Source organism: Mauremys mutica, chromosome 8 (assembly GCF_020497125.1).
Source record: "Mauremys mutica isolate MM-2020 ecotype Southern chromosome 8, ASM2049712v1, whole genome shotgun sequence".
In the NCBI taxonomy this organism is placed as follows: domain Eukaryota; kingdom Metazoa; phylum Chordata; order Testudines; family Geoemydidae; genus Mauremys; species Mauremys mutica.
The window spans coordinates 100,216,038-100,288,126 of record NC_059079.1 but is presented as its reverse complement, the minus strand read 5'-3'; the positions used below and the strand labels follow the sequence as shown (position 1 = coordinate 100,288,126).

At 40.3% G+C, this 72,089-nt stretch overlaps 2 protein-coding genes across 17 annotated transcripts; one reads left to right on the top strand and one right to left on the bottom strand.

Moving 5' to 3' along the window:
* The first annotated feature begins 28,916 nt into the window (after window positions 1–28,916).
* Window positions 28,917–32,714, top strand: LOC123375262 (myeloid protein 1-like). The gene is made up of 4 exons (XM_045025974.1): window positions 28,917–28,962; window positions 30,551–30,647; window positions 31,804–31,955; window positions 32,548–32,714. Exons 1-4 carry the CDS (start codon window positions 28,917–28,919, stop codon window positions 32,712–32,714), a joined length of 462 nt encoding a protein of 153 aa, XP_044881909.1.
* Window positions 32,715–39,125: 6,411 nt separating this feature from the next.
* Window positions 39,126–63,425, bottom strand: LOC123375961 (F-box/LRR-repeat protein 21-like). Of its 16 annotated transcripts, XM_045027445.1 has the most exons (9): window positions 62,586–62,880; window positions 57,510–57,644; window positions 57,313–57,412; window positions 56,306–56,383; window positions 51,876–51,997; window positions 49,318–49,776; window positions 46,728–46,850; window positions 43,281–43,452; window positions 39,126–41,631 (listed from the first exon to the last, which is right to left on the bottom strand). In XM_045027445.1, exons 6-9 carry the CDS (start codon window positions 49,687–49,689, stop codon window positions 40,988–40,990), a joined length of 1,311 nt encoding a protein of 436 aa, XP_044883380.1. In that variant the 5' UTR covers window positions 49,690–49,776; window positions 51,876–51,997; window positions 56,306–56,383; window positions 57,313–57,412; window positions 57,510–57,644; window positions 62,586–62,880; the 3' UTR covers window positions 39,126–40,987. The 16 variants fall into 16 exon arrangements, with proteins under 16 accessions (XP_044883380.1, XP_044883371.1, XP_044883372.1 ...); XM_045027436.1 differs by lacking the exons at window positions 57,510–57,644; window positions 62,586–62,880 and adding an exon at window positions 63,266–63,425 and having other exon boundaries at window positions 56,306–56,445; XM_045027437.1 differs by lacking the exons at window positions 57,510–57,644; window positions 62,586–62,880 and adding an exon at window positions 63,266–63,425.
* Window positions 63,426–72,089: the final 8,664 nt, after the last annotated feature.

Sequence of the window (72,089 nt, the reverse complement as noted above, 5' to 3'; positions counted from 1 at the left end):
ACTAATGTGATATATGCCATCATGTGCCAGCAATGCCCCTCTGCCATGTATGTTGGCCAAACCGGACAGTCTCTACGTAAAAGGATAAATCGACACAAATCAGACATCAAGAATGGTAACATACAAAAGCCAGTAGGAGAACACTTCCATCTCTCTGGACATTCAATAACAGATTTAAAAGTAGCCATCCTTCAACAACAAAAAACTTCAAAAGCAGACTTCAAAGAGAAACTGCTGAGCTATAATTCATTTGCAAACTTAACACCATCAATTAGGGCTTGAATAGGGACTGGGAGTGGCTGGCTCACTACAAAAGCAATTTTCCCTCTTTGCATTGACACCCCCTCATCAATTGTTGGGAGTGGACCGCATCCACCCTAACTAAATTAGCCTTCAACATTGGATCTCCACTTGTTGGGTAATTCCCTTCTCGTCATGTGCCAATAAATATTTATGCCTGTATCTGTAATTTTCACTCCATGCATCTGAAGAAGGTTTTTTTTTTAACCCACGAAAGCTTATGCCCAAATAAATCTGTTAGTCTTTAAGGTGCCACCAACTCCTCGACATCTTATACGCATTGGCTCAGAGACTGGATTTTCTGGCATATTATGAACAGTGCTGAGCACACAGCTGGTGCCCACTGAATAATGCAAATCATGACAATAATCATTGACTTTATGGACTCTGGGGATGCAGTTTCTGTTCTTTGTTCTGGAATTGGCCTGAATACAGCTGAAACCCTAAGAATTAGAGGCATAAACACATCTGACACTTACGACACTCTCTCATTCCTTCCTTTTCTCAAACTCAGAACAAAAAATGACTGAACAAAATGGTTTTCAGTTAAAATGTAAAATTGCACAGCAGCCATTGCTCTACAACCCACCATGGGGCAGAACTTGCCACCCCTCGGAGTTAAGTGATCTCCTCTCATCTGACTTTCATTCTCCGTCCTTCCTAACCTCTGCGCTGCTTTTCATATTGTCAACCATGACATCCATCCTGGAACCCTTTGCTGGAGTCTCAGAGAACTGGCTGCCTTGGGTTTGCTCCCATCTATCAGAGTTCTCTTTTTTTGAAGTATGCAGCAGAGAGAGAGGCTGGTCTGCTGGATAGGGAGCTAGCCCTGAGAGACCTGGGTACTACTCCCTCCATGGACTTCCTGTCTGACTCCAGGCCAGTGCTATAAGGACAGAATTCCAAGGGTTTTTAGGCACCCAAAGATGCAGCTAGATATCTAGTGGGGTTTACAAAGCACCAAACCCTCTAAGTGCATTTGAAAATCTCACTTGGTGTCTAAATACCTTTGAAAATCTGGCCTTTAGTCTGTGTGTGCCTCAGTGCCCCATCTGTACAATGGGGAGAACAGCATTGCTCTACCTCCCCGAGGGGCTGGGAGAAGAAATAGGTTAGACATTATGAGGCATGGTTTCAGATACTATGGTGATGAGGCCACATAAGTACCACAGGTGGAATGGGAACTTCTTTACGCACTGCTAGCCCTTCCCTGGGATTGACCCTCTCTTTTCACCTACACCCCCAAACCTCCCCCTTTTCTGAATGTAACCGAGGCTCAGTGCTTTGCTGTATTTTTGTCAATCCCCTCTGTTCTCTCCCCTCCTCCCGCTCCCCGCACTCCACAGAGGGGTTCCTCTTTTACTGGCTAAACTTCCAGATCCTTAATTTAATCACCAGCCCTTTCTTATCTTAATTACCCTGCCTCCATCTGTAAACAAAATATTGGCTCTCTGCCACAGGCCTCTCCTCTGCAGAATTTACATTTCACAATAATGCTGTCCTATAATTAAGAGCTCCACCTGGGAGCATGCACACCTCCCAATATTTGAGACTTCCATCCAGCTTCAATAATTGAAAAACTCTAAGTTAATCAGATCCGATTAAAAAAATATATAGGTTTAAATTTCCATGAAAGCAGCAGAGTCCTGTGGCACCTTATACACTAATAGATGTATTGGAGCATGAGCTTTCGTGGGTGAATACCCCCTTCATCAGATGCAGTCATCCATACTAACACAGCTACCCCGCTGATAATTTCCATGAAAAATATTTTAGAAATCAAAATGTTCGCTTTTTAATTTTTTTTAAAAGTGGAATATAACCCACGCCTAGGGGATTTTGATTTTAAATGGAAACCCAGAAAAAATGTATAAACAATATGCAATTTTTTTCACAGGGACATAGCAGGAAAAATCATTTGTCATTAAAGAACATTTTTCTTTTTTTGCTGGAAATAGTTTGACCAGCTCTATTGTTAATATCCTTAGATAGCCTCATGTTGCTAGCAGACTGATCACTTATGAGGCTAAAAAGTACACTTGACCTTCCACTGGTGTAAATCAGTGTAACTCCAGTTCACTTCATTGCAGCTGTGCTGATTTACATCAGAGTGGTGGTTTTTTACTTGCCCAAGAAATTTGGTCCTTGACAAAAAATAAATAATGATCCTTGGTTTAAAGTAATGCCATGAGAATTTTAAAATTAAGGTGGTTTTAAATTAGTTTTAACAGATCTGAAAACTAGAGTACATACAGCCACTCACGTTATTAGCTTTATATGATTTCAAGAGGAATTTACCTTTTAATCTGTCTTTGTAACACAATGTTGAACAACTAACCCGGGAGAATCCAGAGCCATAGAAGGTGGTTTTTTTGTAGCACTCAACCACTTTTTCTAAGGATTATGTTGCCAATTAAGGAAAATTCATCCTCTAACTAGATAAAACATGTATTTCAACCTGTACAATACTTTGCTGTCTAAATCCTAGATCCTGTTTGTACTGGATGAAGATTTATATGCTAGATTCAGTACTCTGGGGAATGTGTCTGTTACAGTATTACTGCTTCCAAGTGACACTCCACCATCTTCTGAATTATGCCTTCTTGGTTTCCCATCTCAAAATAGAGAACTGACTAAGGGCTGAACAACAGTCAGTATGATGGAAACGATGCTATTTATGTTAATACCTGCTTATGAATATATGTCTTTTCTTGATTAAAAAAAAGATCTTTTCTTCTTAGATGTCTGTCAAATTCCCACCAGTCTTTGGTAAATTTACCTTTATCAACATATACAAGCAAGTGAAGGAGGCAATACGTTCCCTTTAACTCAGTACAACCAAGTAATTTACTTCTCTTTTCAGCCTGGCCAAGAATCGTAAAATCATAGAAGATTAGGGTTGGAAGAGACCTCAGGAAGTCATCTAGTCCAACCCCCTCCAACACCAACTAAATCATTCCAGCCAGGGCTTTGTCAAGCCAGACCTTAAAAACCTTTAAGGATGGAGAGTCCACCACTCTCCTAGTGAAATAGTTTTTTCCTAATATCCAACCTTGACCTCCCCCACTGCAATTTAAGACCATTGCTCCTTGTTCTGTCATCTGCCACCACTGAAAACAGCCAAACTCCACCCTCTTTGGAACTCCCATTCAGGTAGTTGAAGGCTGCTATCAAATCCCCCCCTCACTTTTCTCTTCTGCAGACTAAATAAGCCCAGTTCCCATCATCCAGATCATTAATGAAGATTGTTGAACCCGTTGAGCCCAATGATCTGGCCAGCTTTCTATCCACCTTATAGTCCATTCATCCAAGCCATACTTCTTTAACTTGCTGGCAAGAATACTGTGGGAGACTGTATCAAAAGCTTTGCTAATGTCAAGGTATATTACGTCCACTGCTTTCCCCATATCTACAAAGCCAATCATGTTGGTCAGACATGACTTGCCCTTGGTGAATCCATGTTGACTGTTCCTGATCATCTTGCTCTTCTCCAAGTGCTTCAAAATGGATTCCTTGAGGACCTGCTCCATGATTTTTCTGGGGACTGGGGTGAGGCTGACTGCTCTGCAGTGATGAGCTGCCAAAATTTTAACAACCGGTTCCCTATAAAAAGTTCTGATTTAAGGGGGGGAAGCGGAGGAGGGGCCGGGGCAGGCGGAGACATACTTGTGGGGTCGGGGGCCTCTGCAGGGCCTGCAGCAAATTGCCCCACTTGCCCCCCCAGCAGCCCTAGAGCTTGCAGCCCCCTCCCCCCTTACCTTGCTGGCAGCTCAAAGCAACTCCGGAGCTCAGCTGAGCTGCCCAGCTGATGCCGGCGGCTGGCCACGCTGCAGCTGGGGGGAAGCGGGGGAAGGGCCGGGGGAGCCTCAGCCTCCCCAGCTGGGAATCCTGGGAGCAACAGGATGGTCCGGCCCATGGACTGGAGTTCTTTGCCCACCTCCTGGCCCTTTAACAACCGGTTCTCCACAGAGGTCTAATTTTAGCAACCGGTTCTTGGGATCCTGTGGGAACCTGCTCCAGCTCACCACTGCTGCTCTGTAGTTCCCTGAATTCGCCTTCTTCCCTTTTTTAAAGATGGGCATTATATTTACCTTTTTCCCAATCATCTGGGACCTCCCCCGATTGCCACGAGATTTCAAGGATAATGGCCAATGGCTCTGCAATCACATCAGCCCGCAACCTCGGATGCATTGCATCTGGCCCCATAGACGTGTTCATGTCCAGCTTTTCTAAATAGACCTTAACCTGTTCTTTCACCACTGAGGGTTTCTCACCTCCTCCCCATACTGTGCTGCCCAGTGCAGCAGTCTGGGAGCTGACCTTGTCCGCGAAGACCAAGGCAAAAAAAAACTATGTGTACTTCAGCTCTTTCCACATCACCTGTCACTAGGTTGCCTCCCCCATTTAAAAAGGGTCCCACACTTTCCCTAACCTTCTTCCTGTTGCTAACATACCTGTAGAAACCCTTCTTGTTACCCTTTGCATTCCTAGCTATCTGAAACTCCAATTGTGCTTTGATCTTTCTGATTACACCCCTGCATGCTCAAGCAATATTTTTATACTCCTTCCTAGCCATCTGTCCAAGTTTCCACTTCTTGTGAGCTTCCGTTTTGTGTTCAAGCTCACCGAAGATTTCACTGTTAAGCCAAGCTGGTCGCCTGCCATATTTGATATTCTTTCTGCACATGGGGATGATTTGTTCCTGCGCCCTCACCAAGGCTTCTTTAAAATACAGTCATCTCTCCTGGACTCTTTTCCCCCTCATATTAGCCTCCCAGGGGATCCTGCCCATCAGTTCCCTGAGGGAGTCAAAGTCTGTTTTTCTGAAGTCCAGGGTCCGTAACCTGATCTGGAGTGCACTGAAGTCCAAGAACTGGCTTCAGGAGGCTTTAAATGGGGGCTGTATAGAAGTAGGGGCTTGGAGCTGTTTGCTTCTTTCCTAGCAATAGTGGAACACTTGCAAACTACAAATCCCCAGTTATTCATTATTTATATTACAGTAGCACCTAGGAGTCCCAGTCATGGACCAAGGCCCCATTGTGCTGTGGGCTGTACAAACAACAGACAGAGATTCGCCACTTCAAAGATTTTACAATCTAAGTCAAGCATGGGAACTTTCAAAGTTCTGGAAGACAAACTTGTTGGTTGGATCAATTATTCCTATCTCGGATAATATCAAAATCTTCTCTTCTAAAGTATGTATTCTACTTAAAAGTAAAAGGAGAGGGGGCATGAAAAGAAGAGAGCTGAGAGCACATCCACCATATCTAAAAGTCCCATAATAAAATTATATGTAATATATTTTTTCATATTTTTTTTAAAAAACTAAGCAGCCTGGGAAATGACCTCCTAAAAACATACACCTGGCAGACAAAGAGCCAAGAATATAAACTTAACTCTCAGTCCCTAGCTATCAACAATAGGTCATGTTCCCTCTCTTCCCCAAAATAAGTCAAGTTTGCCTTATTCATGCTTCAGCATTCTCCATTTCTTGAATTTCCTGTAATTTGGTTTAATCACATTATTAGAGGGTTTCCTGTTTTTACATTCAGCTGTGGTCCAGACTGTACCCGGTGGCTTTTCCAGATGTTAATTTTGAAGGTGTATCATAGCTAGGATGCATAATAAAATAGACTTACGCAACTGAGCAGGAGGTGTCCCATTTTCTGGTGAGACAAGGAAGAACCTTTCATGGAACACTCTAATAAGGTTCTATTTGCCCAAAACTTTTCCAAAATAAGGTTGACTACTCAGTGGTCACCTTCTGAAGTACAGAATTGTCCAACTAGCTGATTTCCTTCCCAAACATGAGGGGTGTGTGTCTCTGCAGGCCTGCCCAAGTAGCTTTACAGATAGCTTGGGACTCTCTTCCCACCATCCATCCAATTATCTTTCTGAAATCAGGAATTTAGTTACAGATAGTGAGGAGTCCAGAGAAAAATGTCCGCAATTTGCCCTTCAATTCTCCCCTTTTTTCTTTTTAAACCCTTTGTTCAGTTGTTAAAAACATTCTGCACCAGTTAATTGCATTGCATTCTCCTAACCCACATAATTAGTTTTGCCATAGGGTTTGGCATTTCCACACTGTTTATTATCTGCCCTGCTGGGACATCCCCGAGAGAAGGCTCAGTTCTGGTTGGTATTTGGCTTTAAAATTCAGTTCTCAACCAAGATAACTGACTACTCTTAAATTTCCCTGATGATGTCTGATTGGCTGAGAACTTAGACACAACCTCTTTTGGAAGGCATAAATAGAAAGCAAAGTATTTTGGACCCTTCACCTGAAACCATAACTCTGGTGATGCAGGCGAAGATGCTCACAGTCAGAGTAATCATTGTTGCTACCTTGATTTCATCTGGTAAGTCAAAATAATTTTCTAATGTTGCTGATTTTAAACTGACATTTTTGGCTGGAAAAACACTCTTAAGGAAGCAGGGGCGGATCTGGGCTTAACTGCCACTTGTGCTTTTGAAAATCAAATTTTGTATAAATACTTTAACAGCAAAATCCATAAAAGTTACTGATAAATCTATGTCTATTGCATGAGAGAGACTATAGACAGGTAACAGTATATTAACGCCCTCAGCAATTTGGGGTTTCTCTCAAAAGCCTCTAAATGGTTTTAAATAATGATAAAGATCAAAAGGTTTAGACCATTTTAGACTGTTTCTCTGTCTGCGATGCTGTAATAAAAGGACCAGAACCATGGAAGAGGAAATGTTCCGGTTTGTAAGTGAATTGCTGTCATTCAATGTAAGTCTGTTGGATGTAATTACATTTATGCATTTTTCTGTTATTACTGTATAAAGGGCCTTTCCTCCAAGTGATCAAGTCTTAAGGAAGGAAACAGGTTTGAGTGAAATACACACTTTTTACCCCAACATTTACTCTACATTCATTGTGAACACCTTTAGGGAACCACTAGTAGCTCAGACATATTTCTCATATCCCTTCGTCACTAGTGATTCAATGCATGTATCAACTTCTGTATAGCCGTTGGATAGCATTGCTTACGCAGGACACCACAATAACTCCCATTTAACCATAAATTCCTTTGATAAATCTAAATGCCAAATTGTTTTTGTGCAATTGCTCCAAATATATCTAAAAGCTTAAGCAATACGCGGTTACAGCCATTAAATAATACACATTCATAAACATTTGATCAGAATACTCATGAGAGGATCAGTCTTCTTGGGATAATCCCTTGCATCCTGGCTTGCTTCAGTGTGATTGGATAGGATCTAATACTCTTAATAAGCCTGGTTCTTTTATACTGTGTATCAAACAAGTGATGTCATATTGACTCTCACTATCCTAGCTAATAACCAGGTTTTGGCCTGTTTGGACTCTTTACTGGTTCATTATGCGCAATCCTCCTTTATTGTTAGAACCATCCCAGATAATTGGGGCCTTTTCCAAGGACTTTTCCTGCTATGTTACCTTTTAGGTCCAATTTTTCCAATTAAGTCACATTCCAAGCCCAGTATTTCAAATCACGCACACCATTTTTTAAAGCCTTCCCTCGACTACTAACTGCAAGGCAGTCTTTAACCAAGCTAATTTAATCACTTGTATACCTATATAATCCAACAACAGTTATATCTACTTTATCTCTTTATACAATCACTATCAGGAAATAAAAAATGCTCTTGGGAGTTCAACTGGAATTTTCAAATAAGTGTGGAGGATTTTAAAATACGACCAAAGTGTGAAACCATAGAACTACAGTCTCCTGTGTGTAGATGAAGGCATGTTATTCTTTTCCACACATGAGCTATATGATTACTAGGTGAACTCACCTTGGACATGGCATACAGAAATAATGTCTGAAAAAAATTGGAGAAAGGTGTTTTGGGTCGGGGAGCTAGCTGAAAAGGCTGCTCTAGCTGTTTCCTGCTATTCGACTTGTTCTGTGTTCAGAGATACAGGACTTCACACATTTGGAAATAAACAAAACTGCATCAGAGAAAATAAGAGAGACTTTCAATTTCTACTTCTAGCTGGGACATCCCAAGGGCCACAAAATTGACTAGCCACTTGCGTCAAAATGGGTAACACTGATGCTAGGAGCAGGATCCATCGTCCAAGGAGAGAGATTGTGAATTAGTATTTTTGTTGAAGCAAGATGGCACAAATAATGGAAGCACCAACAGAATTGTATTGGCCTTCTTTGGCACAGGCACTGGCTTCAAATTTTCCCCCGGGGTGCTCAGTTCTAGTGCTTCCCCCACCCTACCCCTTCCCTCCAGCCCCCACCCTGCCTCTTCCCACCTCCACTCCGCCCGGCCCTGCTTCTTCCCCATCGCTTTCCACCCTCTCCCCCAACTGCACCCTGTCCCCACTCCTCCCCCTCCCTTCCAGCGCCTCCTGCATGTCGCGGAACAGCTGATTTGCTTGGCTGCCGGTGGGTGCTAAGCACCTGCTATTTTTTTTCTGTGGGTGCTCCAGCCCTGGATCACCCATGGAGTTGGTGCCTATGTTCTTTGGGGTGGTGAGTAGGTGCCTTTCCCAATCGTCACAAACACTATATATAGAATTCAAACTGAGCTCCTTCCTGGGGTCTGACTTTCTTTAAAAAAGAAAAGAAAAGAAAAAGAGTAAGGATCAGCTCAAACCTTCTTCCTCTGATTCCTCCCTCAGGACTGCTTTCCCTAGACAGAGCTACACCCACCTCCCTTCTGTCTGGGTGGGATAACAAGTCATTGACCTCCGGGAGTTAGCAGAACCCACTTAACCCTTTCCCAGCAGGATAATAGGGTGGGTTGTTTCAGGCCAATGACAGCCTTTTACAAGAATCTTCAAGGACTAAGCCATATTGCAAGTACTGTGGTCACATAGTTACTTAGCAACCAAACTCCAGCCTTAGATAGGCCCAGCCGTTACTTCAGTGGGAGCTGTGCCGAATTCTATGGCAGAATTTATTCCTAATGCAGCAAAGAGACTCCTAAACTATATTTATTTCTTATTCTACACATTCACTCACCTCTTCATTTCACCCATTCTGTTCATTTGTCTGAACAACGTATGGGCACTGGAGGTGGAAAAAACTTTCTGGCCACAAATCTCTCTTTTTGGGCGGGGGGGGCGGGGAGGAGGAAGAAAAATGCAGATTTAGGTTGACTGAAATATTTTGCAATAATGTTCAATTAAGTGAATTGTGTTGATCAAAAAAATCTGCAAAAATTTCAAAAAGAAATCAAAACCTCACACACTCAAATATGCACCAGAATTTGCAATTAACCTCCCCCCCCACACACACACAGAACAACAATATTTCCATGATGCACAAATAGTAAACACTGGCAGATAAGAAGGCAATGCAACTAGATTGGCATACATGACTGTTGGCATCTCCCTGGTCATTGACAAAAGCCTTTGCAAGACTAATAGCCTAAGTATTGCCATTTGTATGGCCTGAGCGATGAGGTTATCAATAGAAATCCTCTACAAGTCAGTGGCAGGGAATTTACTAGCAACAAAGGTTATAATAATTGATTATGGATATTCTTGAAAGAAAGAGAATCAGTTAAGCTCCTTGTTCTTGTGGTCATGGCAATAAATAAACTGGACTCTCTCTAACATGTGGTATGCACACAGTTTTGGTACTGGTATAACTATGCCAGTTGCGGGGAGAGAGAGTGTTTTACACTGAAATAGTTATACCAGTACAACCTCTAGTGTGGATGCAGCTATACCAGTATAAAGGAACCCTAAAACAAGCCTAGTTTATTCCCCTTCCTCTACAGGAATGCCTATGAGCTCCTTTAGAGTCCAATAGAATTACATCCATACTAGAGGGATGATAGCAATTTAACTACACTGGTTACATTTTATGAGTTGACAGTCCCTGACACTTTGCTTTTGTGTCTTCCCACATGCCACATTCCCCCTTCAAAAAAACCCAGACACTTTCTTAACAGAGACGACCTATGTTCCTTTCATCCTGTAACTAGTTTAATCTACTAAATAAGAGCATATAAAACCTCCTTCTCCACACATTCTGTACAAATAACATGGAAGTATAAGATAGAGAGAGTCCCTGCTCCAAACAGTTTCGTATCTCACTGAAGCACAGGAATCCTTTTAGAGTTCTGTAAGGAAAACTTTTTTTGTAGGATCATTTACTCTTATGACAAAAAATAATCAAAATCTTGTCTACTGAACAGCTTAAAAAATCCCCATCATTCTGCTTACATTAAAGCAAAAGAAGTGCAGAGCCATTAGTCTGTGGAGGGCACACAAGCAACATGTATTGGGAAGTGACACATTCTAACACAGATCACTAATGAAATTCTAGCATCCTTCTCTAAACTCCATTAGTTGCATGGCAAACATTTTATATATAACATTTCTGTCCTGTTTAAGACTAGAAAATTTGCTTCACTTTTGTATATTCCATTTCTTTTCAAGTTGCTGCAGGACCATGGGGACAGATATGTGCTGGGAATCCTAGGAACAAAATACGGGGCTGTGACAGACATGGCTGTGGATATTATAAAGCTCGAAGGTAGGATACTGAGATCACTTCCTGTGTGTGGAACAGGTGTTTTGTTTGTTCATTATTGTTGCTAAAATAATGAAATGTTCACTAAGAACAAAAAATTCTGAGTTTAGCCACCATTTACAGTTATCAAGGCTTTTGAAGTGTGCCAGAAGGACACCACTGCTAAGAAATTCGCTAAACAAGAACCATGGCAATGTCCTTCCAATGTGCATTAATCCCTCATATGATAGAATCACACTGAGAATGGGGACAGCTGTCTCCATGACCCACTCAGTCCGTGGCCCTCATTGTTGAGGCTGCCAAGAAGGGTTCTTAATTACTTCAGTTGACTCAGACCACCAGATCATTTCACATGCAGCTCTCTGAGGCTATTTACTTTGTGACTGTAGACATGGATGGGACAGAACTAGTTATGAAATAACATTGAAATGGTCCCCAGCTCTTAGGTCAGATGCTCAGCTGGTGTAAGTCAGCATAATTTAGGGTGAGAAGATGGCCCGATATAAGGGGTTTGTCTTATGTATGCAACTAACCTTCCCCTTCCCCAAAAAAAAGTGTCCCTATTTTTCACACTTTGCTATCTGGTCACCCTAGCATAGCTCCAATGTAGGCAGTGGAGCTATGCTGATTTACACCAGGGGAAAGCCAAGTGTTCTTTTGAGCTTAGTGAGTGAGTGGACAGTTTGCAGCGCCATGAAAGCAATTAGAGATATTAAGAGTAGAGCTGGTGAAAACATTTCTATCAAATTTCATTTAATTAATTAATTTATTTAATAAAAGGCAGCCTTTTTCTCCCAGGTCTTCTTGAGAAAATTTCCCTTTTCTTCAAGGCATTTTTCTAGGTTTTCACTGAAAAAACTAAAAAAACTTCACATTTTGAACTTTTTTTTAATGTTTCATTTCCAACAAAGGAAAACATTTCAACTTCTAAAGTTGTTGTGGAGAGGAAAGCTGCATTGTTTTCTTTTGTTTGTTTGAAACCCTGGGCTATTCCAAGAACACTTAAAAGGTTTAAAAGTGAAAATTAATTTTTTCAAAAATTTTCATGGAAAATAAAATCCATTTTTGACCGGCTCTGCTTAACAGATGAGAGAGATTTGCAATTATTACAACTGGACTGGAACCTCAAAGCTTTCTACTTCCATTGCAAAAATACAAATCTGAAAGCCAACTAAGCTAACAATGGTAGCCATACCACCCCCCGTGTTGCTTTAAATAATCTACATGGTGTATCTAGTGTGAGGCTTTAGTGCTAATGAACATGTAAGTCAGCATTGTCTCATTACTTGCACATTTACACATTTGCAGAGGCAAGAGATTGCACCTAGGGGTCGATGTTACATGCAGAGATGGCTCAACGGTGTATGCTCCTTTCAGTGGCGTGATTGGGGGACGAGTTAACCCCTACAAAGCTGGAAAGAATGCCATTAATAATGGCATCCTCCTCCGTGGATCTGGTAACTGAGCTTCCATAGATAAATCTTTGATACATTTTAAATATTGGTCATTAAATAAGTTCACTTTCCATTCTTAACCAACTGGAGAGCTATGGAAAAAGCACAACCTAAACATACGCAAAACTTAACTGTATAGAGTAGGCCAAGGCCCAACGTTTCACTAAGAAGTGACTGTTCCTGTATTCAAATCCAAGTTCAGTTCGTTCACTCTTAAGATAACTGGCCAAATTCTCCATCGACGGGACCAGTAAAACACTTTCGCTCTCCAACCACATAGTTAATGGGAGAAAAATGAGGAGCTAACGTGAGGAAAACAAAGAGGAAAAAGGATGTGCAGGGGAGTATTAAAAGAGGGAGCTTGAAATATACTGTAGTTTGGGTCTATAAGAAAAAATTATTTCCCCATTTCCCCCCACCACCACAAAAGCCCCACAAATCTCAATTTCATGAACACTGTTGGCTGGACTGCACTAGTGCTGCCAGCACTGCTAGCACCAATGACAGTACGAGATTGGAAGACAATCGGAAAATTGCCATAGAACAACCCGCCAAAGAGACCAGATGATGATCAAAGTTTGATGTTTCCTTTCTCCCGCCTAAATCTTTTTCTTTTTCCTCTCCTCCCCTCAAGGTTTCTGCATACATATGTTCTACATCAAGCCAGTTAGATACAGTGGTCAAATCAACAAGGGACAAAAAATTGGAGTAATGCTGCCAATGCAACGCGTATATCCTGGTATAACATCCCATGTTCATGTCCAGAACTGTGACCGCTCAAATCCCACTGGCAATTTATAAACGGAAGTGTACATTCAATGGAAATGTATAAAATCATCTGAGCAAACAAAAGCAAATTTCTCCTCCTCCTCCACAGACCGCATGTAGTCCATGGGAAAGGGAAAGACACATGCAGCAAAATAAAAATGCATGTGTCAGCCACAGTAGCTAGCCCCGTGTCTCTCTATCCATTTAGCATGCCGGTGCTTATTTGCCAATGACATTGTAATCTCGTGCTCAGCAATAAACTATGCCAAACCAACCTGCCTAACTGCAACCTTTTTTGATATCAATGTTCATTTTAATATTGTATCTTTGTCTAATATGTCAACTGGGATCTCTTCATTACATGCAGGGACTCTCGGTGTGAACTCTTAAAGAAGAAAAGTCTCTCTCTTCTTGCATTTCTAAACAAGTCCAAGTAATAAGAGCATAATAGCAGGACAACCTCTTTCTTCAGTTGAGAGGCAGAGAGAGTAGGAGAGTCTAAGAGAACTGCTTATCCGTAATGGGAACAGAAGGGTAATATTTCTATTATGTTTTCATTGTAACTGAAGTTTATAGAATAGCCCAGGGCCGGTGCAGGGATGATTGCCACACACCCCCCCCAACCCTCACTTAGGGGTCATTAGGATCCAGGCAGTGCATCTCCTTTCCCCCCCACCACCTGCCCTTGGTGGAGAACTGCAGAGAACAGCCAGCCACAGACTAATTGTTACCACCAAACACACCTAAAGCAGGGTCCCTTTGACATTTCAGACAAAACTGCTGCAATTCTCTGCCTTTCTCTGCCCTGTGGCTGTTAGCTCCAGCCCTCCCACTTCATCTCCCCACTGACTCACAGAGTGTGTCTACACTGCAATCAGGAGATGTGATTGTAGCACATAGAGACATGCCTACACACTACAGGAATAGAGGGAATACATCAGCAGAGGGTTGGACTAGATGATCTCTTGAGGTCCCTTCCAACCCTAATAATCTATGATTCTATGATGATGTCAAGGATTTCCACCCAACACACTGCACAACCACCAGAAGAACTGCATTTATGCATGTTTCTTCCTGGCACCTCACCAGTACCACATCAATAATGGGTTATCTTATTTCCTTCTCAATTGACAAGCTGCTTCAGTGAAACTGACAGGCGTTTCTTTCATTTGTTCTGCTGCAGAGAAGCAACAACCACCTCTTGCATTGACTAGCTTAGGGGAAAGTTAGAGCAAGTTCCCTAATGCTTGCTTTTATACTTGTCATTCATTGATCACAAAGCACTCAAGCCTTCTTTTCGGTTTCACTATCCCCGTTCAGTACTTCAGTACCCAGAAAGATAATGGAGCAAACAATTAAGCAATCCATTGTAGCCACCTAGAAGCTAATATGGTGATAAGTAACAAATAAGTAACAAATCCTGTCAAACAAACCTAATAGCTTTCTTTGACAGGGTAACAAGCCTTTTGGACAGGAGGGAAACAGTAGATGTGGCATATCTTGACTTTAGTAAGGCTTTTGATACTGTCTCACATGACCTTCTCATAAACAAGCTAAGGAAATACAACCTAGATGGAGCTCCTATAAGGTGGGTGCATAACTGGCTGGAAAACTGTTCCCAGAGAGTAGTTATCAGTGGTTCACAATCAAGCTGGAAGGGCATATCAAGTGGGGTCCCGCAGGAATCAGTTCTGGGTCCGGTTTTGTTCAATATCTTCGTCAGTTATTTAGATAATGGCACAGAAAGTACACTTACAAACAGGGCCGGCTCCAGATTTTTTGCTGCCCTCAATCGCGCCGCTCCATTCTTTGGCGGCAATTTGGCAACGGAGCCTTCGATCCCTCTCTTGCTCTTTGGTGTCACTTCAGCGGCAGCTCAAAGAGGAAGAAAGGGACTGAGGAACCCGTCGCTGAATTGCCGCAGAAGATCCGGATGTGCCGCCCCTTTCTATTGGCCACTCCAAGCACTTGCTTTCTTTGCTGGTGCCTGGAGCTGGCCCTGCTTATAAAGTTTGTGGATGATACCAAGCTGGGAGGTGTTGCGAGTGCTTTGGAGAATAAGATTAAAATTCAATATGATCTGGACAAACTTGAAAAATGGTCTGAATCAAGCATGAGAATTCTTTTAGAGTTCTGGAAGACAAACTTGTTGGTGGGATCAATTATTCCTATATCAGATAATATCAAAATCTTCTCTTCTAAAGTATGTATTCTACTTAAAAGCAAAAGGAGAGGGGGCATGAAAGGAAGAGGGCTGAGAGCACATCCACCATGTCTAAAAGTCCCATAATAAAATTCTATGTAATATATTTTTTCATTTTTTTTTTAAACTAAGCAGCCTGGGAAATAATGACTCCCTAAAAGCATACACCTGGCAGAAAAAGAGCCAAGAATCAAACTTAGCTCTCAGTCCCCAGCTATCAGCAATAGGTCACATTCGCTCCCCTCCCTTCAGTTTGCATTATTCATGCTTCAGCATTCTCCATTCCTTGAATTTCCTGTAATGTGGTTTAACCACATTATTATAAGATTTCCTATTTTTACATTAAGCCATGCTCCAGACTGTAACCCTGTGTCTTTTCCTGATGTTAACCCTGACAGTGTATCATAGCTAGGATGTATCATAAGATAGACTTATGTAACTGAGCAGGAGGCGTCCCATTTTCTGGTGAGAGAAGGAAGCCTCTACCCAGAATTCCGTGAATGTGGACTCACAAAGTCGAATTAGTGTCCTTAGTGTGGATACACAAATTCGACTTTGTAAGGTCGATTCCACAAATTCGAATTAAGTTGAATCGAACAACTCTTGTAGTGTAGACATGCCCAAAACTTTTCCAAAATGAGGTCAATTACTCAGTGGTCACCTTGTGAAGTACAAAATTGTCCAACTAGCTGAATTTCTCCCCAGAAGTGAGGTGTGTGTTTGTCTGCAGGCCAGCCCAAGTAGCTTTATGAATTACTTTGAATTCTTTTCCCACTTTCCATCCAATTAAATTCCTGATTTCAGAAAGATAACTACAGACTACTGAGTGCAGAGAAAGAGATCTGCCATTTCTCCTTGAATTCTCCCCTTTTTATTTTTAAACCCCTTGTTCACTTGTTAAAAACATCCCGCACAAGTTAATTGCATTTCTGTCTCCTAAACCACATAAGTACTTTTGCCAAAGGGTTTGGCATTTCCACACTGTTTATTATCTGCCCTGTTGGGACACCACCCAAGAGAAGGCTCTATTCTCAATCAAGATAACTGACTCCCCTTAAATTTCCCTGATAATGTCTGATTGGCTGGGAAATGAGACACAACCTCTTATGGAATGCATAAATAGAAAGCAATGTATTTTAGATCCTTCACTTGAAACCACAACTCTGGTGAATCAGATGAAGATGCTCATAATCAGAACAATCATTGTTGCTCCATTGATTTCATCTGGTAAGCCAAAATCATTTTCTAATTGACATTTTTTTTGCTGGAAAAAACACTCTAAGGAAGTAAGAGCAGATCTGGTCTTAACTGCCACTTGTGCTTTTGAAAATTACCATCTTAATTTTGTATAAATACTTTAACAGCAAAATCCATAACGGTCACTGATAAAAATTACAGTAAAATAAAGTATTAATCTCTCTCTATCACATAAGAGAGACTATAGATAGGTAACAGTATATTAACGCCATCAGTAATTTGGGGTTTCTCCTCTAAATGGTTTTAAATAATGACAAAGATCAAAAGGTTTAGACCATTTTAGGCCTGGTCTACGCTGGGGGGAGGGGTCGATGTAAGATACGCAACTTCAGATACTGGACTAGCGTAGCTGAAGTTGACTTATTTTATTTCGACTTACCTCCAGTCCTCATGGCGCGGGATCGATGGCCATGGCTCCCCCGTCGACTCCGCTTCTGCCTCTCGCCCTGGTGGAGTTCCAGAGTTGACGGGTACATGTTCAGGGATCGATTTATCGCGTCTAGATAGAAATCGATCTATTGGGTAGCGATCGATCAATTTCTATCTGCAATCCTGTAATAAAAGGTCCAGAGCCATGGAGAAGGAAACATTCTCTCTTTTTAATTGCTGTCATTCAATGCAAGTCTGTTGGATGTAATTACATTTATGTATTTTTCAGATACTACTGTATAAAGGGCCTTTCCTCCAAGTGATCGAGTCCTAAGGAAGGAAACAGGTTTGAGTGGAATACACACTTTTTACCCCAACATTTGCTCTATGTTCATTGTGAAGACCTTTGCAGAACCAATAGTAGCTCAGACATATTTCTCACATCCATTCTTTACTAGTGATTCAGTGCGTGTATCCACTTCTGTATAGCCGTTGGATATACGGTAATTGCTTATGCAGGACGCCACCATAACACTCATTTAACCATAAATTCCTTTACTAAATCTAAAGGCCAAATTGTATTTGTGCAATTCCTCCAAACATGTTTAAAAGCTTAAGCAATAAGCAGTTACAGCCATACAATAATACACATCCATAAGTATTTGATCAGAATACTCATGAAAGGATCAGTCTCGAGATAACTCCTGCATCCTGTCTTGCTCCAGTGTGATTGGATAGGATCTGAGAAATACCCTTAGCAAGTCTGATTCTTTTATACAGTGCAGCAAACAAATGATGTCATGTTGCTGCTACTATCCTAGCTACAAAACACATTTTGGACTGTTTGGGGTCATTACTGGTTCACTACGCACACTCCTCCTTTATTGTTACAGCCATCCCAGATAACTGGGGCCTTTGCCAAGGACTTTTCCTCCTCCATTATCAGTTACCTTTTAGGTCCAATTTTTCCAATTAAGCCACTTTTCAAGCCCCGTATTTCCAATCAAGCATAACATTTTTCAAGGCCTTCTTCCTATGCCTGCTAACTGCAAGCTATATATTTACTTTAACCAAGCTAATTTAACGCCTTATGTACCTATATAATCCTATAGTACCTATACCTACAGTATCTGTGTATATAATCACTTTATCAGGAAATAATAAATGCTCTTGGGAGTTCAATTGGATTTTTTGAATAATTGTAGAGGATTTAAAAATACGATTAAAGTGTGAAACCATAGAACTATACTCTCCTGGGTGTAGATAAAGGCATGTTATTCTTTTCCATAGATCAGCTATATGATTTCTAGGTGTACTCATCATGGACATGGCATATATGATTCATTTGTTGTGAGTATCAGATATTGTAACCTTTTTCTTCTTCTGCAAATAGTAATAACATGACTGAAGAGGCATCATTCCATTCAGCACAATAATATTTCTATAGGTTTGTTTCTATAGTAAATTGCGAAGGGACAGATTCCGCTACCTATACTCACATTGAAAAATATATTATTCCACAAAGAATCCATAAAAATAAATGGAGTATATCTGAATAAAGTATTGTTATGAGCTGGATGGAACCTTGTTAAACATAAAACTGCCACCTAGAATAAAAGGACTGTGGGAAACCGCTAGGGAGCCTTTGCCTGAGTACTGTTTTGAACTGGTGTGCAGTATGGGGTAAAACTGGGAATATGAAAGAGAGAGTGCATGCCTAAAGAACTAGGGGTCATCAAATGAAATTAATAGGCAGCAGGTTTAAAACAAACAAAGGAACTCCTTGCCAGTGGATGTTGTGAAAGCCAAGACTATAACAGGGTTCAAAAAAGAACTAGGTACATTCATGGAGGACAGGACCATCAATGGCTATTAGACAGGATGGGCAGGGATGGTGTTTGCCAGAAGCTGGGAATGGGCGATGGGATGAATCACTTGATTATTGCCGGTTCTGTTCATTCCCTCTGGGGCACCTGGCGTTGGTCACTGTTGGAAGACAGGATACTGGGCTAGATGGACCTTTGGTCTGACCCAGAATGACAACTATAATGTCCATATGTAAAGGAGTATCTGAAAGTGCAGTGCCTGACCCTCATAAAAAAATGGAGAAAGGTTTCTTGGGTCAGGGAGCTGGCTGAAAAGGGTGCTCCTGCTTTTCCTGCTATTCAATTCCTTCTGCGTTCAGAGACACAGGACTTTATACATTATTTGTAAAGAAACAAAACTGCATCAGAGAAGATACCAGATCCTATCCATTTCTACTTCCAGCTGGAACATCCCCCAAGCCCCGAAACTTGGACTAGTTGCTTGGGTGAAAAGAGGTAACACTGATGCTAGGAGCGGGATCTAGCTTCTAAGGAGAGAGATTGTGAACTGATATTCTTATTGAACCAAGACGGAACAAATAATGGAGGCACCAGCAGAATTATATTGACCTTCTTTGGGGTGGTCAGTAGGTGCCTTTCCCAATCTGCACAACACTATATATAGATTCCAAACTCAGCTCCTTGCTGGGGTCTGACTTTCTTAAAAAATGAGAAGAGTAAGGAGCAGCTCAAACCATATTTCTCCGATTCCTTCCTCAGGACTGCTTTCCCTAGACAGAGCTACGCCCACATCCCTTCTCTCGAGGTGGGATAACACGTCATTGCCCTAAGGGAGTCAGCAGACCCACGTAACCCTTTCTCAGCAGGGTAATAGGATGGGTTGTTTCATGACAGCCTTTTACAAGGATCTCCAAGGACTAAGCCATATTGCAAGTACTGTGATGACACAGTTACTTATTGACCAAACTCCCGCCTTGGATATGCCCAGCAGTTACTTCAGTGGATGCCACACATGTATCTAAAGGCAGAATTTATTCCTCATACAGGAAAGAGACTCCATAATGATATTTATTTCTTCACATTATTAGTTCTTATTCTACACATTCACTCACCTCTTCATTTCACCCATTTTGTTCTTTTATCTGAACTACAAATGAGTACTAGAGCTGGGAAAAAAACTGTGGACACAATTTTTTTTTTGTGCCCAAAATTCAGATTTGGGTTGACTGAAACATTTCAGGAACATATGATGAATTCTCAGAGTTGTTTTAGTTTAAAAAAAAAAGTTCCATTTTGACATTTTCAGAACTAAATTTTTGAGTCAAAATTATTTTGTTTGGAAATTTACTTCAATTTTATTTAGAAATAAAAAATTAAAAAAAGTTCAAAAAAATTTTTAATGTCCAGGAAACCAAAACAAATAAAAAGTTATTCTCACAGCTTTAATCAGCACATTCCCATTCATGTTTCATAACAAGATTTGTGCAACCTGGAGCTCCACACCTCCTTCCCTAGAGGCTTACTAGAGAAGATCAAGTTCTATTTGTATGTAACCTTTCCAAAACATTGGGGCACACCTCCCGTGATTGAGCCCAATTTTCAATACAACCTTAACTGCTAGTTAAGCTAATGAGAGACACCCTCAAAATTTGTATACCTGATTTCTAGGTCAATGTTTTGAACTTAATTAGGGTTAACCCCACACACTCAAATCTCCATCAGAATTTGCAATTAAAAAAAAAACAGGACAACGCCATTCCCATGATGCACAAATAGTATACAGTGCCAGCTATCCTGAAGAAGCCTGCTAAGAGGTATAGCTGCTGAACTATGGTCAGCCTGTCAAAGAAGGCAATGCAGCTAGATTGACATACATGACTATTGGCATCTCCCTGGTCACTGACAAAGGCCCTTGCAAGACTCAGAGCCAAAATATTTTCCTTTGAATGGCCTCAGCAATCAATAGAAATCCTCTACAAGAGAATGTTTGGAAGTATGATAGCAACAAAAGTTATAACGGATTATGGATACTCTCATTCTCTCTTTCTGAAGATAATAAGCATGGATCAAATTTCAGCTCCTTGTTTTTGCAGTTAAAAGCAATACATAAACTGGACTCTCTCTAACACCTGGCATGCACACAGGTTTTGTACCAGTATAACTATGTCAGTTAGGAGTGAGATTTTTTTTTTTACTGAGTTACACCAGTACAACCTCTAGTGTGGATGCAGTTATACCAGTATAAAGGTGCCCTAAACAAATGTTGCTTATTCCCCTTCCTCTACAGGAATGCCTATAAGCTCCTTTAGAGTCTGATAGAATTACATCCGTACTAGAGGGATTATACTAATTTAATTACACTGGTTACATTTTGTGAGTTGGTAGGTCCTGACACTTTGCTTTTTTGTCTTCCCACCACTTTCTTGTTAACGGAGACCTATGTTCCCTTCATCCTGTAACAAGTTTAATCTACTGAATATGAGCATATAAAACCTCCTTCTCCACACGTTCTGTACAAACAACATGGAAGTACAAAGCGTGGGCTCCAACGCACAGCTTTTCAGCGCTCCCTTTCCTGCCACTTGGTTTGTTTGTATGTTGTCTGGTAAATGGCAAGCTCACAAGGATAGGGAGCCTGCCTTCTTACCCAACTGTAAAGTACTTAGCCTGCTGCTAATGCAAGACAAGTAGGAAGCTAGAAGCTTCGCCCTTTGCACTGCTCTGGAGGCACGAAGGACACAGAATCCTGGTTTAAATCAGCCACTTAGGAAAACCCCTTGGATAGGAATAGCTGGGGGGACACTCAGCTCCATGCCACCCCTTCCTGCCCACCACTCCTCCAAGCATAAAAGAGGTTCTGGAGGGTTGAAACAGCCTCTGTTGAGAGAAGGGGGCACAAAAAGTCAGTTTCACGCTCCCCACCAGCTACGCCAAGCAGCTCAGTCCCACAAAGTGTGAACCTAACGAACTAAAGAACCCCCAAAGGGAGCAGCTGAAATCAATGTGTGTGTCAGAACAGGACATAACCTTCTGATTCTACTCCCCGGAGCAATGGAGGTTACAATCAGGGCTGAAAGTAACTGAGGACACTTACTGGTACGCGGAAGGGGTGGGGCCGCGGGGTCAGCATCCCCCAGCCAGCCCTGTCCCGCGTTGCCCGGGACTCCTGTGTTGATTTAAAGGCTCCGGAGCCCCAGGCCCTTTTAAATCGCTGGCCCCAGGGCAGCTGCTCCCTTTGCCGCCCCCACCCGCAGGCGGCCGGGGTTAAAGCACTGCAGGGTCCTTTGCCGCGGCAGCGCTTTCACATTGCTGCGCCCCCTCTCCCCCTCCAGCGGCGGGGGTGCAGAAACATTAAAGCGCTGCCGCAGCAAAGGCCCATCCTTAAAGCTCTGCCGCGGCAGCAATTTAATGTCCCTGCCCCTTTTGCCTCCCCTGACGGCCGCTCTGCCGGTACGGACCCTACCAGCAGGGTTGCCAATGGCGGTGGGGGGAAGGAGGAGTGAAAGATGGTCCTTTGCCGTAGCAGCTCTTTGAGGATCCTTAAAGCGCTGCCGCGGCAAAAGATCGTCCTTGTTGCTACCCCTTCCTCCCCCCCGTCGGCGGCCCTGGGGAGGCAAGGGGCAGGGACATTACAGCGCTTTAATGTGCGCTGGGTTCTTCCAGGTACGGAGTACTGGCCTGTACCAGCTCCCTTTCACCCCTGCTTACAATAAAGTCAAATACTTTGCAGTCCCAGAGTATATTATAGCTTCAACGTGACTTGTGACCAAACGTATGGGCTGGTAAACTGAACAACTAACGCAGCCTGCTGGTTCCTAATGAAACTACAATACAAGTCATTGGTGGTACAATTATGCAAGCTTTTTGGACACCGCTTATTTAGTCCTCCGGTCTACTGGCATTACAGTTCATCTCAGCTCACCTCTGTCCTAGCATTATTGGAACTCTTGCAAGCTGCAAATCCCCAGCTCCGTGGGTCTGCTGCCTTGAGAGTCAGGGCTAGGAAAGCTGGAAAAGCAGAAACAATATTTACATGTGATCTCATGCAGCCGTCAGGCAGCCTCTCAACTTGCAGCTACAGAGGAATATACTTTTGTTTTCTGACTCTATCAGTGAGCTAAGCTGATAGCTGAATAGATCGCCTGATGGAAAGCCAACATCCATAACCACCCAAGACCTCATATGCGGCTCTTCTACTTCAGAGTGAAATAATGCCTTCAAATCCTTGACTGTCATCCTTTAATCTGAACTGAAGGTGGAGGGTAGTCTCTGATCCTTAGCCCCAGTTGCTATACACTATTTGTATTGCAGTAGCAGCTGGGTTCCCTAGTTATTGAGCAGGACCTCACTGTGTTAGGTGCTGTACAACCATAAGATAGAGAGAGTCCCTGCTCCACACAGTTTAGTATCTAACTGAAGCACGAGAATCCTTTTAGAGATCTGTAAGGAAAACCTTTTTGTAGGATCATTTACGCTTATGACAAAAAATAATCGAAATCTTGTCTTCTGAACAGTGTATTCTACTGAACAGAAAAACAACAACCCACCATTCTGCTTACCTTAAAGCAAAGAAATGCAGAGCCATTAGTCTGCGGGGAGCACACAAGCAACATGTATTGGAATGTGACATATTGTAACACCAATTACTAATGAAATTCTAGAGTCCTCCTATTAATACTAGTTGCACAGCAAACATTTTATATATTACATTTCTGATCGGTTTAATGCTAGAAAATGTACTTCACTTTCCTATATTCCATTTGCTTTTAAGTTGGTGCAGGACCATGGGGACAGATATGTGCAGGGAATCCTAGCATCAAAGTAAGGGGCTGTGACAGACATGGCTGTGACTACTATGGAGCTCCAAGGTAGTATACAAAGAACACTATTTTTGTGTGGAACGGGTGTTTTGTTTGTTCATTGTTGTTAAAATAATGAAATGTTCACTAAGAACAAAAAAATCTGAGTTTAGCCACCGTTTATAGCACTCGGGGCTTCTGAAATGTGTTAGAAGGACACCACTGCCAAGCAATTTGCTAAACAAGAACCACGGTAATGTCCTTCCAATGTGCATTAATCCCTCATATGATAGAATTACGCTGAGAATGGAAGAGTTGTCTCCTTGATCCATTCAGACCTTGGCCCCTCATTGTTGAGGCTGCCAAGGAGGGGCCTTAAGTAACTTAGTGGCACTTCCAAGGATTTTTGTGAAGGGGGCAGGACATTTGCCAACTAGGAACTGGACTCAGACCACCCAGTGATTGTATATGCAGTTCTTTGAGGCTATTCACTTTGTTGCTGTAGACACAGACAGAACAGAACTAGTTAAGGAATAACATTTAAACAGTCTCACTTCCACACACTTGAGTGACCCCAGTCCCCAGCTCATAGGTCATATGCTCAGCTGGTGTACGTCAGCATAGCCACAATGAAGTCACTGGAGTTATGTTGCTTTACATCAATGGAAGGTCCAGTGTTCTTTTGAGCCTTGTAAGTGAATTGACAGCCTGCAGCACCAGGAAACTAGTGAGAAATTTTAAGAGTAGAGCTAGTCAAAACATTTCTTTCAATTTTATTTATTCATTTTTAATTTAAAAAAAAAAGGCTTTTTCTTCCCAGGTCCTCTTGTGGAAATTTCCCTTTTGTTCAAGGAATTTCTTCGGGTTTTCACTGAAAAATCGAAAACCTCAAATTATTTTTTATTGCCAATGAAGTCAAGCTAGACCATTTCGTGAAACTACACTGCCATCCTGCCAGTTTTGTTTGGTGCAGATAACCCACACACCGCCTGGGTGTGGTGTTCTGTCCCATCTAGTGGCACAGAGACCACTTAGAGAGAGATTAATTAGTCTGTGCTGATTTAATTAGCTAAGGGTATGTCCATACTACCAGCCGGATCGGTGGGTAGCGATCAACCTATCAGGGATCGATTTATCGCATCTCGTCTAGACGCAATAAATCAATCCCCCAAACGTGCTCCCGTCGACTCTGGAACTCCACCAGGGTAAGAGGCGGAAGCAGAGTCGACGGGGGAGCTGTGGCCATTGATCCCGCACCGTGAGGATGGGAGGTAAGTTGAAATAAGAGGCGTCGACTTCAGCTACGCTATTCCCACAGCTGAAGTTGAGTATCTTACATTGACCCCCACCCCCAACACACACAGTGTAGACCAGGCCCAAGAGGCATATGGCTTTTAGTGCATGTAGTAGAAGCTCATGCACTAAGCTCCCGAGGTCCCAGGTTCAATCCTGCCCGCCGACGACTGGGTCTGTCGGTGTTACACAGGCAGGGTATTTTTTATTAGGTCTTTCTTTAAAAATGTTGTGGCTTCAGGTATATGTAATTTTCCCTCAGCTATTCGTTTCAATTGGTCTCTGAAAAGAAAACAAAGAGACAACACTGCAAATGAATACAGCACATTTTTTTCTGAATACCACAACGACAAAAGCCTGATAATCTATTTTATTGCCCTAGTAACAAGAATGAAAATGAAAAAGAGAAGCTAACAAAAGTGACAGGCTGAAACAAAATTATTTAGGGCTACTTTCTGAAAACCACTAGCAGATGGTTGCTGCCATGGAACAACGTAGAACAATAGCTTGAGCCTGGCTCTTCCAACAAACACATATAGGTGATTCCCTAGGCTCCACGCACTGCGTTGAAAAGAGGAAATATAATTAATTACCTGATATCACCATGCAGCCACCACCAGCTGCTCCACACAGCATACTTGTCAGTGCCTCTGCAACACTGAAAAGGAAGAATATCTGGCAGGCGGGGATATTGGCATTTTCCCTCTGAAAGCAGCAGAATATCTGTGGACTTTTTAAGTGCGAGTTTATACTAATCCACCCAGCATTTAACTTTGCCTGCTATATTCACTGTGATCCCATTGGTAGGGTTATAAAGAGCACACACATCGAGGGAAGACAATAGTGGGTATAGGAGCCGCAAAGCAAGAGAGACATATTGGTTGTGTGTAAAAGACCCAGGATCTTTTATTGGGTTTGACTCATCTGCTCTACTTCTTGCAGATCCTCAGAGCTTAGGCATTATATTCTTGGTATCCTTCCCTTTTCTGCACCTCTCTTGATCCTATACATTGTAGCTGGGAGGACATGTCGCAATTGCAGGTGCTCAAGAGCTGTGCAACTTTTCAGGCCCTTGTTCCAGTTCCGTCTGTTTTTATGTTGCAAGGGGCTTATTATTGCATGTTCCTTTCACAACTGGACATATCAACAGTTGTATTTTCTCTTAACATCCCAGTTTCTTAATTTGAGAATTGCTTTACCCAGTTTCAAAGCTCTACTCATATGTGAATAAGTAGGCAGACAGGTTTAACCTTTCTAGAACACAAATAGCAAAAGACACACAGTACATTATACTGCGGATTGTATGAGAGAATTCTGGTAAAACAGCTGCAAAATGTTCACACACATAGTGACTGTTTTTCGGCTAGGTTCCCATTAGTAACTTGACTATTTCATCTCTTTTCATGAGGGTTTGACAGACTTTTTAGCAGAAGCTTAAATATCAGCTAAATATTCTTGCAGCAAAATCCATCCTGATGTATTTAGTTTACGAAGAGTTAATGTAAAATACAATATTTTAAAAGACCTATTAACTGACAAAATATAAAGCATCCATGTGCATATATTTGATCAACTATTTGGCATGACCAATATAATTCATTATGTGGTTTAAAGAAATGCCATGAGAATTGCAAAGTTAAGGTTGTTTTAAATTACTCTTAATAGGTCTGAAAGCTAGAGTACATATAGCCAACCAAGTCATTAGCTTTGCATCTACAGGATAACTTGGGGGAGGGAGGGGCATCTGTGTATTGGGAGGGATATTTGGCCTCAGTCCCTGAAAGTATAATCTAAAGAGGTTAACGAAGTTCCAAATTAAGCCATTTGAAATCAGTATTGGGAAACAGAACAGGGCCTTGTCTTCTGCTTATCCATGTGTGATAACAGTGAGGTTACTATAAAACCAAATACTTTTAAGATACATGCTACAGAACTGCCAATAGTGACTTGCAACCAAATCTATCAGCTAGCGCAGCCTGCTGGTTTGTAGTGAGACTACAAGAAATTGTTAGTAAAGCTAGACGAGTTTTTCAGACAAAGCTTATTCGGTTCTGTATTGCAGTTAAATACATCTAGTTTATTCTTAATTTGTCATTATTTCTCTTTCTGTCTTTTATCATTCTAGTAAATCCTAATACATAAAACAGAAATCACAGACTCATTCTAGTGGTCATACACAATTGCACGCTGAGCCCTAGTTACTTGTTCTACTGTTAGCCAACACACTTTTCAGGCACAGAAAGAACTGAAAACTACATTATGCTGTCTGTGCAAAGGGGATGCATACCCTTCTATACAATGACTCACTAAACAATTTGGTTCCTACTAAGTAAATCCTAAAGATAGTAGGTGCCTTCACACTATCCATTTTCATGAGAGTCCCAATAGACTGTCAATGGGATTTTGGCTCCTAACTGTCTAAATCACTTTTGAAAATGAGATTCAGGATCCTAAATCAAAATCAGTAAGCCCAGCAGTCAGAGTCTGTATCCATACGCCTTCCACATGCCTGTTATGCAAGCTGAGCAACTATACTTGCCTTCATTGCACTGTGGGTATGTATTTAGGCACCTAATTCCCACTGAAATCTATGGGTGCTAAGGGCCTAAATACTTTAAGGATCTGCACCCAGCTCACTACCCCATTTCTCTTTGGTTGTCTCTATGTAGATCATATTGTGGATTTTGTTGCCAATGAAGTCAAGCTAGTCCATTCAGTGTGACTAGACTGCCACTGTATAAGTTTTGTTTCATACTGGTGGAGAATTTTTTGAGCTCCTGTATATTATATAAATACAAGACTTTTTAATTTTCTATCAGCTACTAATTACAGTTGGTCTCAAAAGATGACTGCTAAATGGATACAACGCTGCAAATAAACGCAGTACATTTCTTTATCTCATAACTATACAAAGCTCAAAGCACAATGTATTAATTCTCTTTCACTACATCCTTGGCAGTAAGGAATCAAAGAATGTCAGTTTATCAGAGAAAGTGACACTGTAAAATACCATTTTGGGCTACTTCTGAAAGCAACAAACAGATTACAGCTGCCATAAAATGAGGTAAAACAAGTTTGAGCCCTGCTCTCCAAAAACCAAATGCTGGTGATCCCCCATGCTCCAAGCACTGCACTGGCTCTCTCTAATTTCATGAATGTTAACAGCAAAAGTATGCAGCACAATGAAAGGCTTAAATAACTTAGCATCAGTATAGCTACACCCCTACAGACACCAAGAATAGCGGGGTAGGAAATCACCAATATTCCTGAAGTGCAATCCTGACTAATAATGTCTTTTCCATGGAAAGCCCATGACTTCTGGTCCATCGCTTCTTCAGGCACAGATATACTTTTGTGCCATTTCTCACTACAAGACTGACAGCTTGTGTTCATTGTAACTTGCAGACTCCTGGCACATAGTGTACAGTATAGAATGCACAATGGCTGGGAACATGGAGGGGAAGGTAACTATCCCATATCACCATGCAGTCACCACTACCTGCTCCACACAGTTTACATGCCAGAGCCACTCCACCACTAGAAAACACGAGCAGCTGGCTGAGTGGGATAAGAAACTGCTGCCACTACAACTGGCATGTTTCCCTCTGAAGTGGCAAAATTGTTATGGAGTTTTTAAGTGTAAATTGATACTAACCCACCCATCAGTAACTTTTCCTGCTAGATTATTTGTGACCTTATTCAAAGGATTATAGTGAACACACATTTCAAGCAAAGCCAATAGCAGGTGTAGGAGCAGTAAAGACATTGGATATGCATGAAAGACCCAAAGTAATGAATAGGGTTTCGCTCATCTGTTCTATGAGGGCATAGGCACTATTTTCTGAGTTCCACTCCCCTTTCTGCCACCTCTCTTGGCACAATTACAGCCCCTCATCAAAAGCTGTGCAATTTCTCAGGCTGTTTCATTTGTCTGATTTTATGTGGCAAGTAGGTAACTATTGCACTTAACTTTCAACAGTTGTATTTTCTGTTAACATCTTGCCTAATCTCTGCCTTACATTGTTTCAATACTCTGCTCAAGTCTGATTGGCTGGGAAGACAAACAGCCTTTCTAGGACAGCAGAGACTATACATTATAACTTTGATTTGATAGAGAACTCTGGGGAAACAGGTGCAAAATGCTCACACTCAAACTGATTGTTTTTGCTGGTTTTGTTTCCATTGGTAAGTTAAGATTACTATGTCATATATTTTCTTGATGCTTTTATTTCAAAACAGACTTTTATAGAAGTGCATCAGGTTTACTATTAACTAAATATTCTTGCAGGAAAATCTATCCCGAAATATTTATTTTATGAAGAGTTAATGTAAAATACAATGTTTTAAAAATCTATTATCTGAGAAAATAAAAAACGTGCATCAGTGATATGGCGTTAGTGATTTGACACACTAAGTGGTTTAAAGAATTTAAATTAGTTAGAGACATAAGAATACAGTTATATAAAACCATCCAAGTTATTAGTTTTGGTTTGTTTCTAGAGGATTTTACCATTATCTTTAATGTATCTTTGTAACATAATAGCTACTCTGTTAGAGAAAAATCACACTGAGAAACTCTTGAGATTTAGAGAAATGACCCAGTTCTGATCTCACTCCAGTTTAACTTAATTGATTTATAACCAGAATGAGATCAGAATCAGGCCCAAAATCTCTAGTCTAGTCCACACACGGTCTTTCTGTAAATTTCTTACAGTTGATTTTAGTGGTGAACCCATGAGAAATGCCAGTAGTAGAATCAGGGGGTGCTACTTGTTGGCTAATGCTGCCCATGGCAAAGTTAGATAGCAGGATGATTAGAACACCAGTGATCAGTCTACACTAGCTGTTCTGCTGTTTCCACTAGTGGTATCAGAGGGGTAGCCGTGTTAGTCTGGATCTGTAAAAGCAACAAAGAATCCTGTGGCACCTTATAGACTAACAGACGTTTTGCAGCATGAGCTTTCGTGGGTGAATACCCACTTCTTCTCCCACGTATTCACCCACGAAAGCTCATGCTGCAAAACGTCTGTTAGTCTATAAGGTGCCACAGGCTTCTTTGTTGCTTTCACTAGTGGTAGTAACTGTAGAAAATGTTAAGAAAAATCTAGCACAGATAAAGCCTCATTGTAAAAACTAGGGTTGAGAGCAAAGAGCCATAAAATGTTTTGTGAAGCACTTCTCTGAAGGTCAGCACGATGAAAACCCAACACCTATAGCCTCCCTCGTTAAAGACTCTCCTATTTTAGAGCTAAATCAGGTCCTTATATCCTTGATTAACATCAATATGTTTCCAATGAAGGCATCTGACCCTTAGCCTAAGTTCATTATTTGTATTGAGGTAGCAGCTAGGAGCCCTAGTAATGGACCAGGATCCCATTGTACCAGTGCTGTACAAAACAAAAAAGTTAGTTAAGGAGGCAACAGTGAACCATGGAAATCTTTTTAGGAGTCCGTAAAGAAACTTGTTGATGTCATTAGTTATTCTTCTAACCTTAAAAAAAAAAAGAAAAAGAAAAAGAAAAAAAAGTCATCTTCTGAATGATGTATTCCACTTAAGACAAAATACATCACTCTGCTTCCACTAAGTTAAAGAGCCACTGTTTTGTGCAAGACACACAATGTGTATTGCAAAGTGACATTAACAGATCACTAATGAATTTCAATTTCTTATTTTTAATCAATTATTTGCACAGAAAACATTTAATATGCAACATTCTGTCCTGCACAAAAATAGAAAATGTACTTACTTTTGTATATTCCATTTCTTCTTAAGTTGCTGCAGGACGATGGGCACAAATCTGTGATGGGAATCCTTTGAACAGCATAAGGGGCTGTGATAAGTATGGCTGTGGATATTATGGAGCTCCAAGGTAGTATAATTTGGACAATGACAATGACTTTTTTGGGTTGTTCATTGTTGCTTAAATAATAAGAATGCTAATAGAGAACAAAATAGACTAGTGAGCTTAGCCATCTTTTCCAAGCATTTAAGGATTGCAAAGTGTGTCAGAATAACACTGCAAAGCAAGTGACTAAACAAGAACAGTGTGAATGTCCTTCCAATGTGCAGTAGTCCTCATCTGATAGAATTGGAGTAGAAGTTGTCTCCAGGCTCATTCATTCTTGGCTTTCATTGATGAGGCTGTTGAACAATTCTCTCAAAATACTTTAGTGCCACTTCAATTTATTTTTGTGATAGAGACAGGACACTTGCCCAGTAGGATCTGGTCTGGAACGACCAGATGATTTCACTTTTCTGTTGACTGTTGCTGTAGATCTGGGGCGGAACTGAACCAGTTCGTAAAAAATGGTATGGTCTGTAATCTCACTTCCAACCAGCTGAGTCACCTCAATCTCTCAGCTCATGGGTGAGATGCTCAGACAGTATTAATCAAGATAGCTTCAATGAAGTTCCTCATTGGATTTACACCAGTGAGAGGTCTTACTTCAAGTGTTCTTTTTACCCTCATATGCGAGTGGACAGACAGCTAATATCTCTAATTTCATGGTGCTAACAGCAGAGATGGTCAACTTTCCATAAAATATTTTTTGTTTGTTTTAATAAAAGATGTCTTTGCCCCATCCCCAACACTAGCACAAGAAAATTTCCATTTTGTTCACAGATTTTTTTCCCCTGGATTTTCACTGAGAAACAAAATCTCCAAAGTGTGATTTCCTCCTCCCCCGACCCCCCTGTTTTGACAGGAAAATATTTCAGTTTAGGAGTGTGTTTTTTTGTTTAGAAACCTGGGAAAATTTCACACACAAAAATTAAGTGAACATTTTAAAAAAAAATCCATTTTTGACCAGTTCTGCTTAGCAGTTGAGAGCTTTTGCAATAATTAAAACTAGATTGAAACCTCAAACTTTTCTACTTCCATTGCAGAAATACACATTTTAAGTGCAAATAAGCTAAGAATAGTCCATTTTGCTTTAAAGAATCTACATGGTACATGGTAACAGGCTTTATGGCTGGAGAACATGTCAATCAGCAGTGTCATTACTTACATATGTCCATATTTTCAGAAATGGCAGAAAGCACCTAGCAGTGGATGTTAAATGCCAGGACGGATCAGGAGTGTATGCTCCTTTTAGTGGCCTGATTGTGAGACGCATTAAACCCTTTGGAAATAATAATGCCATTGATGATGGAATCTTACTCCGTGAAGTAAAATCAGGTAACTGAGCTACCATAGATAAAAGTCTTTGATAAACTTTAAATACTGGTCATTAAATAATTTTATCTTCCTAGGCAATTGTAGCCCTGTAGAAGAAGAACAATCAACACAAAAGTTAAAAGTTAAGCAAAGCGTAACTATAGAGTAGGCCAAGGCCCGTGTTTCACTCAGAACTGTCTGTTCCTGTATTCAAGCCCAAGCACAACTCATTCACTCTTAAAACAGTCCAACATCTCCATCAACAGGACCAGAATACACCCTTTCTCCCCATAGCTCTCCACACACTTAGATGATGGAACAAAATGAGGACCTAAAGTAAGGACAACCTTGTAGAAAGGGGAAAGAAGTATGAGAACAAGGAGCTTGAAGTATGCCACGGTTAATTTAAGGAGAAAAAAAAAATCTTTTCCCCATCCCTCAAAAATACCAACCCCGAAAATCTTAATTTTATGTATGCTTCTGTCTGGACTGCACCAGTGCTAGTGCATACAAAACTGCCAGAGTAGGCATAGCCAAGGGGATCTGATGCCTATCAGAACTTTGACATCTTCCTTATCCTTCCTTAATCTCTCTCCTTTATCCTCCCCTAAAGGTTCTTGCATAAAACTGGCCTTTATCAGGCCTTTGAGAAACAGAGGCTGGATCAGGAAGGGATCTATAATTGGAGTAATGCTGCCAATGCAGAGCGTGTATCCTGATATAACATCTCATGTTCGCATCCAGAACTGTGACTACTCAAACCCTACTGGCAACTTATAAATGGAAACGTACATGAAATGGAAGTGTACAAAACCCCAAATAAAATCTGAGCAACCAAAAGTGTTTTCTTTTCCCCCTACTCCCCATAGAAAACCCACCTAAAATTTAGACCAGAGGAAGGAAAAAAGACATTAGCGCACACAGCAGAGTAAAAGTGTACATAGCGTGTGTAACACCGCCTGTAGTGGCTCAAAGAATGTACCATCCTCAGGGCAGACTTAAGAGAAAGGGCACTTATCCCAAATGGATTGTGAGTTCTATACTTGGGCTACGTCTACACTACCGCTGGATCAATGCTCTGACAATTGATGCACTAGGGGTTTATTTAGAAGGTCTAGTGAAGACCCGCTAAATCAACGGTAGAGCACTCTCTGGTTGACCCCGATACTCCACCCAGAATGAGAAGAGTAAGGTAAGTCGATGGGAAAGTGTCTCCTGTCGACCTAGCGAGGGGAGACACCGCAGTAAGTCGACCTAAGCTACGTGGACTCCAGCTACGTTATTCACGTAGCTAGAGCTGCGTAACTTAGGTCAACTTACCGTGGTAGTGTAGACATCGCCTTAGATTTCACCAATCAATTATCAAGTGGAAACACTTCAGGCACTGTTACAGCCTAACTATGGAGTCACAGACAGTCCACTTGTGTACGCCAATCTATCTCACTACCCAGGAGAGCATATTTTTGTGATACATGGCCACTAAGAATCACAGCAATATCTAGGTTACTCCTAGCTCCAGAGGACCAGTCACTTACTCCAGGTCAATTGCACCTTCGATCTCACATCAAAGACAATGAATATAAAGATTCATTAACTAGGAAAAGGAAATTAGAGTGTTATTTACAGGGTTAAAGCAGGTAAACGTATGTACACAAATTAGTTACAATTTAAGTTTCAAAAGGCGAGAGAAGGCTCTATATTCAGCAAGTTCTGTATGTCTTTTAGGGCTAACTCAGGCTAAGCAACTGGGGATCTCTTGCTTATGCCTAGAAAATCCCCATCCCCCCTTCCTCCGAGTCCAAGCATAGAGATTAATCAGTTCCTTCATGTTAGGGTTTTTTTTCCTCTCTCCTTCCACATGCTCTGAGCTGCAAACTCCCGACAGAAGGAATCCACTCATGTGACTCATCTTCGTGGGGGAGGGTAGAACACACAGTTTGTCCTCTTTAATGCCCCACAATATCTACGGCTGGTGTCAATGGACCTTTCCTGTTGGGCAGGACATAACACGTTCCGTTGCAGATCAGTACTTCACTTTAATTAATGTCCCTCTCTTGCCTGGTGATTTACATACTCTCAGAGGCTCACAATATAACCTCTCAAATAAATATAGGTGTGATGTTCTGTACCTCGTGGGAACACCCTACACCCCCATGTTCATCCTTATAAAATGATTATGTGGTATCTAATGCAAAGTTTGTCATGTCAGGTGTCTTCGGAAGGCTCATGATGCACTGAGCATTGTTGTTATAGTGATGTTATAGGTTGTAATTTCATGTGTCTATATAGTTATGAGGCTGAAAATGTGTCTTCATGGCTTAAAATAAGCTCAGGCAAAAACTCTCCAAGTGCAGAGGGGCAGTTCACACATCATAAGGGCATGTATGGGTCAAACCCAGCCCAGCCTTACAGGAACAAAAGACACTGGCCTAGGAAGCAACAAAGGATCTGCTGGACTCTCAAGTGAGTCACCACCCTTCCCTTGTTCAGACAGGGACTACGATGAGGTAATGCTCACCTGACTCTGAAGGGGACGGGAGGGAGAAGGGCGCAAAGCCAATAGGGAAGAAAGAACATGATAAAAGGGAGACATTTGCCGTGCTGTTCCTCTCTCTTCCACCTCCATCTACGGCCATCACCACCAAGTGACTGAAGCACTGATCAAAGGGAAAAGCCTGGCTGAAAGGCAACCAGCCAGCCTCTGGTGAGAAACATCTAAGTTTGTAAGGGCATCGAGAGTGTTAAGATCAGCTTAGAACACATTCTGCTTTTATTTCACTTGACCAAATCTAACTTGTTATGCTTTGACTTAAAATCTATCTTTGTAGTTAATAAATCTGTTTGTTTATTCTACCTGAAGCAGTGCTTTGGTTTGAAGTGTGTCAGAGACTCCCCTTGGGATAACAAGCCTTGCATATCAATGTCTTTGTTATATTGACAAACTCATATAAGCTTGCAGCTTCCAGCAGGCATAACCTTAGGAACCTCCGCCTTACAAGGTCCAGTTGTTTCTGGGACCAGAGATATTGGCTAGTATCACTTGGTGGCACAATCCCAGGAGCAGCTTATATGCTAGAGGCTATGCGTGAACAACCCAGGAGTGGGGGGTTCTCACAGCAGAGCAGGGTAAGGCTGGCTCCCAGAATCAAGGATTGGAGTGACCTAGCAGATCACCGGTCCGGAAAACACCAGAAGGGAACATCACAAAAGGATACTAAGATTGTGAGATTGATGGAGGCAGCAACTCACAAGCATTTAATAAAGTCTAAACACTAAACACATTCTTATAATTCTAATGCCTTTGTCAACAATACTAACACACAAGTAAGCCAGCCTGATTTCAGCTATGTATTTCCTAGTGTTCAGCTGTGACACTAGAACACTGGCATGAGCTGTCACCTGCTCTACCAGCATCACAATATGCACAGTAGCCGTGTGTCACCCATCAGTTTAGCATACCAATGATTTGCCCAGGACATCGTAATCTCAGGCTCAGCAATGAGCTATATTGGAAATACCACTTTGCCCAGTTACAACCTTTTTGGTATCCATACGTGTTTTTATTTGATCTTAGTCGAATACATAAAATCAAACTGTTCTCTTCGCTGCGTGCATAGACTACCTCAATATGAACTTTTAAACAGAAAAAGTGTTACCTCTCTGTTTCTGTTGCTAAATGAGTCCCAGTAATAACAGATGCAGGAGAACCTCTATTCAATTAAAAGGCATTAAGGGAAAAATGAAATTGCAGGGTGATTAATTTGCTGAAACATACAAAAGTCAAACCAAGATGCTAGTTGCTGTGACTATGATTTAACAACCAGTGTCTAAGTAAATTGAGGTAACACCCTAAGGAAACCAGCTGCCTAACCAAGATCATGCATTTTAGTGAAATTAATATGTAGTGTGCCTCAAGAAATGGGAAAGGAGGATTTTTTGTCTGTAATACTCGAGGGAATTAATCTTATAGGAGGGACCAGACTTGAAGTAGACAACAGTTCTGTAACAATATGGGAACCAATCCTGTCTGCGTTCTGTGCACACCTAAAATTCCTGCTGAATGACCTGCCCTGGGAGCGAGTTACCAGTGACCCAGGGCTGCGGCGGAAGGAGGGGGGGTGGGGGAAGAGCCCACAGCTGGGGCAGCAGGAGGTGTGTGTATGGGGCAATGGTGGGGGGAAAGGAGGGAGCCCAGAGCTGGGGCGGCAGGGTGTGTGGGTTGGGGGGCGAGGGGGAGAAGAGCCCAGGGCTGGGGCAGCAGTGGGGTGCAGCGAGGAGCCCAGGGCTGGGACATGGAGCAGACAATTTTTTGTTGTTGTTGCCTGGGGCGGCAAAAAACCTAGAGCCGGCTACTAAAGCCAAAACATTTAAAACATTGTAGAAATACAAAGCATGGAAGTATGAAGGAGCCTCTCAAAACCAATACTAACACTGTAAAAACTTAGGATTCTTGGGGGAAGAGGGGAAAGATAAAAGATCTGAAGTTCAGTGTAGATAAATATTCAAAAGCTCTAATACTTGTCCAGACTCTAAACTTGGATACATCTACCATAGCCCTAGCTCTCCTATAACATTCCTTAGAACGGTGGTTCTCAAACTAGGCCCGCCACTTGTTCAGGGGAAGCCCCTGGCTGGCCAGGCCAGTTTACCTGCTGCGTGTGCAGGTTTGGCTGATCGCCACTCCAGGCCAATGGGGGCTGCAGGAAGCGCTGCGGCCACTGGGAGCTGCGATCGACTGCTGCTTCCTGCAGCCCCCATTGGTCTGGAGCAGTGAACCACAGCCACTAGGAGCTGTGATCGGCCGAACCTGCGGATGCGGCCGGTAAACAAACCGGCCCGGGCTGCCAGGGGCTTTCCCTGAACAAGTGGTGGCCCTAGTTTGAGAACCACTGCCTTAGAACAGGCTCTGTCTGGCAAACCCTAACATCCTACCTGTTGTTTTGCTGTAGCCTAATCATCTGTTACTTCTAGATGGCATATCCTTTGTTCTCCCAATAGACTCCCTGGGACTTCCCATCTTATTGGTCCTCAACTTTCTCTCCTCCCATAAATCTACCAGAGACTGCACACACTTTCCCTATGGAAGATAGGATTATCTTTAACTAAAAAAATATAGTATGACATTTTATGAAATACGTTTGTTTGTTTTTTTACTTGTTGAAAGCAAATATAGCACCATCTTGGCCTAAAATAGGAAACTAATTCATATTTCAGAATCAACCTATTTTTATTTAAAAATAGTCTTAATAAAAAATAGGTTTGTGTGTGTGTCTAAACTCCAAAAGCAACTCAAATAGTAGAAATCAGGCTCAATCTCTCCCTTTTGGCTGTGAGGACAGTAGCTAAGATAAATAGATTCAGCAAGGTTTTTTTTCCTTTGGCACTCAGGGAAAGGTCAATCAGGTATTTCAGATACAAATATCTAGGATAGATCCAACTAACATATGGAAATTAATCTCACTGGTGAGACAATGATACTTTAGTGGGCATGTTCAGCTCCACAAGAACCATCTTGTAGCAGAGTGTGTGTGTGCGTGCAGAGAGATGCACCCAATAGAATGATCAGGATGTCTATGCAACACACTGCACAACCATTTGATAAACTGCATGTATACATGTTTGATTGCAACTATCCAACAATCCATTACAAATGTGTTCTCTTACTATTCCAAACTGCAAGTAGCTTCAGTCAAAACTGACTTTTCTCCATTCTTCCTGCTAGAGAGAAGGTACAATCATCTCCTGAATTTAACATTTGGGAAGATCAAAGTCTCCTAACACTTGTTTTGATACTTTTCATTCACAGATCTAAAAACACTTGTTCCTTTTTTGCAGTTGCACGATTCCCATTTCACAAAGAGGGAAACTGCAGTCCAGGGTATGTCTACACAGCTAAGAAAAAACCACAGCTGGCCCATACTAGCCCATCTGGGCTCATGGTGCTGTTTCATTGCTATGTGGACTTCTGGGCTTGGGCTCAGGCCCAGGCCCAGGCTCTAGGGTTCTTTGAGGTAGGAGGGTCCCAGAGCCCGGGCTCCAGCCCAGAAGTCTACACAGCAATGAAACAGCTGCACAGCTTGAGCCCCGTGAGCCAAGTCAGCTGGCACTGGCCAGCTGTGGGCTTCTCTTTGCTGTGTAGACATACCCCTAGAATGGTAGGCATTAGCTCGTGACAGCAAATCAGTGAGCGCACTAGAGACAGAACTCAGGTCCACCATACTATTCCGATATCCAAAGGAGTATGCCTGCTTCCTTATGATGTAATCAAACATGGGCAGTTTTTTTAAACATACAGGACTATTATTTCACTGGATTGCTGGGAAATTCAAAAGATAATAATACCTTGATAAAAAAAGATGTAGATAAATAAAACAACTCTTTTGGGGAGGCAAATCTGTTTAACCAGTTTTGTTAATGTTTAATTAAAAATGTGTGAGCTAATCAACTGACAGATTGAGGCCAGTGGGGTTAAAAGCAGTCCTGTTACACACCCTTGAAATCAGAGTTCAAAACAGCAATCATTACAAATCCTTTATTAGAGCAGCCTTTAGTTGAAACAAAGGTTTCATGTTTAGTTTTAGGAAAAAGCAAAGTTTTGAGGTATTTTGTTAGTTACTTTTTTGGTGGAGTGGTAGTGGAGGAGGGTTATGAAAATACTTAAAAATATACAACTAAGACACTTGCATTAATTTTTACTGCTATCATAAGTGTTTCTATGCTGCATAAAATAAAATTGTTAACAAAGGTTCAACTTTGAGCAAGCGCCATTTTAATATGTATATTTCAGTTTCAGGATTTGAGGCATTCCCAGCTGCTGAACTGTAAGTAAAGGAGGAAGCACAGGGTGACTAAAACCCCACAGTGAGAGAAAGTCAGCTCTTTCCAGTCCCCGAACAACTATGACAGATAGTATGACAGATGAGGAAAATAAAGTCCTTTTAAGGATGAGAATGTACCCAGGTTGAAATTTCAGATAATAATGCAGTTATATTAACTAACAAAGAAACACAGTCTTCCCCTACTATTAACCTCCCTTCTCAATAAAAAAAAAAACAAAACAGCAATCTGATTCCCTTCCATATGTACTCCTATGTATGTTTACCTTCACCTGTAACTTATTCTAAAATGTTGCCTTTTAACTATTTTTGTTAAAACCAATATAAAATTTTTCAAAATCAGTGGGGAGGTTAGATCAGTTTATTAAATTTACAGTTTAAACAAAAATTACAAAAATCCTCATCAAAATAATATTTGGAACTAATTTAGATTATATAAATTTACCACTTACGAACTGCTTGGTTAACAAGTGATATTACACAGTCTTTTCTACAATATTTGTCTTATGTAGTTTGTAAAAACTCATTATTGATCGATTCAAATACATTGTGTTTTATCCAAATAATGTCTTATTTTATGTTGTGTATAACTTTTCAAACTATTCTGTTTGAGGGAATGGAGGAGTTAGCCAACACCTAACCCAAAATTATTTGTACAACAGAGAAGTTAGGTTAACAAAGGAAGTGACTCTACTTGGCTTTTACTTTGATGTGACAATCATAATACAGATCAACCAAATGCACACATCCCTGATTTGCTGCTACAAGCAGGTAAATAGACAAACTATAGTACAATGCACTACAAATTTACATTAGTGTATAAAAGTGGATCATGAAAAACAAACATGTTCTACTTTGTGCTAACAACCTTTTCCCCATTTCAAGTAAAAGAATGATTGCCTTCATCACAGGATTCTTTAGTGCAGATATGCAACAAGTCAATCCTACAGTCCTTACACAGCCAGGACACTCATTTAAGGTTGCAAGTCTTGCTTACTTAATGAAAACAGGATCAGCCCCCGACACTCACTATAGGAGGATTTAGTGGTTAGGATAGAGTTCTGTGAGGCACAGCTGAGGCCATTCCCAGGGTTTAATGGGGCCAGTTTGGCCCCTGGCATTAGGAAAGCTTTGGTTGCTCTAAACTTTTAATGGTGTGTCAGGTGGGGAAATAACTGCATCCAGGTGGTACATCCCAATCACACCCTCCTCCCTACCAGCATACTTCTATGCTAGTGTCGCTGAGATATCATAGCCATCCCTACAGCAGGAAGAGGAATACAACTGTGACCATTTTGGGACATCTTAATAGACCCTTTGTGAAGGGAGCATGGGCCAGAATCCTGACAGTTTAGTCTTTAAGATAAAAAAAATGGTCTTAAAGATAAAAGCATACACTTTCTCAAATGAAAGAGCTACTATTTCTTATATACAGTTACTAAAGTGCTTCACTGCTTAGCCAAGAAATGAAACATGAATTATTAGGTACATCAATTTTAACAAGGTTTGTTTTTTTCTGTACAGTTAAGTCAGTACATAGGAAGAGAAACAATGAATTATAAAACACTATCTTTATGGTATAACTTACTGATAAAGTGAAAATTGATACAGAGTGCAAGTTAAAATAAAAAAGCTTTTTCTTTATCGCGGCATAAGTCCTTAATTTGCCATAATACTCAAACACCTGTATACAAGCACATTAAAACAGATTTAATAAGCTATACTATTTCAGATTGCTATTATGATACAAAGTGTTTGTTCTACATGTTCAACAAAAAGTTAGTGAACAAGTGGATAAACAATGCAAGTAATAGTTTACCTGAAAGTTCCATTTAACTCCCTAACAAGCAGACCAGCTTCAGACTCCCTTTAACCACATCAGAAAGACTATCTTAAAAACTTTGTACTAATTGTGTTTAATAGAACAATTTAACTGAATAGAGGCCAAATGAATGTGCTTAATTTAATTGGAGGAAGAAATCTCTAACTCGCAGACATCCTTTCAATGTATCTATTGTTAAGCACACGAGATTCTATCTTCTAATTTAATCTAACATTGTCATTCAAACACTTCATTTTAGCCTATATGCAGTTAATTTTAAATTTCTCAAGTTTAATGAAGTTTTGATGCTTTACTTTATAATTTCTTATTTGCATAGTAAGCAACATCTTGATCTAACCAGTTTTGACCATATAGTAATACTTTCTGTAGCTAGTTTACCAAGTAGGCATCATATCAGGGAACCACATTCTTCCAAGGTGTTTGGAGACTTCTGAATGAATTTGATCCAGGTTGTAATCATTATCTGGAATTAGTACCTCCTCCATAATAGAAAGCTGTGTGAGCCTCCCTCCACACATCTTTACAAACTCAATGAAACCTCTGCAGGTAACCTCACATTCACCAAGGCCCATCGCTGTTAGGTTCTTACAGCGTTCAGCAATGCAAATAAGTTCATCGTCCAGTGGCTGAAGTCCATTAGCACACACCACCAATTCAATCAACCTGGGGCAGTTCATTCCAATACGACCTAACATCGCTTTGCTTACTGCACGACCAAAGTAAAGGTGCGTAACAGGAGTTTCTTCTCTGAAAAATGCATCAAATTCCTCTTCATATAAAAAGAAGTACATCACAATATTGACTTTGGGGGAGTGCTTAACAAGTGCATCCCAACTTTGCTTTTTAATAGTATGAAATTCAATTTGTCCAGGATTTTCACTCACAACATCTATGCGAAGATGTTCAAGGTTAACATGTTTCTCACTTGAAAGAGCCAGCAGCAGTTCATCACTTAGTATGTAATAATTCAAAGCCAGTTCCCTAAGGCCATGACACTGGTCAGCAACACAAAGAATTCCTAAGACAAAAAAATTGAAATACATAAATTGCATACATTTCTTTTATAAAGTACAGTATATATTTGTATACTTAGCTTAAGTTATAACATTTTATTCAAGCCACTAAACCATGTGTAATTCTTTTTAGCATACCCATATTCCAGAACAATGTCTAATATTTCCAGAAAAGCAATTCTAATAGAAAGGGTTGGTTTTGTAGGTTGCGAGGAAGTTCAAAGCTGTCAGCTTTATAATAGTTCATATTTGATGGCACCCCTAATGCTGTCAAACAAATCTCTTCATTAAAAAAGTTAGTGTAAAATATAAAATGAAGCTCTACTGTGAAAAATGGCTAAATAAATATGAAATCTTCTTACTCCACGGCTCTGCTTCTTTTGTGCGTTCGTATCTGCTTATTTTAGTGATTATTTTCCTCCAACTGCTTTTTACTCCTGATAGTCCTAGAATGTGCCTACATCTGTGAGAGTGCGCACTGAATTTTAGCCTATTTGTATACCAATAGAACTGCTTACTAAATTTCATTGTCATACTTGTAAAAAGCCACTGAACGCAATGAATAGGGACCAGTATTACTGAGGCATAATCTGAAGAAAACAAGTTGTGCATCTGTTACTAAGGGAACAATTTGGTCCACAGAAGCTTTAACTAGTAATGATATTTAAGAATACAGTTTGATTTTTAGTTGTGCAAACGGCAACTGAACTGGCATTTAAAAGCCTCAATACACAACTGAATTCATTTAATATTTATGTTGAGAAAAACAGAGCCTCACAAACTTTGTTAAGTCATTTTAAGATGTTTTTAGACTCAGAATATGCAGAGTTTGTCATTGATAAAGTTATGACCATACATAAATGCATAATATTTACAATACCTTACATAATTCAGAAAATTCAATGTTATCTAATTTCCCACAACAAATTTGCATTAAAAATCAAGTAATGCAGTGCAAAAGAAGCTTAACAACAAAGCCACATAAAGTTACGTTTTTTCAATGAACAGAGATACAGGTACTGTACATGCTCATGTTAGCTTGAGTATATTATAGAACAGAAGTTGATTAGTTTAGAAAATACTGTGCATGCTATGAGCAGTTCATGAATTTTAATACTTACAACTTCATTATTTCAAGCAAAATTTCTTCACACAGCAAGAGTCATGTCCTTTATACTTATGTTACAGAAAGAGACAGTACTATATATTAACAAGTACTTGATTTCATGTTGGGCTAAGTGCACGGAAGGTTTACTTTTTTTAATCTAAAATTTAATTCTTTACAGAAGTAAAACAAAGCATTAGACTGATTGAAACAGCATGAACGAATCCCAAAAACAGGAATAAAACCAGAAAAATTTAAAGTAATATGAAAGGTATATCAATACTATTCTGCTTTCCTTTCACTATGATTACGCCAAAAACGCTTGACATTAAAGACCACATTTTTCCACGCTCTAGACAACTGAGACTAGTCAAGTGGAAGGTTTACATACCATATTTGAACTGAGAATTTGCATGAAAGATTTTAAGTAGAAGAATAATTTATTCCAAATGTTAAGTACCTGAAAACAGGTTAACAGAAATGCATCCTCAACAGTAACTACTGCATTACTACTTCCTTTAAAAAACAACAAACAGATTTACTACTCACCAGCAGGTGACACATGAGGACAGCTGCTCATTTTTAGCAGTTTTAGAGTATCGCTATTGTTAGCAACAAGAACCTTCAAAGATGGATCATCAACTGGTGTGTCATCAATTTTGATGGATGATAATGACTTGGAGTTTACAAAAACTACTGTCAGTGCTGATGCAAAATGAGCCTGTTCAGAAAAAGTGAGGGGGGGCAGAAGTTATCCTTCAGTGGACATTTAATGTTGTTATATCCATAGCATAGTTGATTAAACTTTTGGCTCAAGGTAGAACCATTAGTTTGGCCTTACATGGGCTGAAGGGGTAAAATAATTAGCATAATTATAAATTCTTATTTAATCAATCCCCTAAGTTATGTAATAAAGAATATAGTCCTTATTCCCAAACTAGGGGTGATTTTAATGCTTACAGTGAACACAAGCAGTTCTGCCCTCTTCCCCATTTCCCCTCTTTTCGAAAAAAAACCCCAAAACACGTGAAGACAATGAGGAGCTTGAAGTAGCTACACAATACCAGTAAGTAAAAATATCAAATTAAGAAAAAAAAATTTCATCAAGAAACTGAACTGAGATCTCTCAGGACTAACATTTGATGGAGTGATAATTGAACCCTAGCTCACTGAGAGGAAAAAAGGGAAGGATAATTTTACATATGTAAGTATAAGTATTGTAGCACCTCACTTCTGGAGATCTGATTCATACCACTACAATTTTGGAGTCCTGAATAGGGCTGTCAAGCGATTAAATAAATGGTATTCTATTGTTTCACAGTGTGATTAATCATGATTTTTTTTTAAAAAAAATATTTTTTTGATATTTTCTACATTTTTATTTCAGTTATAACAGAACACAAAGTTTACAGTGCTCACTTATTTTTTATTACAAATATTTGTACTGTAAAAAAAAAGAAATAGTATTTTTCAGTTCACCTAATACAAGTACTGTAGTGCAATCTCTTTATCATGAGGGTTGAACTTACAAATGTAGAATTATATACAAAAAAGACCTGCATTCAAACATAAAACAATGTAAAACTTTAGAGCCTACAAGTCCAATTAGTCCTGTTCCTTGTTCAATCACTCAAACAAGTTTATTTACATTTGCCGAAGATAATGATGCTGCTTGTTTATAATGTCACCTGAAAGTGAGAACAGGCGTTTGCATGGCACTGTTGTAGCTGGCGTCACGATATTTACATGCCAGATGTGCTAAAGTTTCATATGTCCATGGGCGGCGGGATAATAGGCTATGGGAAGTTCTGCCTCTCCCAGTGCGGCCACGGCCACTGGACCCCCGGCTGCATGGTTTGGCGGTGAACTTTTTGCTTTATTATGCCCCATGCAGGTTCCAGGGTGGCAGAGGCGGCACATATCACCTCCTCTGCCACTCGGAATTCGCATGGGCATATCAGAAAGTGTCTTCTACAGATGCTTTTCCCCTGGGCGGGTTGGGTCTGAGGAGGGAAGCCCCGAGCGGCAAGCCCCGAGCTCCTCCAGGCTTCGCTTGGGGCTTCTGCCAGCCTGGCCCAGGCGTGCGTGAGAGAGAGAGCGAGAGAGATAAGGGGGAGCTCTGGTGCAGCTGACCTGGGGCTCCTCTAGCCAAGGAGGGGAGGGCACAGAGGGGGTCTCATGGCTCTGGCCATGGACGGAAGGGGCAGAGCTGGGGGCTAGCCTCCCCAGAGTGGGGCTCCACCTGCCACCTATGCATATGCCCCTTGATGCTTCAACCACCATTCCAGAGGACATGCATTCATGCAGATGACAGGTTCTGCTCGATAACAATCCAAAGCAGTGCGGACCGACACATGTTCATTTTCATCATCTGAGTCAGATGCCACCAGCAGAAGGTTGATTTTCTTTTTTGGTGGTTTGGGTTCTGTAGTTTCTGCATCAGATTATTCCTCTTATAAAAGACTTCTGAAAGCATGCTCCACATCTCACCCCTCTCAGATTTTGGAAGGCACTTTAGATTCTTAAATCCTGGGTCGAGTGCTGTAGATATCTTTAGAAATTTCACATTGGTATCTTCTTTGCATTTTGTCAGATTTCCAGTGAAAGTGTTCTTAAAACAAACTACATGTGCTGGGTCATCATCCGAGACTGCCATAACAAAACATACATGGCAGAATGCAGGTAAAACAGAGCAGGAGACATACAATTCTCCCCCAAGGAGTTCAGTCACAAATTTAATTAACGAATCAGCATGGAAGCATGTCCTCTGGAACAATGGCCAAAGTATGAAGAGGCATACGAATCTTTAGTGCATCTGACACGTAAATATTTTGTGACGCCAGCTACAACAGTGCCATGCAAACGCCTGTTCTCACTTTCAGGTGACATTGTAATTAAGGGGGCAGCATTATCTCCCGTAAATGTAAACAAACTTGTTTTTCTTCATGATTGGCTGAACAAGAATTAGGACTGAATGGACTTGTATGCTCTAAAGTTTTACATTGTTTTGTTTCTGAGTGAAGTTATGTAACAAAACAAAACATATGTAAAGAGCACTTTCATGATAAAGAGATTGCACTACAGTACTTGTATGAGTTAGTATTTTTCAGTTCATTTATCATTTTTGCAGTGCAAATATTTGTAATAAAAAATATAAAGTGAGCACTGTACACTTTTTATTCTGTGTTGTAATTGAAATCATATATTTGAAAATGTAGAAAAACATACAACCATAGAATACCAACTAAAATGTATTAAATTGTTTAACAATGTGATTAATCATGATTAATTTTTTGAACCACCATTAATTTTTTATTTAATCGCATGAGTTAAGTGTGATTTATTGGACAGCCCTAGTCTTGTGCCATGCATTTGCTTCCCAGATGTTCCAAATCTGGATTAAGCACCATGCTTCAGCACACGCTTAAGACTCATTGAAGTCCTATAATCAAGATCACATGACCCAGAATCGTGGATATATAGATACTAGTTTTTTTAGAAGCCAGTATCAGCTGGGCAAAAAGTTCTCTGAGAATGAAGTGTTGTCAAATCTATGTCATACTTTAAAATACAAACATGAAAATGAGTGTTTAGAGAAATATATGGCAAGAAATAGAACTTTGTGAATTTGTTGTACTTTAAAATTGAAGTTTGGGTTTGTAAAAATTACTTTTCTTTTTAAGAAGCAGCAAAGAATCCTGTGGCACCTTATAGACTAACAGACGTTTTGCAGCATGAGCTTTCGTGGGTGAATATGAAATCTGGCATCCGAAGAAGTGGGTATTCACCCACGAAAGCTCATGCTGCAAAACGTCTGTTAGTCTATAAGGTGCCACAGGATTCTTTGCTGCTTCTACAGAACCAGACTAACATGGCTACCCCTCTGATACTTTTCTTTTTAATTCAATAATATCTACATAGTTTAACATGCTTAGATATTAAATGATTTGTTACACTATCTAGCAAGGTAAAATTTGAGAGTCCATAGGACATTACCTTGGAGACATTCATAAAACTTGGTTTTGCTGTTGAAATCAAACCTAATGTCTTGATAGAACAATTCACCAATTGAGAAAGGATGTCACAGGCAGCTTCTGCAGACTCAGTACTACTATCAACCTAGAAGACAATTTTAAAACACTGAAGTCATTTTGTACTGCTTCCTAGAAAGTCAACAGCATGATAAAATATATTTAATATCCAAAATAGAGTAGCACCAGTTTTTTGTGTTTTTTTTTTAAACTAGTAGATTGCCCTATACCAACTTTTACTTGCTCCAAGAAAGGAATGTGAAGCTTATTAAGTGGTTAATAATTTGAAGGCAGCAAAAAGTCATGAAAAGTACTTGCCTACAAACAATACTTATTATACTGTGTGATTATCAGATAAACCCTGTTCTGACAGGTCTTGATAACACCAGACATCTTAAGGCTATCCATCTATCTTTGATTTGTCTCATCTCTGCATTTCTTTATCAACAACCCAATTTGCAAGCATGACTAGTATTGATTTGCAGGTTAATGTATACCACAATTTCATAGCTCGTGCCTCTTCTTCATAATTACCAACTGTCAGACTTTTGGGGTTTATTCTGGTCTAAAAACAGGACAAATAAAAGTAATGCAGCAAAGTGGTCCACATTACACACTGTGTAGCCTAGTGAAACCAGGAGACCTGGGTTCTATTCATGGCTCTGCCACTGACCTGCTGGAAGACCTTGGCAAAGCCTCTTTACATCTATACTTCAGTTTCCATATCTGTAAAATGGGGTGATAAAAGCTCTTGACAAAGGAGGTAGGTAAGATATGAGATACATATTCTTATCTGGATCACTATTCTGATGACATTAAGAGGCAAATCAGTTGTACTACGTGAAGTAGCTACATGTACTTAAAGTAACTGATTAAAATATTAACCATGGACTGTTACAGAACTGCATCACAAGAACTCTGAAGACAACTAAAAAAGGAAATTACTAATGACAGTGTTAGGAGGGAGGAACTTCTGAGTTTAATCCTGAATTTGACATCAACTCCACCTCTGTGGTATTCACAAACTTAGGGCTATTTTACACTATAAATTCACCCATCTAAGGGGACCTGGTTACAACATTATAATCCCCAAATGTAATTAAGACTGTCTTCCAGTGTAGATTCTATCTACGTAATTGCTATACTTTGAGTAGTATATCTCAAAGACAAGCTATGTTATTGTCTGAATGGTCCAACGCCCAAATAAAGGGAGGAGTATGTTAAGGTAGTACTCTGAACACGAACACAACACCTGTGTGTGTAAACCGTGCTGTTTCTTGGATATTAACATTTCTCAATCACCTCAATATTCATGTGCAGCATATAAAAAGTTGTGTGATATCCTTTAACATATGTAGTTAGATATGCTATTTTGATTACATTTTCTTTTCGATTGGATGGACCTTTACATCTCTGCTTTAATTTCTACATGTTTAAGAGGTAGAAAATACTGCTTACCTCCTTCCCTCCCAGAAGCTGAGAATTAGTCTGTAGAGCACTTAGTGCAGGGGTGGGCAAACTACAGGCTGCATCGGGAGACGCTCCGCGTGGCACCCGGAAGCAGCAGATGTCCTCCCTCCAGCTCCTATGCCTAGAGGCAGCCAGGGGCTCTGCTCTGCATGCTACCCCCACATCTCCCATTGGCTGGGGGAGAAGTCTGGTTGCGCCTCTGCATAGGAGCCGGAGAAAGGACATGCCGCTGCTTCCAGGAGCTGCTTGAGGTAAGCACTGGCCAGAGCCTGCATCCCGAGACACGCCCTCCCCAGTGCCCCATCCTGCCACAGCCTTGAGTCACCTCCTGCCCTCCAAACCACTCAGCCCTAACCCGGAGCATCCTCCTGCACCCCAAACCCCTCATCCCCACCCCAGAGCCTGCACCTCCAGCCAGAGCCTCTTTCGCCCACTCCTCACCCCCCCTGCACCAGCCCAGAGTCCCTCCCGCACCCTGAACTCATTTCTGGCCCCAACCTAGATCCCGTACCCCCAGAGAGAGCCCTCACCCCCTCCCGCACCCCAACCCCAATTTTGAGAGCATTCATGGCCCACCATACAATTTTCTATACCCAGATGTGGCCCTCAGGCCAAAACGTTTGCCCACCTCTGTGTTAGTACCACTATAACAAAAACTCTAAGACTAGGATTGACATCCTATCCACACAGTATACTTCCACCGACAATACTGGTCTTGCAATTTTTATGCACAAAAAGGTAAAATAGCTACTGTTTAATGTCAAAATTATGACAACGTTGTGCAAAATAAATTTTTTCAAATACACTAAATTAAATACAACAGGCTATGAAAATCATGTGAAGTAGATACTGTGCATGTAATGTATAGGAAGTACATAATTTTAGCAACTGCTTCCTTCTGAAAAAAAATTGCTGCAAACATCTTTGAATATAACTTTCCATGCATTCAATAGTCATACCAATTTATTCTTTAAAAAATAAAAATAAATAAAAAGGTTTTTGGATGGAGATGTGATACAATTTACAGACATCCAACCACAACTGTCCTGTAAAGTGACAAAACAAGCCTCCACCCCTATCTTTACCTTGAAGCTGACATACTGCAGATCATCAGCATGTCTCTTGATAATTTGCTGAATGAGATCAGGGTGAGTCGACTTTAAATAAGAAGTAGCTGGTTGGTTAAGCTCAAATTCAAACTTCCTCCACAGGTCAGGAATATGAAAAACTTCATTCCACCTTCGGCAAACAGAAGATGCCCGTGCTCGATCTACTAAAGGCAGGAACTGAAAAATATGTAAAACTACATGGAGTGGCAGGGTTCCCCAGTCCATCAAGGTTTGCAGGTGAGACTTGCCAAATGATGATCCATAGAAAAAAGTTTTCGGCTTTTTTGATCTTTGTGGTGCTTGGAGAATTGGATTCTCAGTTTTAACAGTCTGCCTGATTCTCTTCATTTTGAGAGCAAACAATTTCAGTTACTAGAGTGTTGTGACGTAATGAAGGTACAAAGCTTTCTGTACGTTTTCAAGTACAATAGATCTCTAAGAAAAGTACATAATATCACAAAAACAAACAAAAAAAGAAGTTAGTAAAACCTAAGTATATCTGACTACAATACAAAATGTCTCTGCACTAGATACAATGTACATACAGTAGTCAGAGTCTCATTTCCATATATATGGTATGCTCTGTAACATAATTAATTAAACTAAGTTTCCTACGTCCAGATGAGCTACCCAAGGGCAGTTTCCTTTGAGAGTATTTCATGCAAGTATACCACCAACTGCCTTCTACAAAAATAAATAAATACATAAATAAATAAATTTAATCATATGCATATATTTCCACTGCAAACAAACCTACAGGATTTGCTACTAGGTTTAAGTAAGAAGGCTCAAACTAGTGAGTCCATTAGTAATTTCTAAGAGCATATTTGTCTGTGTTATAGTTTAAGGTACACTATTTTTTCCCAAAGTGATGGACCTATGAAATGCCATGCCACTTTTTAATCTTATTCTTTTAGCCAATACGGCAAAATAGGGCTTGTCTAAATAGGGACACTTAGCAAAAAATAATCCAAATCAATTAAAGGGGTGAATTTAAAGTGGATTAGTTAAACTGCATTGAGTAAGAGTGTCCACATAGTGTTTAGCATTAAAATTACTAATTCAATGAATCAAGTTAAGATTACTTTAAATCGTGTCTTGACACTTGCACAGAGTTAATGTGGATTAATCAATCCACTTTAAATTGTTCATCTGTATTAAAGCTCGTCTACACAGGAAAATTAAGTGCCACTGGATTGTGAAGTCTGAGGAAGGATCACCCCCAAACTACCTAACAACTTGTCCAGGTAAATCTAATTCAATGCACTTCTGAATGCCTACTTTCACCCATGTTCCTTTTTAGAAAAGGACAAATGCACAAAGTATTATTGCACATAAAAGCAAGGCAAGAGACACTGATCAAACAAAGTGGATGAACAAGATATAGCTGGGTAAAGTGGGGACAAGATATAGTGGATAAAAGATGAAAGGTGAAAACTCTAAAATCTTTTATTTTACACATTTACGTTTATCCAGGCTACAGACATTTATCCGACACTTGCCCCTACAGTGTAAGGATCCTACTTCAGCATGCTGTAACTTCAAAGAAGCTAGTTTATTACTGACCACTTTTTTTTAAATTGACCAAGAATTTCCAGGAATGTTCTAGGTATCAATTGTCAGAACTCTCTTAATTTGGGATACACAATGCCACCTGTACTGAACAGTCACAGCTTCAAGCCCCTCTATATAACTGTCTATAAATCAAAGAACTGGTTATGGCATCCACTAACACCTTCCAGCATAACAAAACCCCTTGTCTCATCTCTTCTCATCCTCCCAATATAATTTTACGGCAATCCACTGGATGTCCTATCTTTCAGATCAAAAGATGATAAATAATGGTGGGAACAGACCCCTTAGCGTAAAAGAAGGGAGGCATGGGGATGCAGAGACCACATGGGCTGGGAGAATGAGGGACCCTGAAATGGAGGGCACATAGAACCCGCAGGGAGCCTAGCATGGGAGAAGAAGCTGAGGGGGCAGTGTTGTAGTAGTCCCTTAAATAGAGAGGGCTGGAGGGTAGCAAAGTACTCTTTTCCACAAGCATGCTGAGAAATGCCAGCAGGCCTTGGTGTATGCAATGAGGTTGGCCTAAAAAAGCAACAACGTGTTGCAATCCTCAAGTTTTATAGCACACAAAAAATGTACTATATACTTCACAAAAAGAAATCAGCTTGTAAATTTGTTGCGAGGTTAAATTTAGTTGGGCAGCAAGGAATGAGGATAACAGCTACAGAAAAACAATCAAGTGGTAATTCATTTTAGGCATGTGCATAGCTTCATGGTTTCAGGGTTGCTTTTTTAAAACTATAAAAAGAAAGATACTACCGACTCATTTGTTATGGGTAGTCAGCTTTCAGAAAGGATTTACCTGTTAAGAATTCCACAATCAGAGGGCAGCATACATAAGGCAACAATATATTTGTGCCTGTTTATAGGTTTAATCTAAATTGCTACAGAATATGATCCAAACAGAAATTAGTTTTATTGGCAATGAAAGAGATCTCCTATTGGCCTACCATAAAATTTACCTTAAATTGTTATGTCTTTGTAGTTTTGTACTGTCTAGTCTTGCATTTTGACAAATTGTAAAACTGCATAATTCTATTGGAAACCCTGTGATGCATGCCATATTCAGAAGCCTACACAATCTCTGTAAATAAATCAATAAAAAAATTAACCACAAAAAAGCAATGAAGTTAGTCTAAAAGAACCTAATTGTGATTTGTTTGCATTTTACATTTTCATAATATGTAACCACATAAAGGCCATGTACATATTGTGGCTAGGTATACTTAAGAACCAAACAATGACAGCATGAACATGAAATGAAAGTGTCATGCATAGATTATGTCCCATTACAAATTCCTTTAAAGGGACCTTCCCACTTTGATTTTTTCCAGTACTAACCAATTCTTGAAGATATTATGGCCTTTTGTCAGTTTCCAAAACTAGTTCTAGACATTTAACAGATGAAAGCACTCACAATTCAAGCAAACTTGTTAAATAATTGAATCTGACTACACAGGAGTCAAGAAATGAAAACTATCAACCTTGATGTGTCCTTGGGATTAGAGGGAGTTCAATTCCCCATTTCTCATGAAAATGGAGTTATTCAAGGTTATGCACCTTTACCTCGATATAAACGCAACCCGATATAACACGAATTCAGATATAATGTGGTAAAAGCAGTGATCTGGGCGGCAGGGCTGCGCATTCCAGCGGATCAAAGCAAGTTCGATATAAACGCAGTTTCACCTATAACACAGTAAGATTTTTTGGCACCCGAGGACAGCATTATATCGGGGTAGAGGTGTATTGAACTCTATGGACCAGACTTCAGTACATATTACAGTTTAAGATATCAAAGGAGTGTAAATTAAACAGAATGCAAACCAAAACACGTTAATCCAAGAAGTCATTAATACAATCTCTAGTGGGTTTATCAGTATGCCACAGATAAAAAATTCTGACTGAATGTCAACTCGTACTTCTCTACAAACATCTGTGAAAACTAAACAATTCTCACCCAGTATTTTGTAGTTTACAGGGTTCTATAGAAACCTGAGATAATTAATCTCAATGATGAAAAGTGTAACTTTTTGCTTGTCTGTAGGACGGTCTGGGGAAAAAAGGTTTGTTTTTTCTTAGAAAGACAAGATGGGTGAGGTAATACCTTCGGTTGGCAAGAGAGAGAGAAGTTTTCAAGCTTTTACTGGTCCAATAAAAGATACTACCTCACCCACCCTGTCTGCCTAATATCCTGGGACCAACATGGCTACAACAAACCCCTTCTTTGTCCTTTTAGTCCAGGAACTTTATAAGAAGTTTTTTTAATCAATTAAAATATGGAAGGTAACTCTTAATCCAGTAAGCACCTTCTCTTTACTAAGGGTGTGTCAACATTAAAGCCAATACTTCTCCCAAACATCCAACCACATCTGAAATACTGATGTACTTTTACCTTTTCAGGAACTTCCAGGTTCCTGATATTATTGGCTTATATCTCTCTAATATCCCTATGGTTTGGAGACCAACAGGGAGATTTTCAAAGGCACAAATGGTAGCTGGGGCAAGCCAATGGGAGTTGGATGCCTAAATTCCCAGCTGCACTAGAGCTGCAGCTTTATGTAGCCAAGCAGGAGGAGGGGGGTAAAACTGTGTGTACCCCATCATTCCCTGAAGAAAGTGGACTAACTGTATGGCCCCAAATGAGTTGGCGGTCAAGTCTGAATCTTAGTAGATCACATGACCACATCATAACTGGCATCCTTGTTAGCCATTTCAGCAGAGGCCAGAGAGAGAATGAGCATGAAGGCTTTAGATATGATAGAGCTTCATCAAAGAGGAAGGATCTTAGATGGACATATGGTCAATGTGATAGGCAGCTCCCGCTACACTGAGGGCTCTGAAGATTAAGAAGATGACTTTAAATTGGCAACAGAAGCAGACTGGGAGCAAACAAAAACTATGACACACAAATGATGTGTTTATGGTATCCTAGTCCACTGAGGAGATGGGTAGCTGTATTCTCCCCACTATAGTGTGCCTACAAAGCTTTCATATTTAATGTCAAAATTAGTTTAAGGAATCTAGACTATGAAAAAACCTAAAGATCTGGCTGCAGTGATCCATATTCTGAGAGGAAATGACAGTTTTCTAGAAAACTGAAAGATGACATTTTCCACTACTGATGCTACCTGATTTTCCAGGGTTAGTAAGGAGCTCAACAAGACTGAAGGGTCACACCACTTTGAAGAATAGGAAGTAGGTATGTTCAATGCAGGGGGTTACCAGTGGGAAAGAGCATTCTAACTACACCTCTACCTCGATATAACGCTGTCCTCAGGAGCCAAAAAATCTTACCGTGTTATAGATGAAACCGCATTATATCGAACTTGCTTTGATCTTCTGGAGTGCGCAGCCCCGCCCAGAGCACTGCTTTACCGTGTTATATCAGAATTCGTGTAATATCATGTCACGTTATATCAGGGTAGAGGTGTAGTTCTATGAAGAGATACCTCACTATGACCAGCATCACTGCTGTTTGTTTTGTAGCTAAAGGACTTCAGCCCCCAGGGAAATCATCCAGCAACTTTCAGAAGCAGTAAATCCACTTTAAAGAATACGCTGAACTATGATCATATTTACATGACAAAAAAACAAAAAACATGAGACAATACAAAGAAAGGAAAGAAACTCCTCATATACTTTAAATGATTAATTCAGAAGTATGCCCTCCCCCACCCCAGGCATACGCTTCATAATACAAGTTTGAAAGGTAATCAGGTCCAAGAACAGTCTCATACAACTATTTTTTCTATCTACTATTGTTTCACCACCTAGATTACTATAACTGAAAGATGAGAGAAGTATTCTGCTCTTTGTACCATCAGTTTCACTGTAGTTAAGTTTCCTGTTGTGTAGTCTTCATACAGCAATAGGGAGAGGAAAACCATGTTAAAAAAAGAAATTGTGACTAAAGTCACAATAAATTGGGAGATATAACAACTGAAGTTTTGTCTTTTTAACTGACTAAATAGTAAGTTTTTCTGATCTAACAGAAAAGAGTGTTTCAAATCTAATCAAGAATTTGATTTTTACTAATCTAAAGAAGAACAGCACACTAGCTCATGTTAATATACACTTAACGTGTTGCTTCACTATTCAGACCATTTTGTCAGATAGTCATCTAACTGACCAATTTAACAACTGTTCAGAGAATCACTAAATGAGGCTGGGGGGACCTGGGACTGGAAGTTCAGGGGGGTGAGACTAGGCCTGGCTGGACAAAGAGACTGGAATAAGAAGCCTCGGGAATAGAAACTGGGGCTTGCTAGGTAAGGAGAATTGGCCTAGGAATGAGGAGTGGGGAAGAGACAGGGCAGAAGGGGGTCATGATTGGGGAAAAATGAGAAGAAGAGTCTGTGCCCAAGAGACAACTCTCCAGAGAGTCTCACCATTTCTCTGCCATCAGCACACATGGAAAAAAAGTGTTGTGCATATGCATTACAATGATCACATAAGAGGGCCGAATTAAGGCTACACTGGCAACCTTAATCCTAGCATTTCCAAATTTTGAGTGCTTGCCTTTGCAATATTATGTTTTAGTGCATCTTTTTGCATGCAACACATTTTCACTTCAAAATTTCAAACCACTACACACTGCTAAAATTTTAATTCTATTCCTATGACTCTACATCATCTAAATGATACAACTATGAAAACTGTGCATGCCCTTTCCCTAAACATAAAGGGTGAGTTGCTCAGAAGCAGACATTTGACATCGAGTATAGATGAGGAGGTAGGGTGCAGAGGCTTGCTGTAAACTGTGGCTGCTGCCATTGGTCCCCAAGGATTGTTTGGGCAGTTGGGAATCATGAGAATGCAAGATTGTGACCACACCCCATATGCTAGGGTGGGGCCAAAGAGTGGAATAAGTACCACCTTGTAAATGCTAATATATATGGTACATGAAATGCAGACTGCAGGTTGTCAGCAACAACAAAATATGGTAATTACTACATTAACTATCATACTATTTTAGTTTAGCTATTTTTGAGTCTGATATAGTTTTGGTATTCTAAATACTTCTATAATATTTTAAAACTCTTGCATAGTTGCATCACAATGTTGTGCAATACCAATTTAGAACCACAAACTGGAAGGAAGAGGGGAAAAAAAAAGACAAAAAATAGAAAAAAGTTTACTGCTTATAGATCATGGACAATCACCATAAATGTAGATCTCTTTTTTATTTTCCTTTTATACATTAGTATTCACAGAACCTTCTGTTCCATTCTGGAATTAACTAAAATCTAAAATAAGATGTATGTTACGTATACAGCTATTTCTTAAAAAGTAGTTTACAATATATTTTCTACAACTGAAGTTAACTAGTCTAATTTTCAAGTGATATAATCAAGGTAGCCTTGAATCAGAGGTGCACATGCACACATACCTCCAAAGAATGTGGCAGTTCCTGTCTAACATCAGCACCTTTCAGGTATTTGAACATCCATCCCATTGCTGAGTCATCCTGTATGTATGAAAGGATTCCTTAACCAGAAGGCAGGGAGGGGTCCCAGAAGATGATTTGACCTGTGAAGTCATCGACCAAAGACAAACTGACCTGCAAAGTCTGGGAAACCCATGAGGGACTTTAAGAATTCTTTAAGAATTCTAATAAAGTATTTTAATTAAACCAAGAGCACTACCAAAGAAGTTAGTCTCATCATGTCCACTCAGCAAACAGTTTTGTAATAGAGCAGGGAACTCTAAGGTGCATGGCTCTAATCTTGGGCCACTTTTTGCCTTCAGAATGCACCCAGTTATCATTAGTTGTACAATTACAGGGACTGAAGTTACACAATCAATACCATACTATTAAAACACCACCAAAAGTGTACCATTGCCCTTGATCAAGTAAGTCTGTAAAGAGATTCCATGCGTGGGCAGGAAAAAAGGTGTTGCTCACACAAGTAAGACAATCTAAGAGCTGGGGAGCTGTAGTCGTCTGATGTTAAGCGACCAAAACACAGGATTGAATCTGTGGATAGCATCCACAGAATGTTTTTTTAACTTCAATGTCTCTCAGTTACAGTAATCTTGTATTAATTACTTGTACATCCTACTGTTGCACGATGTTCCTAACAAAACCAACAACAACAATCTTTCTTCTAAGTTGACTGTATCCTTTTGATCACTTTTGGTTGTTCTACACATGCACTACCTTTCTGCAAGAATGTTATCAATTATTACAGTATACAAGAAAAATTTGACACAGTAAATAATTTATAAGTAGTAATTACACAAATATACTATGTATAAAATCACAACTGAAAACAAAGCAACTGTGACATACAACATGCAGATATTTTACAACTATAAAGTTATAGAACCAACATAATTAGCTATAAAAGACCAATTTTATAAGTTGTATAGGACAGTCTGAGGCAATTTCCTTACCTAAAGAAAGCTTCCAAGTTATGGTGGGTAGTGGACGAATGAACTGTGGTAGCCGCGGCCATGGGGCATTCACCAGCATCTGTCCGCTTTCACTTCCTGTCTAGATAAAAATGCCAAAAAAAATTTTAAGTTTAAAAACTAATGCCGAGATTCCATCTAGTATAAGAATGAGTGAGTTAATAAGGAACTACAATCACCTCATTAGCCTTTGTCTTTCCTACTGAAATTTAGCATCCCTCAGCATAGCAAAAACAAGTCTGGTTGTGTCAGCCCAACAGTATGTGGATATTTTTCCATATTGCAAATACTACAGATAGAATTGGTAGTCTCTGCTGAAGATAAGCATGCAATTGAAAGATGGGTTATATGCTTAGTCTTAACCTGTATTGGCCAAATTATATGAAGGAGTTTAAACATTTGCTCTACTGATCCAATGCTACCAGTCATTTGTTGCCATGAGCACTAAAAAAAAAAATCACTACCCGAATTAAGTATTAATGTCATCTAAAGTCACAGAAAACATGAAGTACACCTCTACCTCAATATAACACTGTCCTTGGGAGCCAAAAAAATCTTATCGTGTTATAGGTGAAACTGCATTATATTGAACTTGCTTTGATCCACTGGCGTGTGCAGCCCTGCCCCCCCGGAGCACTGCTTTACTGTGTTATATCCAAATTCGTGTTATACCGGGTCGCGATATATCGTGGTAGTGGTGTATATTAAAGAGCAACCATGTAGGCTTTTCCTTGTTTTTCCTGTGTCAAAGATTTATTTCCTTTATCATGTTATGCTACTATATAAGGAGCTTTCTGGATCAATTTCGCCTGTTTTAAAACAGCATTTAGAATCTCTTTCCTATAATCAGATCAGTAAGATTATTTTTGTGAGAGCATAGAGTAGATCAGGGGTAGGCAACCTATGGCACGGGTGCTGAAGGCAGCACACAAGCTGATTTTCAGTGGCACTCACAATGCTCGGGTCCTGGCTGCCGGTCCGGAGGGCCCTGCATTTTAATTTAATTTTAAATGAAGCTTCTTAAACATTTTAAAAACCTTATTTACTTTACATACAACAATAGTTTAGTTATATATTATAGACATAGAAAGAGACCTTCTAAAAATGTTAAAATGTATTACTGGCACACAAGACCTTAAATCAAAGTGAATAAATGAAGACTCGGCACACCACTTCTGAAAGGTTGCCGACCCCTGGAGTAGATATTAATATGCTAGTTCAGTACTTTTTTGTATTTCTGAAAAATACTAACAAAAGGCTCACTCATCCAATCTGTCCTATTTTCAGCACTTTGGTATTCCTCCCATCATTGTTCAATTTGAGAAACTACAGTCTAAGGCAAGAATGCTATTTGCAGTCACCTTCTACTTAATTATCTCAAACTTAGTTTTGCATATTAAGAAAGCTTTCCAATATCATCTTTGGTGGTTGCTTATTACAACTTTGACCAATAGCGCACTTATGAATTGCAACATGCCAAAAAGCAGGAGATGCTTCTGTGTTTCATTAAGATTTAGGTTGGGGTAACTACAACAGCTAGTTATTTAAGCTCATCATAATTTACAATTAATGGTTACATACATTCCTCTTATTTTTCCTATACTGAATATGCATAGAAGTTCCCAATATCGATTTATACAGTAAATCAAACAGATCCTTCTATGTTTCACATATAATTAGATTGAGTAACTATGCAACAGTTAGACTTAAACTAACCACAAACTATAATTGTAATGAAGTAGATTTCTCTTCGCTTTTCCTTTTATTGAAATATTAGAAGTTCACAATATAGATTTATACAGTAAATCAAGCAATTACATTTAGTCTAATAATGGTTTGTGTTTGTATATGAGAGAGTATTGATTAAAGTTTTAGAAACCAGACAGAAAATGTAAAGTTACCTAAGGTTTTCAAAAAGCAGACTCCTGCAGTCTAAAGAAAGAAATTTTCCTAAGGAAAACTAAACAAAAAGTATTGCACATAGTGCAATGTCATCTAGCTTAAAAAGAAATGTGACACTAAATGTGACTAATAATTAACAAAGTATAACCAGGTATTTGTTTCTTATTAAAAAGGTAATCCACTTATGCAGAGAAGCCAATGTGAAGTGAAAATTTAAGGTAAACTTAACCAAATGTTATAAGAGCTAAATAACCATAAGGTCTGACTGGCTGTATAACTGGCAACTGCACACAAAGCTTAACATAAGTGATCCTACCAACCTTGTCACTAAACTGTAGGGAATAACCAAGTATTTGTACGGAGTATAGACAGCTGTTTTGCCTTATTGTTTAACTTACATCTTATTGGTGTTAGATTAAGCAAATAGCTTTATATTGCTGCATGATGAACTACTAAACAAGTACAGAAAACACAGAATGCGAAGAGACTTTACGTAAAGATGCCTGTTTTGAAGCTAAAATATTTCTTTAGGCATCTAGGAGTGGTGACAGAAACCACAAATTGGGAAAGAACAAAGAACCATGTAAGGTTGGCCAACGGGTACACCACAAGAGAGGCCTCAGGGAAGCAGTCTTGAGAAGTATGCTGCTGACTGGAACTAAAATAATGGGCAAGTGTTCAATGATTGCCTTGATAAAATGTCTCTTGCAACCCATTATGTCCCAAGAAGTTTTGTACAATCTGGTAAAGTCTCACAGGTCTTACACAAACTTCATGGCATAAAATACCTGCACCTAAAGATTCATAAACTTTCTTTGCAGCTCTTGATCCCAGGACTGAATGGTAAAAAGTTGAGAAACAAAAATGCAAACTGTTACTTGGGCAAAATTCATGTTCTTTGTCAGTATTTTTTTATTCTGAAGGAGAGAACTGATGAACAAAACAAGGCTGGTTTTATACAGTTTCTGATTGGTGCTGAGGGCTGGTTCCTCTTCTTGGTGAAGTTTGTGGGCAGGTCAAAAAGTGGCAAAGGTTTGGAACATCCAACTAGAATAGGAGTTGAAAGCAAAACAGAATCCCCTGACAAAAAACATGTATTTTGCTCAACTGACAACTTGGCTATTAAGCTACATACTTAAGTTTAAATAACCATAAATAGCTAAATATGTATGATGAGCACTTGTGTTTCACCAAAAACTTTGATTTAGCATGTTTTCTAGACAACTAAGATTAATAAGCTATTTAGAGTTTTGAAGCTGTAAAAAATTATAAATGCTGGGCCATGTTAGTGTAATGAGATACTGCTTAACCCCACTAAAAGATAGCAGAGAAACCCTGAATGTTTCGAGATCAATCTAGAAATCAGGAGTTGTGATAAAAAGGAGTTGACAATTTTCCAGAGAAAGATGAAAAAGCTTTGACCTGACTTGTAATAATAAAATAATAATAATAGGAGATATACCTATCTCCTAGAACTGGAAGGGACCTCAAAAGGTCATTGAGTCCAGCCCCCTGCCTTCACTAGTAGGGACAAGTACTGATTTTTGCCCCAGATCCCTAAGTGGCCCCCTCAAGGATTGAACTCACAATCCTGGGTTGAGCAGGCCAATGCTCAAACCACTGAGCTATCCCTCCCCCAGGCCAGCAGTTGGCGCTGAGTGGGTCCGGCGGCGGGACCCCAGCTGGCAGGAGCCAGCAGTGGAAACCCCAGAGCGGCGGCGGGCTCAGCAGCTTAGCCCGACCCAGCTCTGGGGTTTCGGCTGCTGGCTCCTTGCCAGCCGGGGTCTCAGCCCGCCACCAGCCCGGGGTTCCTTCCCCCAGGCCAGCAGCGGGTGCTGAGTGGGACCGGCAGCAGGACCCCGGCTAGTAAGGGGCCAGCAGCGGGAACCCCCAGAGTGGCGGCAGGCTGAGCAGCTCAGCCCGCCCCATGTGCCATCAAAAATTGGCTCGCATGACCCCTGAGCTAGAGAAAATTGGGGGGAGGGTGGCAAGTAGAGGCAGCAGAGGTCAGATGCACCAAAATACAACTGTACATTATTTTTTGTTATTGAGGCTGCCAAAAAAAAACAAACACCAATTCCTATGATTTGGAAACATATATATGCATATTCATTTGTTTTTCCTAAAGTATTTTAGGAAATTTTGTCAGAGCGGCCATCAGCAAGAGTTGGTGGCTGCACTGAGGTCACCAGAAACTTTGTTGTGCAAATCCCTGCTCTAGGCTTTTAATGGAGTTTAATGGCTTAGTGTCTGCTCCCCTTGGCTTCACTGAGAGAACATCAGGTCTTAAATAAAGGGAAAGTCAATGTTTAAAGAAATAAGAGTGAAGTCAGTAGTAGGAGACTGATTATACTCAATTACCAGTTAAGATGGGACTACTGCTATTTCAGAGGAAAGACACAGCTTGATATTTTTGTAAAATAAACACCATCCTGGTCAGGAGATGGATGTTTCATTTTGTGCAACTTTGTCCTACAAGTACTGACAAGTGGAATTCACTTGCTTCAGAATACTATTTGAATGTAAAAAGATAAGCTCTCTTCATAACAACTGACTGTGTTATCACACACATTCTGACATACATACATTAAAGGAGGGAGGAATGACAGTTACTTTAAATATGAATGTGGGTGCCAGACTTTCAAAAAGGTTCTAACTTGTTAGCCCAAATAACTTCAAAAAATAAGTTATAGAATTTGTTGGCTACTTTTACCCATTACTTTAATCTTTTGTTTTACCAAGTAGTAAACTGTAGTTACTCAAAAATCCTGTTAAACTTCTGTTTGAAAAGCAATCCCTTTTTCAGTTTTATCTTAAAGCTGCTTTAAATCCCCTTATTACATATTTTATTCAGTGCTCCAATGAAACACTTTAAAAGCCTCCCTACAGTATTTTTACCTATCAACTCTACCTATTCTTTATGGAATAACAGAAATCAAGATGCTCCCTACAGTGTTTTCTGCAGCATTTCACCCTAATTTTAAGTAGTATTCTGGTGCACTCCAAATTAGGAAAATCCTACCTTTTAATCTGACACTCTCTTTAAAAAAAAAAAAATTTTTGCAGAGACCAACAACTATGAGAAGTCTCTGGAGTAAGCCCCCAGTTTAGTTTCATCTACAAACTGAAAGGTGACATCAACCCAGCCAAGCCTAACAGATTTCAGAGAGGTAGCCGTGTTAGTCTCTATCAGCAAAAACAATGAGTACTGCCTTAGAGACTAAACTTATTTGGGCATAAGCTTTTGAGAGCTAAAACCCACTTCATCAGATGCAGAGTATCTCTGAAACACTTGCTCCTTTCAGTTAATGACAACATTACCTCTGGCCCACTAGATCTGGCACATCTCTTACCTGAGAAGAGATGTTTTATTATTACACGCTGAGTTTAGTGTCTGATGGAAGATTTTGCTTAATAGCACTGGAGAGGTCAGGGATATTTCATTTTGATCTCCTCTCCCTCTGAGGGCACCAGTCTGACAGAGCCCAACCCTAACGGAGGAGGAGACTATAAACAGCGGCCCAGCTGCTGGGGTTATTATAAACCACCACCGGGGACACGCACACGCCAGGACAGACGTCAGGAGCAGAAGCGGCTTTGGGGCTCAGAGTGAATTAAGGGCTCAGAGGCCAATGACCATTTACTGCGGCAGTTCCGGACGGCACAGGTTAGGGCTCGACCACCCCGCCCCCCTTCCCCGTACACAGCCCGCATCACCCTCGCCCCCGCCAACGCTCCGCCCCGCCCCTCCCCCCTTGGCCACCCTCACCGCTTCCCCCTTCACACCCGGCCCAACCCCGCCCTACCCTCATTCAGTCGCGCCGCCTCCTCGGCCCGAACACCGCCCCGCCTCTCCCCAGCGCGCCCCCCGTCCGCGCCCTGCCCCAGCGCCTAGCCCCCGTTCCCAGGGCTGCTCCGCCCCCGTCTCCTCAGCGCCGCCGCTCGGCCCGCGCGCAGGGCCATATTGCGCGGGAGCTCATTCCCCCAAGCGCGCGCGCGCCTGCCGGCAACGTCCCCGTCCCCTCGCACTCACCGCTGCGGCCGCGATGCCCCACGCCGGCTGACTGGGTTGAGGGGCTTGGTGGGGGAGGTTAGAACCTTCTAGGCCAACAGGGAGCCAGTAGCGCCACCGTCCGCTTCCGTGCCTCCGGGGGGGCGGGGCTCCTTTACAGACTCGCCCGCCAAGCACTCCCTGCAGCGCATGCGCTGGCCGCTCCCGGGCCTCTGGGACCGTCACGACGCATGCGTCGTCTGCGCGCTTCGGGTCTTCCACCGCTAGGTGGCGGGAAAGTCCGTTTTTGAGTCACGTGCCGCAACGAGGCGGGCGCTTCCGGAGCCCGTCAAGTTCTGCTGAGGGGTTTGGTGCCTCGTTGCTTAACATGGGGGCGAGCGAGGGGAGCCTTCTGTGTCGGCTCCGCTCGCCCCAGTGCCGGGCCAAGGAGCTCGCAGCAGAGCAGCTCAATGTGCCGCGGAACCGTCTCCCTCTTCTCCCTGCCAGGCCCCGCGCAGCAATCCCGGGCCCACCCCGCCTGATGCTGAGACCCACGGTCTCCTCGTCGCCACCCCCAGCAGCCCAGCCTGCTACTGGAGGGCAGCATCCATTCAGTGGCAGGTGGGCATAGCGGTGCTGCCCCCCACGCCCTGTGTTGAGGACCCAAACACTACGCCCTCCTTCCCAGCGCCAGCCCAACACTGGCTGCTGTAGTCACAGAAACAGTGGGAAGAATAAATTGTCTCTATGCCCCCCGCCCCTTGAGGCAAGAACAGAGGCAGAGTGGTATAAAGGTGGCGTTAAGGTACCTTATGCCCCCTCCATCTAGGACCAGCAATGGACCAGGCTGGTTTCTGGTGTAAATTAGAGCAGCCTCAGGACTACTCCAATTCACACCCCGCTGCTTGTGGACCCCAAGAGGCAGTTTTAACATCCAAGAATGGCCCCTCGAGACATCCTTTGTGGGGAGGGCTGTGAGAGGGTAGTATCATAGAGTTACTAGGTAGGAATATAAGTATTTCAGCCTTTAGTGGCCAAAGAAGTAGTCCCTTTAATTATCAGAGGGGTAGCCGTGTTAGTCTGGATCTGTAAAAGGCAACAGAGTGTCCTGTGGCACCTTGTAGATTAACATGTATTGGAGCATAAGCTTTCGTGGGTGAATACCCACTTCAGCAGACACATGTTATTCATGAGCATTCTGACTTCATTACCCACGCAACCATACACTTCTACTAGTGCCCAGGGATTTCCTGGCATTTGCTTATGACAGTATAGCTGACCATAACATTTTACAGTATCTTAATATAGTTGTAGATATATACAAAGTATAATTAGCTTTATGTACATTTATTATATGTTGCCAGATTTATTTTTTTGCATGTATTGGATGGCTTTTACTTTTGTCTTGACCTGGAAAGGTATTATGTCAGCATTGGTGTAAGAATGGGTTATGCTGCATGATTTTCAAAAGTGAAACTTTTTTTCTACAGGAAATCCTCATTTGATTAGAATCCAACTTCTTGAACTACAGCTGCAAACTAAGGAAACACAGTAAAGAGCTAACAAGAAAAATTTGAAGTAAATATGCATTGTATGATTTTCATTTAATCTTCAACCCATTATATAACATAAAATATAGCAACATAAAAAATAAGAAATCAGTTTATTACAGAAAATCACAAATATATTCTTACCTATAAAGTACTTGACAGCATTATAATCAATATTTCAAGAAAGAGAGAGAGAACAAAACCATGGTTAGGTTCAGTATCTATTCTTTGTTGTACCAAAAAATTAATTGCATGCACAATTTCTCTTTAAATAAACGATTATTAAAAATACCAAAAACTTTTGGCACTACAGTTACTCTCTGCAGACAAGAATACAGGGTAGATAGTAAACAGAAATGAATGGAAATTTATAACTGTTGGCATCCAAATCTACCAGTCAAATGCTTATCCTTGGTGCACTGCCATTAACCATTGGAATACAGTACTATAAGGAATAGTTCTGATTGCATTTAACTGATATTCAAATTGCCCTGTCTTTTGTTATGCTTTCTCTGTAGAAAAGCAAGTACATGGTTTTCTCTATTGAGGTTGCAACAACTTACATATGTGCTTAACTTTACACACTGAGAGAAATCCTATTGTCTTTAAAGTTAGGTAAATTTCTGTTTGCAGGATCAGAATATATGTTTTGTAAAATGCTGCATATTAAGAATAATAATAATAGAAGTTAGATATGAGGGTGGGGGAAGGGACAGGACTTTTTCAAACTCTAGCCACAATTCAAGTTCTACCAACTCTTGATGCTAATATGAAATGTCATTCAAAATAGATCATGTAGGTGTTCATAGTATGATCATCCTCCTTTAAGTGCTTTGACCAGCTTTGACATTCACACCATTATTAGGCTTCAGATTAACTATCACCCCCCCCCCTCAGAGATTAACGGAAACAGTTCACGCCTTTAGACTCGTAGACTTTAAGGTCAGAAGGGACCATTATGATCATCTAGTCTGACCTCCTGCACAAAGCTGGCCACAGAATCTCACCCATCCACTTCAATAACAAACCCCTAACCTATGTCTGAGTTATTGAAGTCCTCAAATTGTGGTTTGAAGAAATCAAGCTGCAGAGAATCCTCCAGCAAGTGACCCGTGCCCCATGCTGCAGAGGAAGGCGAAAAACCTCCAGGGTCAGTCCTGGTTTGAGAATATGGGCCCCATGCTAAGACACACATGGAAGTGGAAACTCAGCAAATTTATACTCATGAATTTTCCTTCTAATTCTTCCACTGTGGAAAGAGAGGGTTGTGGAAGTGGCAAGAAATTCAGCGCCCAACACCTGCAGTTCTGAGGGATATGCCAAAGGCAAGAGGTATCTGTGTTGGTCCCCGTGCCTTACATTACCACCCAACTCCTCCATCTCTTTTATCAACCCTTGAAGATACCTTGGCTCCAATAGCTATTGTTTCATGATGCCTGCACTACAGACTCTGGCAGATTACCAATGCATTCATTTTCATTTGGTTCAAATTGTGAAGATTATTTTTATTTTGGCAATTGTAAAAGCTACAGATGAACACATTGTTAATGTGTTAACTAATTTTGGGTGCCGCCATTTTTGGGGGGCCAACTTGAGACATCTTTTGCTTGACTTTCAGAGGGACTGTAGGCCAGCAGTTTAGTTACCTGAAAGTTAGATAAGAGAATAGAAAAATGAAAGGAGAGAGGGAGGATTGTAAGAAGAGATGGGAAAAAAAGAGAATAGAAGGGAGAAAAATTGAGGTATAGATTTCTGGTGAGAGTATTGGTACAGATTCAGATTGATGCATTTTCCTCCAGAGACAAAATGGAAGAATTTAATTATAGTATAGAACTTTTCCTATGGAGTCTAAGATCAGCTGCCACATCTGCACCCAGACCTAGAGGAATCATTCTAAAAGGGAGGAAACATGATTTGACAATATCATCTTCTGAAGCACTGGTTGCTTTAAAAAAAAAGTTTTTAAAGAGAGCTTAGAAACATTGTCACAATACATATTGATACAAAATGAAAAAAACTAAGCAGATTCTTATGATATTCCAAAATATGGCAAATACTTTTAGTGACAACCATGATATTACAAGAGAGTTTCTTTGATATCAGACACTTGCTGCTGCTGCTGATGAAGACAACAGCTGTAATTGGCACCCGTTGAACCAGCTTGACATGATATCTTGCCCTGGGATGGCAGGATTTTGCTTTCAATAAAAGCTTCTGGCATCCTCTCTGGGTAGGTGCTGCTGTCTTCATTGCACTGATTTTCTGGCATATGTTCATGATCTTCATGGTCTTCAGTACTTCTTTCACAATATTTGGCATTCAGCTTAATGTTATCAGAAGAATCACAGTTCTGCGTACCTGCTATAATATTTTCGACCACTCTAGTTTTCAGAAGATATTCCGACTAGCAAAATTTATTGTAAAACTAACGTTTGCTGAAATTATGCTTTCTCTCAAAAAATTCCTGTAAACAACCATTAACAAGTAGGGCAGCAAATAATACAACAGTCCACTGGTTCTTCTTTCGTTTCCTCAATTTGTTTCTGATCATACTCTATTTCTTCTCTCCCTTGTGTTTTTATAATCCACTTTAGCAGAATTTTTTAAATTGTTTAAATTAGCATTTAGAAATACAATTACAGGGGTTTCGCTTCCAAAGGTCTTCCCTCATTGGCCCTGAACACATGTAAAAAAGCAGCTAACCTATGGATTGTGCTGGGTGGTCTTGATGCTTTTTGATTCAAGAGAGAGTGGTGAAGGCATGGTCAAGAATATGCTCCTCCCCGTCAAGTGATTTCACAATCTCCTCAGTCATTTTTATGCATTCTGGAAGTATTGACCTAATCAAACGCAATTAATTTGTGATTTATAATTCCATGCGATTTATTGTGCTTTGTTCAGATAATTCATCAAAGCTTAAAAGATGGTGTAGCCTCTTCCTACATCCCTCCCCTCACTAGCCTTGCTGTGTCCCCCGGGGCATTCACTTGAGGGAGGGCAGCTAGGAGGAGTAGCACTTCCAGTCTTTCCTTGGGATATCTTTTGTCTGCAAACAACTTTGACTTTGAAAATCTTAGCCTACCTATGAGATTTAAATGCACAATTCCCATTAATTGCAATGGGAACTGCATATCTAAATCATCTAGATGTCTGAAAATTTCAGCCCAGTCTCCATTGGGGGATCCATAGGAACCCTGTTGATAGAGACTGCAGGGAAGAAGTGCTGAACGAATGTATCCCTGCTACTTGGTGACCTTTGTTAGAGGAAAGGTTCTGGGTGCATAGCATGGGAGCTGTCCCCTGGTGCACACACTTCCACCGAAGTCTTCAGTAAGGTCTGCACCAACAGAAGCTGATCCAGACCCTGAGTGAATTTGGCTTTCGGCCTGTGTACGCTATTTTCATAAAAATTTAAATCTGAAGCACACCAACATGCAGGCTTAACAATGTCCTGCTAAATTCTAATACCAATGAGGTTTCACGCTGCATCAATAAATGTAGCTATTAATTATCATCATCATTAAATGTTTATATTATGTCAGTGCCCAGCAGCTCCAGTAAGGATTAGGGCCCCATTCTGCTGACCAAAGATATGTTAAGTCCCTGTCATGAAGAGCTATATTGGAAGTATTTCACAAATACTACTGTAAATGCAATGACCAATTTTCTGTTCTCATTCTTTTCTTTACAGCAAAATACTGAAGCTATTCTATGGTTAAACAATGCAGCTCTAATGGCTTGGAATTACCAAGGAGACTGAAGTAGCAAATCACAATAATACCCTGCAAGTAGGGTAGCATATCATGTTTGGTGGAGGCTTGCTAGCAACTCCACTAGGCAACAGCTGTTTTCAAGGGCATGTGACAAGAAGAAACCTGCTTTAGTAAACATGTAAATTTCCTGATTTGGTTAATAAAAACAAAAAAAAACCACAACATACTAATTTTCAAATGTTTTTTTTTTTAAATTAAAATGACAATTTACAGCTATTTTTAAAAAAGGTCTTCCTTAATAATAATTAAGAAATAGCAGGGAGGAGATGTGTTATGTCTGGATATTTTAAAATGCTATAGTCAGGCTTGTAAAAATGTATTAACATTGTCTAAAATTACTGACTCCATAAATAAACAGTAAGCATGATTTACTAAGCATATCATCCGAACTGTGGTACAACCATACATTCTTTTCCTCGCATTTGGTCTGTGAGTTTAATAGGTGGTATATTTCAAAATCATTTACTTATTATGTAGGACACTGATAACATGCCTTCCAGATAAATCTGATATGGAAGAAAATAGGCATAGGTCAATAGTGTTCACTGAATTGCAAAACAAAAGACAAAGGACTAGTCACTCAGTGAAATATTAACACTTGCTGCAGCTTTCTCTGTAAACAAGCAGCTAGAAGAAACATTTTAGCAGCTTTTAGTTTTTCTGAAAACATATCTGATTTTTCTAAAGTAACCCCCTTGTTTCCTTCTCTATTAAATAATACTAAAATATTCCTCTGGCAAGTCATGGTACTTTAGTGGCAACACTGGTTGGAACCCTAGTGTGCATAAGCCTCCTGAAACAGAAAGTTTATTTTTCTATATTGCACCATCAGACTCTCAATGCTTAACAAATGAGCAGTAGAAGTGCCAAAACACTAACAAATGGTGACACCAGGTGAAATGTAAGCTAAAAGTTGATGAGATTACTTGAGTATAAAAGATTATGACTGTCATTTTGTAAGAATGCTTGTCTCTAAATTCAAAAGTAAACAAATATTAAGAAAATCAGATGTGGAATGTAGTTGAGATTTTCTATTTCTCTGTATCCTGTATGCTGGGTATTAAATCTCTTAAGAGCAGTGTATTTTAGTCTCTAAAAAGAAAGCAGGAGCCATCCTTTTTCATAATTCTGATTAATCACTCTGCACATTAATTTTTAATTACCAGCTTCTGACAAGTTACTCTGCCTACTAATTATCCAGAAGGAATGGGCTACTTGCTATTAAAACTAAATACATTCTAATGATCATAGATATCAAAGTTGCCAGCAAGCTTAGAAGTTTTCTGCTGTGAAAAAAATTGTTGTCAAATATATAGTTGTTAGTTTTGAAAAACAATTATATTCTCCAACTCAGAATATTTATCACACACCCATCATGGATGACTCAGAAGTGACAAGTTACATGCAGATGGCTCACACATACTTGAATTCTGATTAATACCTTTAAATAGGGGGACCACATAACATATATTTAGCTCCTGTGTCATCCCCAATATATTTACAACTATCATTAGCACCTTTAACTGGATGTCACTGCCACAGCCAAGAAAACACAAAACATCAAGGCATTCATGGCAAAATTCTCCTTTGCGGATTAATCCTGTGTAGAGAAGAAACTCATGAGGCCAGATCCTAGCCTCTATTAATTCTTCTTTGCACAATTCCATATACACAAAGCTGATTTAAAGATGACCTAGATGGCCAGCTGAGGATTGTATTTGAATAGAAACAACTCCCTGAGTTACTGCAACCTGGAGTAATGTAGGTTATCTAATTCATGCTGGGGATTGAACTCTGGCCCTTAGCAGCTCCAGAGATTTAGTGGGTAATATAGATGGCCCACAGCTTGTCCAGACCCAAATATCAGTCCCTCAAAAGAAGACTTTGAAAAAGTGCTTTAATTAGTTTCCTGCTTTACTAACATCTGCTAAACATTATCAGACTTATCTACCTTTTAACTGGATTATGGAGAATCTTCTCAGAAATGTGTGTTACATTTCACCTAGTCCCTGGGGAGAAACTACAGACCTGCCTCAAACTCTATTTTGATGAATCCTTGACCAAAGCCATTTGTCTAGCACAGTAACTCCATTTTGGACATCTGTAAAGTCATAGAATGAACAAAATTGAGAAGCCATAATCTTAGAAAATTTGAGAAATGGGAGACGCTAAAATCTTGGTTCATTTGATACTACACTTGAGTCTGCTAGATTTTACAATTTATCAGCAAGTCACCATAATGTTGTGGCATCAATTTATTACCATGAATCTAACTCTTTTCTAGTCAAGCTCCACAAGCCTAGGCTAGATGTTTTCCAATTTGGGAAAGACTTGTTTTTTGTTGGGATCTAGTCTTCAAATCTTGCAGGAAGAGCACCATATGTTAGGAAGGATCACCTTTCTAGGATCAGATAGTTTACACTGATGTTTGCAAACCAAACTTTATCTTCTAATTTTGCAGAGGAACCTGAATGCAGAATAATTTCTGCAGTGTTTTGAATGGTCTTCGGCCTTGTTTTTTTAATTCTACCCTCTCCTGTTCTCATTTGTCTCTTTTTTTGTACTAATCTGCCCATTTATTTCTTTGTTCTCAGGATCTGAGCAACTTGTTACTCAGGTGGATCCAATACCAATGCCTTTTCCTTGCTATGTTGTTGCATAAATTTCTGATGTTCTTTCTTGGTGGGTACACACATTAAACCTGCCACGCTGGTAGGTTAATAGATAAATGACACAAAGCATTTAGTTCTGTTGGATATTTTCAGATGCAAACGTTTTTGAGTGGCTCTGAATTTTTCACAATACATCTTCCTATTCTTATTTTCTTAATGGGGAGAGAGAGGAAGGGAAAGCAAAACACAATGGAGGCCAGTTTCATTCCTTGTGCAAGTCCATTGACAGCTGAAGGATTGTGTAATATGCATGTTATCTTGTGTAACATTGCAGCAGGAAAGAAGCAATGGAAAGTTGTATATTATATAAATATCACTCATACAAGTTTGCTGGAGTACACACTTGCATGGCAGGTGTAAAGGAGCACACAAGGTGCAAGGCCATAAGGACAATCAGGCCCTTGCAGTTGTAGAGTACTTGTTGCAATTTAAAATACATCTGAGTTCTAGCACTGTTTACATTCATAGCAATATCAATTGCCTTTCAGTTGATATAAGCAATGTGGAGATTTATGTATTTATTTATTCAGTATAAGTGGCATCACACCTTTATATACTATATGGCAATGTCCTTGTATTGATTGATAGAATTTCGCTGTTTCACAAGATTGCACAGATCTTTATAAAAGTAATGTTTTATAATAATAATAAATACATAATTTTATAATATTTCCCAGATTATATGTACTGTTACAAACAATAGAAGCTCCATTTCTACCACAGAAGGGAGAGTAGGAAAGAAGGCAAAGTACAGTGACCAGTTTTCTCTGAAAAAACAGGGGTGTTTCTGTTGTCAGGGTGTGTCCTTGTGTCCCCATCAGTTTCACCAAGGAAAGTTTTGCCCTGTTTTTTGTAACCTCTGCATACAGAC

Bases quoted from the DNA above. Each gene is read 5' to 3' on its own strand.
- LOC123375961 (XM_045027436.1), bottom strand. From the start codon at position 49,689: ATGAAGAGAATCAGGCAGACTGTTAAAACTGAGAATCCAATTCTCCAA. The intron at 46,851-49,317 runs GTAAAGATAGGG...ATTGTCTTCTAG, and splicing joins TGCAGTATGTCAGCTTCAAG to GTTGATAGTAGTACTGAGTC. The intron at 43,453-46,727 runs GTAATGTCCTAT...TTTTCTGAACAG, and splicing joins GTTTTATGAATGTCTCCAAG to GCTCATTTTGCATCAGCACT.
- LOC123375262 (XM_045025974.1), top strand. From the start codon at position 28,917: ATGCTCACACTCAAACTGATTGTTTTTGCTGGTTTTGTTTCCATTG. The intron at 30,648-31,803 runs GTAGTATAATTT...CCATATTTTCAG, and splicing joins GGATATTATGGAGCTCCAAG to AAATGGCAGAAAGCACCTAG. The intron at 31,956-32,547 runs GTAACTGAGCTA...CCTCCCCTAAAG, and splicing joins ACTCCGTGAAGTAAAATCAG to GTTCTTGCATAAAACTGGCC.